Genomic DNA, 72,089 nt, shown 5'->3' on the forward strand with positions numbered 1-72,089 from the left:
ACCAGTAACCTAATTTTTAAGAAAAGAGAAAAAGTGAGAGAAGGGAGTAGGAGGTTAAGATGAGAGAGATCAAGGTGATAAGAACAAGAAAATGGGGATTGGAAGGAGAAACAAGCATTTGCAATGCAATAGGTTTCGCCTTTGCGAGAGTTTGAGCTATTGGCATTGTAAATGACAATGCCGTTCATTTATGTGTTTTGAAAACCAGCAAACAGTACGTAAACACATACTTTGTACTTATAGTTGTTGCTTACAAGAAGCAAGGCTGGCAGTAACTGCGCCTCTTTTACTGCCTGCCTTGTTTCTCGTAAGCACAAACTATTAGTACAAAGTGCATGTTTACGGACCGCTTACAGGTTTTCAAAACACATAAATGAAAAGCATTGTTATTTACAATGATAATAGCTCAAACTCTCACAAAGGGCGAGACCTATTGCATTGCAAATGTTTGTTTGGGTAGGCCCTGGGAGATTAAGTTATTTTACCAGAATCACAGGATGTGGATGCAACCGCGAGGCTTGAACCTTGGTTTCCAGCACTAAAGTCGGCAACTTTAGCCGTCAGACCACGTCCTCTCCGTTGTGTACACAATCTATGAATGGCACATGCTTCACAGCAAGGACTGCAGCCTTGAACGTAGACATAGACGGTATACACTGACACATAACTATCCTTAAAAAGAATGTATCTTTCTTAAAGAAATAGAAGTTGCAGGTACCATCTTCTTGTCGAAAGTAGAAAGCCTAGAATGTAACCGAAGTGGGCAGCACAGTATCCACATTTACACATTGCATTCAAACTTTAGAAACCGTAGGCATTAAAGTGCTGTTGATGACCTTACACTGCTAGACGAAACAATAATCCCACACATGGGAAATGATATGTGTATTTTGTGGCCGCTGCACAGAAACATTTGAAAACACCCTAATGCATATGCATTTTCGCCCCATACAAACACAAGTCAAACATACATAGAATGGGTGGGTCAAATGTTGAGAGCTTGTCTTAGAGACGCTCCTCATTGCCTCATTCTGTGAACAAGTCTCTATAGGCAGCAGTCAGTGGCTAAACATGAAACATTCACTGGCCCGTTTACATTTAAAAGAATTCCCACCTTCTTACATTTTTACGTCACAGGACTTCTCGTGGTTACAGAAGGGACAGGTAAACTGAGTATCCAAAAACACTCTCTCTCGCTTCACGACGACCCACAACCTCTGGTCCTCATGTGTGATTTTCTCCGCCACCGGGACTCCAAAAACAACAAGTCCACGTTCCGTACCACGCGAGACAGGAACCGAAAACAGAGAACATCGCAAAGACCACGCTCACTGTTCGCCGAGTCACCCATTGGCCGAAAGGCTGGCCGCGGATTGTGTTCGTCTCTGAGATCCGATTGGCTGAGGTGCAGCTTTTTTCAATATGCCCTGTGAGAGGTTCAAGTAACTAACACGTGATTGGCTGCGGCCCAATGCAAGGGGAGGAAGAAAGGTCGTGTAAGATCCGAATTCTATTTCGTATAACGTTCAAATCAAACCTGTGCCTGAACTCAATAAATAAAACTGGACGTCTCCCAAGGGCGGGCACCATCTGCAGGAAATGGACAGCACTGCAACGCCCCCTCGAGTGACTCAAAGTATGAGGGGTGAACGGCCGAACGCCATCTGCATAGGTTTTACTCGATAACAACAAAAACCAAGCGGACGCCATGACGTATTTGCTCGGCTTTTTCTGCCGAGCCACTTGGACGGCCTCGGCTGCGAAATGGTTTCTTTTCTTTATGGGGCCATGTGTTTGACCCCATAGAGATAAGAAACCTTTTGCGACAAACGCAATGCAGGCCAGGCCGTCCAAATGGGACGGCTCAGAAAGCCAAGCAAATATGTCACCGACACCTCTTTTCCAATGGCTGGCCACCGTTTAGCATAAACGGTGACGCCAGCCAATGGAAAAGAGGGGCAGGGCTTAATGCCCCTTACAGAAAATACAACATCTCATTAAATCTCGCCAGCGAGACTGCGCATGTGCGCAACCTACTCCAGGCGAGACATAAAAAGGGGTAAAATATGGGTGTAAGGCAAAGCCGGAGGAAGAAGACGAGAGTGAAAGCAAAACAAAAACAACAGCTGCATGTAAAACAAAAAGGCAGCAAAGGTGTATAAACGACAGGGAGATTAAGTAGTGGGTGGGAAATGACTTTGCTAGGAAAGGTTAGAATTGGGTTGAAATGAGGACAGTGGAAAGGAGAAAAGGAGACGGTAATGTGGAGCAAGAACACAAGAAAAAGTGAAAAAGGGAGGAAGAATAGAAAAACAAGTGAGAGGTATGAAGAGAGAAATATCGTGGAATGTGAAAATGAGGTCAGATACTGAAAAATAATAAGGAGACGAGAGTGGGAAGAAATGGGACAAATGGGTATAATGAGGCACTCTTAACAAGCCCAAGACTGCCTGGAGTCCAGTGGCAGCTCCTCTGCTGAGCATCGCCCCACTGCTTTTCAGTAGTGTAAAAAAGGAAAAATAAAATGATAACACAATGTTATTATCGTTTTATTTTTCCTTGATGAGGCAGTTTTGCGGGGCGGGGCAGGGCTGCTCTGCTCACAGAGCAGGGGGAGGAGTGGTGAACATCATGTAAGTGTGCATGACAGTTTGGCCGGTAGTCTTCTGCCGGCCAAACAGTCATGCACACTTAGCATGTTCTCCACCAGGCTGTATTGCACAGCCTGGGTGGAGGCTCCCGTCATGATTGGCTCAGGGGAGCCTGTGTGCTTCCTGCTTCCATTCCGGCCGGACAGGTCTAGAAGAGATGCGGAGAGACAATGGAGGAGAAATGCAGTGAAGAGGTAAGTGTATTTTATTTTTCGTCACCCTCCCTGCCACCTCCGATATGTGCCTGCTGTCACTGCAGGAGCCCACTGCCCCCACTAGTGTCTGTGTTTTACTACTGACCTGATGGATGAGGGGCCCAGATTTTCAGCTTGCACTAGGGCCCCCAACACAATACCGACGCCACTGGGGAAGGGTATTCCTAGAAATCTTGCTCCCAATGACATCACAAAAAGCAACAGTGAAGAAGCATTTTAACTACTAGATTTGCTTATAGGGAAGATTGGAGGGAAAGGAGCTGCCAGACCGGCCTCCAGCAGAAGGGCCCATATCGCGCAGTGAATCTGCTCCAATCACATTCTGGTAGAACAAAAGGCTGATGTGCACCTTCGAGCTAGATCATGACATGACAATCCATGCCATGGTCACAATACGACTTACAAATGTATGTGTGATAAAAAATGTGTACAGCACAAAATGGAGCAGCAAAAAGAAGTACATCTGTAAGATGCCATGGGCAAGTACCTCAAAACCGGCTTGAGCGCTGGTGGCTCCTGCTGTGGCAGTCTTTTTTTGGCACCTCCCACCCTCCATGATCTGATTCTCCACACATTTCTTCACTACCACCCACCAGCAGTGCCCCTCATCTCTCCATTGCCCCCCCCTCACATGCATTGTATTTGTTTTAAAGCACTGGTTGGGTGGCTTTACTAATAAGAAAATAATTCTACCCAAACAAACCCTTTTTATCAACATTAGGAATAGAGAATGAGAGACTGGGAAAAAACATAACGTCCTAAACTACACTATGCAGTTTGCATGCAGCGCTCTGATGGCCATTCAAAAGTTACTGTGCTCTATTAGGATTCTAACATATGAACTGCAAGTAACAAGAGGATCTTTGAGACAAAAGCAGTACTCAATTGAGCTAGCCACTTAAAATATAGTTCTGTGGTCTGCATGGTACACGTTCTTTGCAGCAGGCATATTAACCCTCTACGCTATTTTATGATGAGTTAAACTGCCACTAAACAAAGCTTTTTTCTCTCTCCAGCAGCACCATTAATCACCAGAGTTATCTTGACATTTTTCTTGTTGCCTGATAACTGCGGGACAGACAAAGAACTCTGCAGCTAGGGGCTTTCGAAGCCATAAGTTATTTCTGACACAGCATCTGCACTGCCCCTTCCCTCCCCTGAGCTCAGCACCAGGTGCAGCTGCACCAGTCGCACTACCATGAAGCCAGCCCAAGGTACCAGTCCTAACTAGAGGAAAGAATAATTTCCGTTCGCCCTAATTGGGTGACAGTGTTTGCAAAGTTTTTAGCACTAATGTACAAATGTAGCCTGCACCCCCTTTAACCACTGGCACTAAATGTGAATTAGGAGGTATAGATCAGGGCAGTTAGGCGCTTGTACTGTATATAAAGAGTTTCCATTGTGTATTTCTACAGTTACAGCCACTTTAAGACACATTATGCAATATTCAAGTCACCTTGGAAACGCATTCATTTATTTGAGCAGTTTTTATACTTCTCAACAAAGAGACACTATTTTTTCTACCCACCTCCTCCTATGTGTGGGAAGTATAACTCAATTGCATTTGAAATGCGACATTCTAGTATTATTCTGCATATATTTTTTTAGAACATTTTATTTAAATATCACATTCAATCCTGCTCAACTCAGAGACAACACACACACACACACACACACACGCACACAAATATAAATTAATGGAAGAATAATTCGATTACAAAATAGGTGAAATAGAGCATATTATACATCACTGTGAATACCTGTTATGTTGTATGAAGTATGTAAGTGAAACATAATACTGACTAAACATATATATGTCACTACCTCCCCGTGGCTTTAACGTTTTAATGTGGGGGGCCTCACAGATCCCGCTGGCCCCAGGGACCACCACCTCCCCGGGGCCAAACTCTGTATTTAAGAAATGGGAGGGGGCCTCGTGGCCCCCTCTGTAGCTGTTCTGGGCCCGCCAACTCCCTGGGGCAGGCCCCTACCCAAGGAAGGAGGGGGGCCGTGCAGCCCCCCCCTTCCAGGAGCCCTAGATGGCCCTGAGACCGCCACCGCCCAGGGCCGGCTCCAGCATGGTTTCGGGGTGCCCACCCTCTCGAAATTGCAGCTTGCTATGGCATGGCAGGAGAGCACTGCTCCCGCCATGCCATAGCAAACAAGTGCTCTGGTTCCAGAAAGCAAGAGCATTTTGCTCTCACTTGCTGAAAGCAGAGAACTTTGCTTTTTACACAGAGAGAACTGCATGTCAGCAGCTCCCTGTGTGTAAAAAGCAATGAAGGCTCCCACAGGCGGCGGGTAACTGGCCGGGACTATGGGGGCCTTCATACTCCCCCTGCGGGCCCCAACGAGGCGGCCAGCCCGAGGGGATGGGGTTCCCGGGGTCAAAAATGGCCCAGGAGGGGGGCACTCGGCCCACCAAGTTTTAAAGGAAAACCAAAAAAAGTCTTTGCCCCAGGGATGGGGTCCCAGGTCCGAAATCGGCCTAGGAAGGAGGGCCATGCAGGCCCCCTTCCTTCACTTGACGCTGGACACCGCTTGCCAACCGACACTGGACACCGCTTGCCAACAGCATGACGCAACGACCTCGAGTTACAACGTGGCCCGGACTTTGCTGACACAGTGTCTCTGAATCACCAATACTACGTGAGTCTCAGACTCTGCATTGCCGACGTCTGCGACGCATCCTCGCTGATTCCAATGTATTCCTGGCCTTGCGCGGCTTTGCACCCATGCATCGCCTACAACCCAGCAGTTCGACATTGACACCTCGGACCGACACACGGCACTTTTGACATCAATGGATCAACGACGTTGCCTGACCTTAGAACCACCTTCGACAGCAAAGCGTCCCCTCTGTTTTTCAACGCATCGTCCCTGAGCTTTGGCACACCCAAGTACTGTCAGTGAGTCTGAGTGACTCCTGTATGCAGAATGCGCCCCATCGCGGTTGGACTGAAATTTTGGATTTGCCCCGGTCAAGCGCAACCAGATAACCCCAGTTGCAGCAATTGATTTCTAAGCACTGCATTTTGGTGTAGTCTTGCAAAATCCATATCTTGACTTGTGTATGTTGGATTTTTATCGCTTTGGTCTTGTTCGAATCAGATAAATATTGGCGTTTTCTCTAAACTGTTGTGATGCTTATGCAGTGTTTTCACTGTGTTACTGGGTGTCTGTGTGTAAACAAATACTTTACACATTGCCTCTTTAGTTTAGCCTGACTGCTCTGTGCCAAACTACTAGAGGGTGAGCACAGGTAAACTTTTAGAGTGTACTACACTTGTCGTGACTAGGATTGCGATTTCTGCTTGGACAGGGTACATACCTCTGCCAACCAGAAACCCAATTTCTAACAATTACAATAAGCAACAAACAGCTGACATTAGTAATACATATCCATACAGAACTGTGAAAGGAAACCAACTGGATGAAAGAAGTGAATGGTTTCCAAATATGCCCACAATGTAAAGCTTGTAAAGATATTCACACTTACTTGTTTAACATATGGAACGGGGTGAAAACAGATTTTAGTACTATATAGTATATGTTCTAGAAACACCCTTGCAAAAATGTGACTTAGGAAGCACACCTATCTGGATAAAAAACACATTCTATATTGTGTTAGATCATTAAATAATTATTCTTTTAAGATGCTTTTAATTGATTTTTCAACAACCTTCCATGTTAGAATAGCGGGATATTGTACAGTGATATAGTATTAGCTAGTACATACACTCCAAGGGTTATGGGGGTATCGCACTGAGCATATATATATGTTGACAATTACCTTTTTATTCAGTCAGTCTTTTTTCTTACATTTCTTTTTATTAAATATTATCGACATGACAGGAGACAACGTACATTTCAAGTATTTTAGTTCTGGATTACAGAGATTCAAGTTGCAGTGCACAATGTGGAACAATCAGGGGGGTGTAAGGTTCCCATCTTCATGTAAGGGTGCCGGCGGGGTGCAGATAACTCCTCTGTTTGAGTTCCAAGGCCCCCAGACCCTGTTCCATTTCTTGGGACACCCTCTGGCTATGTAGACTGACGTCTCTCTGAACATGCACCAGTCTTCCTTCCATATTTCTATTCTGGGTGGTTGGAGGGCTCCCCAGTGTTGTGCGATGTTTCTCTTTGCAATCATTACTGCTAGTGTTGCCCATAGCTTAGTGTAGGAGGTGAGGTCCGTCGGTTCCCAAATGTTCAGGAGGCACCTGCGTGCCTCTGGGCTCAAGTCTATTGTGAGTACCTCGCTGAGTGTGTGATGTATGGCATGCCAGTAGGTTTGTATTTGTTGCACTCCCATAAAATATGGATGAAAGTGCCATCTTTCCCACACTTACGTCTGCCCTCCCCACTGTCAGTGGATCACCACCTCCCTGGGGGAGGAAACTACCTCTTGCCAGTCTTCCTCGTCTAGCTCAAGGCCATCTCTTATCCATTTCTCTTTGAGAGACTTGAGTGGGTCTTCCATATTATTAATTTGTTTTTTATAGATCAAGGAGATGGTCTTTTCGGGCAGGATGGCCGTTGAGTATTCTATCCTCCAAGGGAGAGGCATCTGGGAGGGAAGACCTCCTAGTGAGATGGGTCTGGAGGGCATGTTGAATTTGGATATATCCTTAGCGTTCAGTGTCTGCCAAGCTATACTGTTGTTGGAGGGAGGCAAGGCAAACGGGATGATCTCATCTTTAACCCAAAGATCCTTGATCTGGGAGATTCCTATAAGATCCCATTTATCAAAGCCCCTGGTTTGCCACAGGTTCCCCAGTTGTTCGGAGTTCCACAGGGTTGTTGCCAGGGTGAGTCTGCAGTCCCAACCCAGATGTTTGTTCACGACAGGCCATATATGGACTGAGCGTGAGGTTGGTCCTGTTAAGGGGTATCTACAGGGTCTTGAGTAGAGCGCTCTGCTGTAGTCTCCCCCTGGGAGGAGCCATCTGTCCATGGCGTATCCTGGGTCATCAAGGCGACCATAGGTCCCCTGATTTATGGCCGCTAGTTGGGTCACCCAGTAGTATTTTTTAATATATGGGAGGCTGATGCCTCCGTCATACCAGTTGAGGGTGAGTTTAGTTAAGGCGATTCGGGGTTTTCCATCCCACAGTAGATTCCGCTGGAGGCTCTCTATTTCCTGGAAATAAGATTTGGGAACCAGATCTAATGGGTTCTGGAGGGCGTAGAGGAAGCGGGGCAGTGCCATCATTTTAAAGAGGGCGGCTTTACCCAGCAACGAGAGGGGCAGAGACTTCCAGTTCCCTATGTCCTGTTTCAATCTTTGTATTGGTGGCAGGAGGTTCCGGGCGAAGCGGAGCATGGGGTTTAGTGAAAGGAAAATGCAAAGGTATTGAAAGCCATCTGTCGTTATCTGGATTGGGCAATTCCTCGGGAGGACAGGCGGTTCTCCTCGTAGGACATAAACAATGGACTTGGCCCAGTTTATGTTGAATCCGGGAATATCAGCCAAACACTGCTAGAATATCCAATGTGCATATTAACGATGCTCTCGGGGAAGTCAAATATAACAGAATGTCATCTGCATATAGGGATATCTTATCCTCCCAGTCTGGGGACCAACGCATACCACGAATAACTGGGTCCTTGCGGATCCGCGCTGCCTGGGGCTCCAGAGCCAGAGCAAACAGGAGCGGGGACAAGGGACACCCCTGGCGTGTACCACGGCTGAGTTGAAATACCTTTGATTTGCGATTGTTTACTACAACTTGAGCCATTGGTTCTGAATATAGTAATTGGATCCAGCTTACAAAACTAGGCCCGAATCCCATCTTGTCGAGTACGGCGAAGAGGTATGGCCATTCCACCATGTCAAACGCCATGGTGGTGTCTAGCGAGACCAGTATTGCTGGTTCTTGGATAGTGGCTGTTCTTCCCAACACTCCGTGAACTCTGCACAGGTTTAAGGCTGTGTTGCGATGTGGCATGAAGCCTGATTGGTCAGGATGTACTAGGGTGTCTATCACTTTCACTAACTGGATCGCCAGCAGTTTTGCGAGGATCTTGGGTTCTGCCTTGAGAAGGGATATAAGCCTATATGAGGCACAGCTGGTTTTGGGTTTACCTTCTTTGTGAATGACAACAATGTTTGCTATCCTTTGATCCGTTGGGAGTGTCCCTTTTTCTTTGCTGTCTATAAACATTGAGCGAAGGTATGGGGCTATCCTGTCAGGTCTGAGCTTGTAGCGCTCGATTGGTATGCCATTGGGACCTGAGGCTTTCCCTGAGTGAATTGCCTGTATTGCCTGAGCTGTTTCATTGTCTGAAAAATCAGACTCGAGGTGTTCACGGTTTTCATCTGTTAGGGTGGTAAGTGAAATATCATGAATTAAGGCACGATTATCTTCTTCTGTGTACTGCCCTTCCGTGCAGTACACTGTCTGATAGTGTTCGGCAAACTGGTCAGCGATTTCTTGTGGATCAGTGATAGGGTCGGTATCCTTTCCCTGTAGCTGAGGTATGAGATGGCTGGCCCATTCCTTCCTATCTAGCCATGCAATTAACTTCCCCGCCTTATCCCCATGTTCATAAATTCTGCTTTGTGTTTCCCTCCCTTGAGCCCTGGCTCTGTCTGTTGCTAAGGCCTCGTCTTGTTTTAGTTGCAAGAGGTGCAAATTCTCAGGGGTTACTGCCAGTTCTAGCTCTTCTTCCAATCTAAGTACCTCATCTTCTGCTTGCACTATGTCTTTCTGATTGTCTTTTTTCTTACCCGCAATCAGGGACATGGCTTGCCTGCAGATTACCGATTTGTAGGCTTCCCACAATGTTTGGGCAGATTCCACAGTACCCTCATTTTCATGAAAATAGTCGTCTATGGCCTGGGTTATTTTCTTTCGGGTGACAGGGTCTCGGAGATACCATGGATTGATGGGAGCGACTCTCCCAGTGCTTGTTTGGCCTAGGACTACATGTATCCAAAGTGGTGAGTGATCGGAGATACCCCTGCCTAGGTGGCGGAGCACTCGAATATTGAGTGCTTGTGTTAATGGAACTAGGATATAATCTATACGGGAATGGCTGCGATGGGCAGCCGACAAGGTGTATTGGACCCTATCTGGATGATGTATTTTCCACCCATCCACCAACCCCATGCCCTCGAGAAAGTCGGGTAGCCACCTATGTGCGGGTCTGATGTCTTGTGGGGGGGTGTCGATCCAATGCTCCAGAAACTACTGCATTAAAGTCCCCCCCCATCATAAGGAGGCCCTCTGGGAGTGACAATAGGATCGCACCCAGATCCTTAAAAGTATCGCCCTGAAAACCTGGGGGTACATACACTGAAACAAACGTCGTGACTTTACTCTCCCAGAGACCTGAAATTCCTATATATCTGCCCCCGTCGTCGGACCATGTGGATTGTATGGTAAAAGGGAACGAGTTCTTGATTAATATGCCTACCCCTCATGACCCGGTTGTGAAACCTGCATGTGCCACTAGTTTGTACCCTCCCCTGTTCATTGCCTTATATATGTTCCCCACCAAGTGCGTCTCCTGTAAGAGGACAACGTCACAGGCCTGTCTCTTTATGTACTGGTGAACCACACTACATTTCACTTTATCGCCAAGCCCATTGACGTTCCAACTGAGGATCTTAATCCCCGTGTCCCACTGTGTACCCATCTGACTCCATGCGAGTGTACTGCTCTTGTGCTGCGTTACATTTTGGTGTTGTTGATAAAACAATTACTACATAAAATTTAAATCTTAACAACTTTAACATCCCTTCCCAACCACCCCCCTCCCTGTGTCCCTGCTCTCTGGGCTTCAAACTGCCCATGATCAAACTTGCAGAGTGCCTGTCGCCCCACAAGTTAACTAAATGTAGAAAAGTGGGGTACGTGGTGCTCCCTCCCACCTCCAGGTATTACTATCATGCAATGCCCTTATGTGAAAGCCGGAATTTACTCAATTTTGTGCATTAAGAAGGTTCTTATCTTATGTATGTGTCCTACAGCGTGCCTCGGCGCACGTCCCAATCCCATGCCACAGCCAAATGTACCTTACAAGACGATTCTGTCATTACCTTCACCCGTCGGCTCACACCCGCCCATCCCATTAGTGTTCACCCCACATACTGCACGGACTGCCATTCAGTGGCTCTCCAACCAATCCGCCGCTGATTCTGAATGGTCGAAGAACCAAGCCCTACCATCGGCTTCCACCCGAAGCCTGGCTGGGAACAACATGCTGTACTTGTATCCTTTGTCTCTCAGTGCCTTCTTGATTCCCAGGAAGGAACGCCTTTGCTTCTGGACCAGTTGGGTAAAGTTCGGGAAAAAGGTTATGTCCATGTTGTCGTATCGAAGTGGGTGTCCCGCTCTGGCATGTTGAAGTATTACGTCTCGGTCTCGGAAGTTGAGGACTCTGGCCAGGATTGGACGAGGAGGGCCCCTAGGTTTCAGACGACCCCCGGGGACTCTATGGGCCCTCTCTATGACAAAGAATTTCCCAAGCTCCTTGGGTTGTAGGTGGTTTGAAGATGAGGTCTTCAATGAAAAGATCAGTAGCCTATTCCTCTGATTATTCCGGGACCCCTAAAATTTGCACGTTATTGCGCCGTAGACGCCCTTCATAGTCATCCAGTTTGGCTTCCGCGAATTTCTGAAAGGTTTGCAATTCATTGACGTCTGTTTGCAGCTGGGAGGTATCTACTACGAGGCTCGTTCCACTTGTTTAACTCGCTCACTCTTTTTATTCAGGTCCGCTCGAAGCAGTTTGACTTTCACGGTGATAGTGTCCATCTTTTGTTCCAATGATGTCTTGATCCCCGCAATTGCCTCCAGGACGTCTTTAAGTGTGGGCTCTGGGTCTACTTCTCCCTGTGTTCCTCCGCTCTTGACTGTGGGTGAAGGATCAGGCAAGGATGTTTTGGGGAGAGTGTATCGGTCCAGTCTGTTCTGCTGCACTGGTATGTTGCCTCTAGTGGATGACATCACGCCTCGATCAACTGTCTCGGGCGCGTCGGTAGTGAAAGGATGTGACAAGGCCAGTAATCTGCATTGACCCTGGGCGTTGATGACGAAAGTTCCACCCTGCTCGGGGCTGCAGATGATATCGTGGGGCTGATCGTGTCTTCAGGAAGATGCCGGAAAGACAATTGTATTTGGGTCTCGTACCTCGCGTACCTTCCCGACCTCTAGTATGAGTTGCTGAGGCTCCCACATGAGGAGGTCTGGAGTGCCGTGACAATATTACATTGTACCAAAGGGGAAGTTAGTGGTGTTTTCAGAGCAGTAAAGCCCAGTGTTTATGCCCTCTGGATAATCACGGGCCGCTTTTTGCTCGAGTCCAGTGGCCCGTGAAGTGTGCTGGCAAACTATGAAATCCGGGGGGATGTGGTTATTTGAATCTCATTCCGCACACAGCGTTCATGTACCCGCAGCAACCCTGATGTGCTAGCCAACCGCGTACTCCCCATTTCAATTGCCGAGTGATGCTGGGTGAAGCGGGCGCCTCTGTCCTCGTTGTGAGGTCACACGGCATCTACCCGCCAGCCCTGTTCTGATTTGGTGGTCTGTAATCGGGTGGAACCTGAAGCCAAGCGGTGCGGCAGATGCAAGATCTGTGATACAGCCAGGCGGGGTATGGGTGTACGCGCGCCACTTCCGCCTCTACGTGAGGTCCCGGTGCTTGTTCCCTTAGTAGGCCGCAGTGTCGGCGTGTTGCTATCTGGGGCACTGAGCACACTGCAGAGACCGCCGCTTTGGGAGGAGATGTTGGATGCCCTCAGGTAGTCAAATTCTTTTTCTGGCTACGCCAACCCGGGATCTGTGGCTCGGGCCACCGGGGTACCTGGGCATACACCCTGTCTCCACCTCCACGCAAGGTCCTTGCACGCGCACCCTCAGTAGGCCGCAATCTAAACGTGCCGTTCTCTGGGTCTCAGGGCGATACGCAGAACCCGCCTCTTCGGTATTAGGTACTGGATGCCTTCCGGTAGACTAATTCCTCTTCTGGGCTACGGATAAGTGTGGCGGATAAGTGGGGGGGATAGGGAGTCACAGAGCCTCGCTAGGCAGCGGCCATCGCGCTTCGCAGCTCAGCCACGCCCCCTCAATTCAGTCAGTCTTGTTAGCATTTGCCAAGATAACAGCACAGCAATTATAACAAAACATTCCGTAACTCAACCCTAACCCACAACTCCCACCCACCCAGGAAATTTGCTCAAGGAGATGACATTTGTAGGCCAAAGGGATTATTTGCTGTCCATGTTATTGTTTCAAATGTAGACCGCCGATGGGGAGGGGACTGTATTTTGCTGTAGGGGTCACTTCAGTCTTCCTAGTCAGAGAGGAGCCTGGAGGGAAACAGGGTATTAGCAGCCTTCTTCCTCAGTGTTCCTCATCGGACTGTGTGTAAGACCTCACACAGACCAGATGGGTTCTAAGGAGGGCACTTATCATCCTCTCCATATCGCTTTGAGGTCCAATATCAAGACATCCCAATAGAATGCTATTGATTGTTTCGTCATGCCCCAAAGCTCTTCCCTAAGTAGGGCTTTGCTCTCTCCATCAACCTAGTAGAGCGCCTCCACCCTCCAGGCTGCCTCGTTTGGTGGACCTGCTGATTTCCAATGCATTGTTATACTTCGTTTGGACAGAGGCATTAGGAGATCTGTCAATATTGTTGTCACTATAGTCTTGGCGGATCTAGGGAACATGCCTAATAGGCAGTATTCCACTGTTGTCATTTGTGGTCTCCCTATGACCGGTGTAATCTCGGTTTGTATGGTGTCGCAGTATTCCTCGATGACTGGGCAGTCCCACATGATGTGACAAAAGTCTACAGGGGAGAGATAACACCTAGCACGCGCATTAAATACTCATGATAAAGCTTGCCCAGTGGCTCATCACTTTTCAAGACTACATAATAGTTAAGCAGGACTTATGAGCTATTTTGCAGCAGATGGAGTTGAAAAACTCCCAAGGGCTGGTGACAGGGAACATACCCTATGGAAACCGGAATCATGCCATGGAATCCAGTTAGATACCCAGGAGCCAAGTGGTCTGAAAAAAGATGATTTATTGGTAGTACATATTTCATAATCTACTGGAAAAATACAAAATACTGTTAAACAGCTTTGATAGCATTTTATTGATTTTATGATAATTTGTATGGACAGGCCAAAATCTGTTATGAAATGGCATGGGCCAAAAGTATGAAAGATTATAGGCAACATGGCTCACTTAGGCAGGATACAGTGTGGAGTATTGTCACTTGAAAGGAGTTTGATGCAAAAAGGTGTATATTAACTTTTGAATACTGCTTTGCATGGACCTAAAAACTATTACTCATGATGTGGAACCTGTAACGATGTAAGCTCTGGTAGCATATCTGAACACATCACGTCCTTTAGTAGCTAGAATTCCCTACTTTGACCACGACAGTCTATTGTGTATACTGCTTTATGCCTGGTAGACACTAACTACGCATGCTAGAAAGAGTCTGAGTTATCATCTCTTATACAAATGCTGTTGGATTTTCTATAAGAGACCTGAGCCTCCTTTAATTGTGTAATTTCTAACTCCCTTTTAACTACTGTCATGTGCCAGAGTGTTTTTCTTGTACTGATTGTTTTGTGTTAATTTTCTAGTTAGTTAGTGGTACCTCAAATATATCTTCTTCTTACACTCTTCAAATCACCAGCTGCTGAGATGAAATGCTCCCTATTTACACCACGATGTCCGGTCCCTAAGCGCTTCTTCAAATATTTTACTAAATCCATTAAAACTGGGATTGGTTTTTGTATGATCACATTTTTTGCCGGATTAAACTAAGGGCCATATTTATGGCCAAGTCACACAGTGCAGATCAGCAAGTCACATTGCTGCGCTGCACTGCGTGACAGGGAAAGGGCGGGTATACGCCGCATTGAAGGCTATACAGCACCTTCCTGTTGTTTCTCATGCGCTGGCGCCCTTTTAGCAGCCTAGAGCCAACGCAGGCATCCTTGCACCATGGTGCAAGGGTGCTGTGTTGCATACTGGATTGTTTTTGTGCAGGGATTCCTCCAATCGCCTCCTAAATGTACATATTTAAAATGTTATTAAATCATTATCTTCTCGGAATTTTCTAATATATATATATAACTAAAATCTGTAAATTATGCTGAGCAATAGTGTGCAATTTAGTTAATGCTGAAAAATATGCACTTTGAATGTGTGATTTACATTGATACCAAAGGGTTACGATCTTAATCCCTTCTTGGCATTATCAGTAGAACCCAGTTTAGCCTAATCTTTGAAAGTCCAGCCGGGCTCCATTGTGAATTTAGGATAATGGAATCCTCCAATTTGGGGTTCATTCTGTGAAGAAGCTATCGCAGTAATAACTGGGAGGAACAAAAGCGTACGTGCTTGTATGGAGTGGTGCTGAGATTGGCAACAGACGCACGGGGAAGTGCTGTGCATGTTACAAGAAGTGATAGCGCATAGATTCATCTCACTGGGCACCAGCAGTGCTCTAGTTGTAGGCTGATAGCCCAGAAGCTATGTTCATGATGTGTCTGCTCTATCATCAAGAGCTGGGTGAAGGCCAACACTACTGAAAGACAGAGACATCAACCACTTGACAGGAAGGAATTATCAAAGAGGAAAGGACAGAGTCTAAGTATATCCAAGAGTAATGTAAACAGGCAGGGGCACTTTTTCACCTTACCACTGCTGTTTAGTTATATAGTACTACGCGTGTGAGTACCTATTTTGGACTGAGTGACGCAGGAAATAGTTAGCTAACTGGTTTCTCGTGTTGTCTGCAGAATAGAAAAGGTTTTCAAAATGAAGTCCACGCTGGATGCACTTCCGAAGCACCACCATCATTGCTGAAAGCATTTATTTATGATATCGTACCTTGGATTTTAATTGCATCTGAAACTCAGCGAGACAGAGCAACTACAAAATGAACTCTTTGGGGCATATTATCAAGCACGGCGTTAAAATTATCGCCGCTTTAGCGGCAGGAAACTGTTGCTAAAGTGGCGATCATTTTAACGCCGTTTCTTGATAATATGCCCCTTTTTGAGTTACAGCTAAACACTTCATGTTGTTCCCACAAAGGAAATATGGGGCATATCAGCAACAACCGTCGATAATTATCGCTAAGCGCACTTAGCGCTAGGATAATTATCGCCGGCTAACGTGGATTTTTATCGCTGAGATAGCGTGCAATTAGCAACGCTTATCTCAAAAGCGATAAAAATCCTAGCGCTAACTGCCAAACGTGAGATTATCGCTGGAAACCCAGCGATAATCTCACGAAGATTGGCGTTAGCTTGATGATAGGGCCTCACATACTTAGCCATGATATCCACCTTCCATAGGATATCATGGCTAAGTCAGTGCTGAAGCAGGCGTAAGGAAAGTAGCGATAAAAGGGGTTATCGCTACTTTTCTTGCCGCTATGCTTCATAGCGTGGGGCTTGATGATAGGAGAACAGTCGCTTAGCGACATTTCTCCAGTCATGTCAGGTCAGAAACGCCCACTTTGCATCTCATTAGAGATGCAAAGCTGGGCGTTAAGAATCCGGCTTCTAATGCAAGGTTTCACGTGATAGCGTGACCTTACTGATTAGGCGATAAAATTATCGCCGCTTTTCGCCCGAAAACGGACGCAAAAGCGGCGATAATTTTATATTGCCTCGTTGCTGATATGCCCCTATGTATTATCTTAACACACAGACTGATGTACTCAGAGAGTATTATGCAAACTCAAATATTACCCAGTCACACTTTCCTTATTAGCAATTGGTGTTTTAGTCTAGCCACACCTCAGTTATCATAACCCTCAGTTCAGATAACTGGATTTCATTACCTATCTAGAGAGATTCGTGAATTGTAATATTCGTTTTGCATGTTGCATTTGATTTTTACTACAAAAGCTGATTTGCACCTGCATAATTTAGATTTCCTGTTTCTTCTGTATAACATTATAATGAGTTTGTTATTGACATGCACATATATATGCATTGAAACTGACCTCAGTCCTGCATATGTGGAAATGCCTCTGGCCACCTCATGCTGTCACTCGCTAAGTGAGAGAAGCCCGCAGTCCTGCTCACTCCTGTATTACAGTTCCACATCTCCAAATACAAGTTAAAAGGGATGTACACAGGGCGGGGCGAGGTGCAGAGCCGCTGCAATAAAGAAGACACAGGCAGAGGTCGTATAACCAAGAGTAATGAAGGGCTGCGGCATAGTCACCCAGGGTAACTAATACGCTCTTGGAGGCTTCTCTGGATGATATAAAATTAATTGAAAAGGAATAATAAAAACGCAGCTAAAACTGGCTCTTGGTGTGGGGTGTCTCATACTGCAATCCATCACACACTAGGGAGACCACCAGGTTAGGAGGCAGGTAGTGTTCCAGTGGACAAGATGGGATCTCTATTAGACGAAGTTCATTATCACCCAATTTACATTCCCAATGTAATTAGGAAAATACTTAAAAGTTTCAGGAAGGTATTTTGTATGTCCCAGGAAGGAATGAGGCAACTGACCAAGACTTCTGTTTGAACGCTGTGGTTATAAAGTATTTATACTTTGAGTCAACTACACTTTCTTAGCATTTTAGACCTTGTAGTCATTTTAACAAGGTGGCTAGGGGGGGCGTGGCTAGCGCCCGACGAAGATGGCGGCTGGTCCGTAGCTCTCCTGGGCTGACGAGAGCGGAGATGACACGGACACAGTAATTTCTGCACGCATGGACTCGAAACTGGAGGATTAATCATCTGAAATCCTGAGGCGTCGAGGGAACTGCCTACTGCATCGTTTGGTGACCTGCCGGCAAATTTGTTTATTGTGTGAGTTGCGGCGCGGCTTCTCTATGTCGCGACTGCCATTTTCTATGCTCCCGCTGACGAAGCTTTTCTTTTTTCAACGCGCTAAACGCAATGTCCGTTACTCTATCCGGCAGCCGCTTCAAACGTTGAAAGAATGATTTATTTGCCTCCTTAATGTGACACTCTAACTCACAGCCTAGCTCATACATGCGTTTTGATGTGGCCAGACGAATTAATGATCGCCATTTTGTGAGACTCTGTGGACAACCTCACCTCAGCGTGCTGACTGTATCACCACATGCGCTTTGCTCTGCCCCTATTGTGAGGTGGTCCTTACCTACTTCTTTTCTTTGCTACATTAATTGTGACTGCTTCTTCATGCTGACAATGTATTTCTTACACCTGCCTGTGACATCTTGCAACAAATGAAAGACATATTCATGGCATGTCTTTGGTGGCACCTCTTTATGGCATAAAGTTGATTATATATAATTTATGTCCGCCCCCTTTGATCACCTCAATGGCTGTTTATGCTCTGTGTCTATTTATAAAATTGTGGCTATTTTACTGAACTGTAGCTGATCTTATGCATCTTTTTGCATATATATTTATTTATATTACACTAACGGACTAAGTATTGAGGTATTGCAGGGTGTGTTACCACTGTTATTGATTTTCTAATTAAAACTTTATCCTAATTTATGGGAAGAGTAACTAAAGATTTTTCTCAGCCTAAATCTTCCACACATAGATTCTTATTATGCACCAGTTCACGTTACAGCTGTCTATCCATGGATGAATCAACCAATGCCTCACCTAAAGGTGCGTCGACATTTACTACTTCTTCAGCCTCTGGTGTTACCAAAGCATCGAGTAAACGGTTGAAGAAAGATCCTCCTTCGCCTCCTAAACAACCTACTTCAGTCACAATGGACCTCTTGCTAGAAGAAATCAGGGCCTTGCGTCCGTTTGTTGCAGAAACTAACTCTAAACTACAGCTTCTCTCTGATAGATGGTCAAATGTGGAAGAACGTGTTACTGCATTGGAACACAATGTTGATTCCTTAAATTCTTCTACCTCTAAAGTGGATTCCTTATGTTCCCAGGTGTCAACGTTACATAAACAAATTGAAAATTTGGAAAATAGAAGCAGGAGAAATAATCTTCGCATATACGGTTTGCCTGAGGGAACGGAAGGTACAGATCCAATTGCCGTCTTTACATCATTCATCCCAAAGCTTCTCAAGTTACAGGAAGGTACTTTTCTTAATATTCAGAGAGCTCATCAGTTGGGCCCGACACCATCTTTGATGCCCTCTTCCTCAGGAAGAAAGCCAAGAGGAGTGATCTTATATTTTCTAGAATACACTGATTTGCTCAGCATTTTATCTGCGGCCAGGGCAATGAATCGCATTACCTGGTCAGGGGCCTCTTAATTTTTTTCTCAAGACTATGCTAAATCAACTGCAGATCGACACAAGGAGTGTCTGGCATTAAGACCGCAACTCCGTTCCATAGGTGAATGATATGGCCTCTTTCATCCTTGCTTATTTAAGGTGACCATCAATAATAAAATTAGTACCTATGAGGATCCGCTAAAGCTCAAGAGTTTCCTCTACTCCTATCACGCCGACTCTATGGATACTTCTTTATCAAGTACCAAATAAACATTTTTTGGTTTCTGACATGTCTTTACTCCCGCTACAAGCTTTAATTCTGTTATTGGTTTGCTTGTGGGTTCATAATCAGTAAACAAAGCAATTTTATGTTAATCTTTCTTATTCACTTATATGATTGATCTCCTTTTTCTCCTCACATATATTTTCATGTTATTCCTCCCCATATGTTATGTTATGTTATGTTATGTTAGGAACATTTATAATGCGCACAGCTGCCCCAGCTAAGGGGCGTCCTGGCGCATGGCAAGGTAAACATAGCTAACACTGAGCATAGAAACAGAGAAAGAAAAGAAGGCGCAGCAAGAAAAGGGGGAAAATTAAAACAGGAAGGTTTTTATAGCTTTACGGAACAAAAAAAGGTCTTCCATCAAGCGAATCTCAATCGGAAGGGAGTTCCAAAGCACTGCTGCTTTTACCCGGAAGGATCGGCCACCAACTCGGCTGAGCTTAAACCTCGGGACCACAGCGAGCGCTTGGCCCAATGATCTCAATGAGCGGGTTGGAACATAAGAGGACAAGAGATTCGAGAGGATCGGGGGGGCTGATCCCTTCAAGATCTTAAAAGCCAAACATAAAACTTTAAAATGAATTCTTGTTTTAACCGGTAGCCAATGCAAAGATCGAAGGGTACTAGAAACAGAGCAGGACCTGGGCAAGCCAACTATGGCTCTAGCTGCGGCGTTTTGGACACGTTGAAGGCGGATAATTTCTGCCTGGTTTGCCCCTACCAGGAGAGAGCTGGCATAATCCAGACGAGATATTACTGTTGCCTGAACCACCAGCTGCCTGGTAGGGGGGTCAAAAAACTTCAGGACAGGTCTTAAACTCCGAAGGACCCCAAAACAGCAGGCCGCGGTTTTCTTAGAGTGCCCCACGAAGCTAAGAGTGGGCTCCAACCACACTCCCAAATTTCTCAACTCCGTTACCGGAATTGGAGACGGCCCAAGCTCCGGAGGCCACCATCTGTCCCCCCAGAGCTTCTTCCCCTTCCCGACAACCATGACCTCAGTCTTCTTAGCGTTGAGCTGGAGACAGTTGGCATTCATCCAACTCGCCACCGCCCTCAGTCCACTCTGGAACTTAGGGGCATCCTGCTCAACATCCCCGCTGATAGTAACCGCTAGCTGAGTGTCGTCAGCATAAGAGACCATAGTCATGCCCCACTGCTTGACGACATCAGCCAGCGGTCTCACGTAAAGGTTGAATAACGTGGGACTCAGCGAGGATCCCTGCGGCACCCCCAGGCCCAGAGGATGGAATTTGGACTGGTACGGTGGTATGGCAACGCAGAAGGAGCGGTCGTCGAGAAAGGAACGGAACCACTGTAGGGCGAGCCCACCAATGCCTATCTCCTGCAGGCGTTGCAGAAGGATGCGGTGTGAAACAGTATCCAAGGCGGCGCTCAGGTCTAATAATACTAGCGCCGCCGTCTGTCCCACATCCAGCACCATACGCAGGTGTTCGGCCATGGCGAGAAGGGCTGTCTCTGTGCTATGCCCAGCACGGAACCCATTCTGGGTAGCATCCAGAATGTTGGCTCGGGAAAGATGGTCAGAAAGAGCCTGGTTGACGTGGGCCTCCACAACTTTTGCTGGCCAAGGGAGCAAGGAAATGGGTCGGTAGCTCTCCGGTTTTAAAGGATCCAATAAGGGTTTCTTCAAGATAGGAGAAACCACCGCCCGCTTCCATTTAGCTGGAACCGTGCCCGTAGCCAGCGAGATGTTAATGAGGGAACACACCATGGGGCGTCCCATAAAAGACTGGTCCCTGAAGAGGGCAGGTCTTAATGGATCCAAAGGTGATCCAGCTTTAATTTTCTGGGTCAACCTATCAAATCCCTCTGGTAGAAGCAGGGGGAAAGAGTCCATAGTGGGGAGGCCCGGGATAATATCCAGGGTCCCCGATGGTGACCCCGTACAGGGAAAAACCCGGTAGATGCCCTGCACTTTTTCCAGAAAGAAGGATGGCAAAGCCTCACAGTGAGAGGTAGAAGCCATTGCCGGGGAGGAGATTCTTTTAGCCAAAAGATCTTTAAGGGCCTTAAAAATAGATTTAGCCGGGTTAGTACTGTTGCGGAATTCTACCGCGTAGAACGCCGCGCGGGCTCTACAGATGGCGCGGTGATAAACCTTAACGGAAGCCAGATACAACGCTTTCTTGGCAGTATCGTAAGACCTCCGCCACTCTCTCTCGGCCCGCCTACAGCTGCCCTTCAAAACACGAAGGGTGCTGTCATACCAGGGGCTCGACTCTCTGAAGCTAAGTTTGCTTGCCATGATGGGAATCAGTGAGTCAAGCGCCCTGGTAATCCACTGACAGAACTGGTCATAACCCGTTTCAACGTTGTCCAAGGGTCCCAGCGGATCTACAGCCAAAACATGGTGTAGGTCCTCTAACCTGAGTTTGTTCAAGTGCCTTCTAGGGACTAATCTAACTGGGGGAATAGAGGGAATCTCAGGCAAAGGGGCCCGGATAACCACTAAAAAGTGGTCCGTCCACCCTAGGGGTGATATGGAGGAAACTGTGGCTTCCGTAAGATTAGTAAAAAAGGGATCCAGCGTATGCCCTCCTACGTGGGTGGGTTGTGCTACCTTTTGAGACAGTTGAAGGGCCTCGAGATCAGCTAAAATATTGCTGACAGCCGGCGCACTCTGATCGTCAAAATGGAGGTTGAGATCTCCCAGGATAGAAAAATTGGCACAGCCAATTGCCAGAGAGCTAACGGCGTCAGGGAAAGCTTCTCTGAACGCAACGTCACTGCCTGGGGGTCGATATACCTCCATCCCCGAGATCGAGAACTGGGGGCTGATCAAGATCTTAAAAGAGGCGCTTCTAGCGTCCGTTGATTCTGTTCTTCTCTCCGTCTTTCCGCGTGGGCTTTGGACACATCATTGTTCCGTGTGGCCTCACACCCCTCCACCCTTCGTATGTCCTGGATTGCCTGTAAGTCTTTGAGTTTATGCAGTCTTCTGTTCTCTTGTACTATGTTCTTTTTCTTTTATCTCTATCTTACTCTGAACGTTTTGTCTTGTTTTATTTTCACCTTAACATTCTTCCCTATTTCACGTTACTCTCTTACATTTCAAACAATATCTATTTATTGTACCTTTCTTTCTTCTTTTTTCTTCTCTATTTCAGTTGATTTATTTTATATACAATTGGTTCGTTATTTGGCACAGTTTAACTTGTTTAAGGATTTGTTTCAATCGGTGTTTACTACTTATATACAGTCTTAGTCTATGCCTTTAAAATTTGTCTCGTGGAATGTCAGAGGTTTGCATTCACCTATTAAGCGACAGAGAATTTTGACTCATTTAGTTAAATTGGGAACAGATATCGCATGTTTACAAGAATCTCATTTGACAGCTGAAGAATCTGCAAAACTTAAAAGAGGTTGGGTGGGGGAGGTCCTTTTTTCCCCAGATGATGGTAAACGTAACAGAGTCCTTATTCTCTTTCACAAATCCCTTTCTATTAAAATATTATCGCAATGTGCAGATATAGAAGGTAGATGGATATTTTTTTAATTCGTGGTAGATAATGCTCCAATCTCTTTATTGAATACTTATGCACCCACAGTTGGCGATTCCTCCTTCTGGACTTCCCTAGCCCAACAAATCACGCAACGCTTCGATGATAATTTTATCCTTGTAGGAGATTGCAATTAAATCCTTGACCCTTTTCTCGATCGAAATTCGTCAATCCCCTTTGTCCCTCACAAATCTCATAGAATCTTTACACAAACAATTAAGCAGCACAAACTTATAGATGCTTGGAGACTTTGTAACCCTACATTGAGGGAGTACTCTTACTACTACCCGACACACCATACTCAATCACGATTAGATTATTTTTTTATATCCCACAATATATCTCAATCACTAGTGGCAGCAGATATTGGCTCTATCTTAATATCTGATCATGCCCCTATCACAGTTCATCTTGATGTTTTGCTGAAACCTAATTTGTCTCGCAAGTGGCGTTTTAACAATGCCCTACTTCTAGATTCGGCATTTACGTCCTCCTTTGCTTCTTTTTTTAATGAATACTTCCTTTTCAACCAGTCAGATACTATACCTTTTCATGTGGTGTGGGACGCATTTAAAGCATCAGCCAGAGATTTTGTTATTAGATTTGTCTCAAGAAAACGAAAAAAGGCGCAACAAATCACTAATGCACTCTTAGCCAAAATAAAGAGATTGAAGCACTCTTATTATTCTTCCAAATCAAAAGTTTGTTTGTCTGAGCATATAAAGGCTAAATTTCAGTTTATCCAAGAAACAACTAATAATGCTTCTAACTATTTATTGAAGTCTAGTGCAACATTTTATGGTGGCCAAAATAAAGCTGGAAAATTACTAGCTAATTATTTAAAGGTTAAACACAACAAACTTAATATAGAATCTATTTTTGATAGAAATCATACATTGAAGTTCAAAGATGATGATATCCTCAATGAATTTCTCCAGTTTTATAAAACATTATACGCATCTGAAACTCTCTCTTCTGACCGTTCCATTTCTCAATTTCTGTCTGAAATCCAATGCACCCCCAACACACGTCCAGATCTTTCACTTTTAGAATCTGACCTTAGGCAGAAGGAGCTTCTCACTGCCTTAAAAACCCTCAAAAAAGATAAAGCCCCTGGCCCGGATGGCTTCACCGTGGAATTCTTTACTCACTTTGCACATTTACTTATTCATAAATTACATACCCTCATAAATACTTTCTTACAAGCAGGAGAATCGTCTGGCTCTTTCTCAGACGCCCTTATATGCCTTATACCTAAAGATGGCAAAGATCCACAACACTGCAAAAATGATCGACCTATTTCTCTCGTCAACATAGATTATAAAAAGTTTCAAAAGCCCTAGCATCGCGTTTGGAATCTCAATTGCCTGACTTATTAGGCACAGAACAATCCGGTTTCCTTAAGGGCCGACTCATTATGGATAACACTCGCTTATTTTTTGATGGTCTTTCCAAGGCTTCACATGTTCCTCACTCCTTAGCAGCGATAGCTTTAGATGCAGAAAAAGCATTCGACAGAGTCAAATGGTCATACCTTTTTCATACACTTAAGTGGTTTGGTTTTGGTCCAAAAATCATTGCTCTAATATCTATTTTGTATTCTAACCCGAGGGTGGCTGTATGTGCAAACTGTGGTATTTCTTCCTATTTTCAACTTGGTAGAGGTGTCCGACAGTGCTGTCCACTTTCTCTGTTTCTTTCTAATCTTGCTTTTGAACCTTTTCTGTTAAGAATTCATCAGAATGACAACATTCATGGTTTTACTTTTAAAGAGACTAACGTCAAAATGGCAGCTTATGCTGATGATGTCCTTTTGTTTCTTTCGCAACCTCAGCTCTCGCTTCCCGCCTTTTTAGAAGAGGTTGATTCCTTTGCATATGTTTCTGGCTATAAATTGAACAAAGATAAATGCAAAATTTTGCCTGTCACAAAATATACTTTTAAGGCTGACTTTGTTGCTTCGGGTTTCACATGGAGTCCCCAATACATTAAGTATTTAGGTTTACATTTTACTTCTTCCATCTCAGGAACCATATCACGTTGTATGGATAATTGCACACAAAGATTGTCCTCCTTAACAGCGTAATGGCATCCTTTGTACTTGTCTTGGTGGGGCCGCCTGGATACCATAAAGATGATGCTTTCTCCTATAATTTTATATACAATTTCTAATATTCCACTTTCTATCCCCTTAAAATAATTAAAAAAATGTAATTCCATTTTATCCTCCTTTTTATGGAGTAACAAGAAATCACGTATGTCTGTATCAAAATTGGTTCGCCCAAAATCAGAGGGTGGTGTGAATTTCCCTGGTTTCCCTACTTATCATAAGTCCTTTTTATTACATCAGGCTTCAAGATGGCTCTCTGAATCCTATATAAATTGTCCTCTTTGGGTCACGCTTGAACAGTCCTTCATTTCCCCATTCTCATTCCAAGAATATCTGTCTTTCACGCGTAAACCCCAGTCTGTTTCCACTCCTATAATTAAACATACAAGATTATACCGCCTCTCTCCTCCGTGACTTCTCACGATTGGACCTCCTTTCTGAATTTTACTATATGGCACAACGTTTATATTTTAATAAATAATAAACCTATATTTTGGAAATCTTGGAGGCAACGATGTCTGATTTGGATGCGTCAATTATATGTCCAAGATAAGATTATGTCCTTTGTACACGCCAGCAGCTCTTTTGACCTGCCTGCATCTTTTCGCTTTAAATACTCCCTCTTGGTACAAGCTATTCAAACTGCCCGCGCACAATACACAGCTTCCCATCATTCTACTTCACCTGAATCTGTCCCTGCAGATAAACTACGGGTTCTCCTCCTTAATAACTCTAGGGCTTTCGCCATATATAAACTTTTACATAGCTCCCCTATTCCAAGAGGAAAAACCAAGGTAGAATTATCCTGGGAAAAGGATCTCGAAATCTCCTGGTCTGTGGAGTTTTGGGATAGAATCTGGCTTAAACTTAGGAAGTCCTCTAGAGCTGCAAGTACCATACAGACACTCTTTTTTATATATACTAGGCTCCTACTTTCTCCACTCATTCTCAATACAAGACATGCTGATCTCTCAGATGAATGCTGGACTTGCTCTTCACCACATGCTGATTTACATCATCTGCTCTTTCCATGCAAATCTAGTTTTTGGGAAAAAGTATGGTTTCAAATTAATTTGATTTTTGGTTCTTGTCACCATCTCTCTGTTTCACATATCTTCTTGGGAAGTCTATCCCCTATTTGGGAGAATTGTAATTCCAATGTAAAGATAATAGACTTATTGTTAGCAGTTGCTTTTGAACAAATAACTAAGAATTGGAAAGACTTTACTAAACTATCGTATCAAGCATGGTGGTATGCTGTTTGCTACAATCATAGATTGGATACAACATTTGTGTACCCGATGCACATGGCATCAAAACGTTTGGATTTATGGGCGCCTGTCACGCTCTTTATTGATGCTAGTGCCCGACGTTCTCTGTCTCTTACTCCTCTCCAACAAGAAGTGACTAAACCTCCATAACTTCCTCCATGTTGATATTATATAGTTTAATTATATTCGATTTGTAATCGGTATATTAACATTGAGTATAATTATCTCTTTTTTCACCGATTTTTCATGTGATATTGTTATTCTTCTTGTATATGATATGTTTATTGGACTTACATTCATACCCTTTGTGTTTTATCAAAACTGAATTGCTTTATTGTATGTAATTTCTTCATTTTTATTAATATTGTACTTACTGCGTTAATGTATTCTTTTATCTCAATAAAGTTACCTTGAACTAAAAAACAAGGTGGGTAGCCCAACTTTAATTATGCTTGAACATCTAACTTAGGGTATTTAACTGATGAAATAGGCAGCACGGACAGTGTATGAGGTGGCCTATGGCTCTGGTATTATATAATATCGAAATGAATAATCCGGTTGTGAGTTTAACGACCAGCAACATAAATGCCCCTGGATTAGGAGGTTAGTTGGTTCCTTATGGAGAAGATGCCGTTTTGTGTCCCTGTTCTGAAAATGGACTTGCTCAACTCTTCACGTTTAACTGCAAAAACATGTTACTGATTTAACTTCCCCAGATGTAAAATCTTAGTGGTAGGAAAATAGAAGAAACTTTGAAGACGCGCTTTTAAAGTGTAAATATTTGGATCGGATTAAAGCCTTTGATTATCTGGGAATGCGCTTTTGACCCCTGTTAATTGGTTTGAACAACCTCTAGAGAACAAGTTTCTGAAGTCATTAACTGAACCACAACTGGCAGCATCAAATGCATTTATTTTTTTACAAAGAACTTGATTTGCACCAGACTGAATCTTGGGGTAATTGCACTTTCTAGTATATTGTGTGACATTATGGACCAATCTGGTTTATGGCTGTATGAAATTTTTAATCCTATTTTAAGGTTGAATTTTATCTGAATAAATTGATAGACTGCAAAGCCCCACTTAACAATTTAGACAGGAACACAGTGTAGAATAATGTGATAATACAACCCAGCTTCTCTGTTATTAAATGCACAGACTGGTCTGATTGGAAAGTGTATTCTGTCTGACAAACTCATTACTGCGACACATCTGACAGTTGAGTCTTTCCTGAACGGTTGTTCCATGGCAGTGGTGCGGCAGTCAGAGTCCGCAATATGCTTGGTGGGACCGCCGATGTCCCGCCAAGAATATTAATTGTTTCCTGTCCGCCGGCGGTGTCATAGAGGTTCCTTCTCCATGCATACAGTGGCGGAGAGGAAGCAAATGGGGGCCTAAAGGGCCCCCAGTGCCTCCACCGCAGGTGGATGCACACATGGGGGCATAACATGTGTCCCCTTGTGTGCATGCACAACAGTTCCTGAACAGCATGGACTTTCGAGTCCATGCCGTGCAGGAACCTTGTTGTGTGGTCCCACTGCGGTGCTTTTTTTCACAGGCATCGCCGTCTTTGAAAGAGGCACTGGAGGGTTAGGACTCACTCCAACAGAGGCCAGCAGCATCCTCCAGGTCATATCCAGTCAGAATTGATCAGTTGGACAGTTACAGGGAGAGAAACCTCTAGAAGCTTGTTGTGTCCCTGTAGCTCGAACTAACTGACCCTTGGATTCACTTGTGTGGTCCTGGGTTTATGGGACAAGCAGGTCCAGTCTTCCTCCAGGTTCTTCAAACAGCAGGGCTGTCCTTCCTCTGATTTCTATCAGGTCTAGCAGTGTTCTGAGGAGGGTACTGGGGGTGCTACATTTATGCCCAGTGCCAGCCTGTGGTAGAAGGAAACACCTCACCACTCCACAACCAATGGGGTAATAGTTCCCAGGGTGACGCTAACCACCTTTGCACAATTCATCTTTGATTATCTGAAAACTATCCCACAGTACCCATCTTTCCCTAATTAACAAGGCTGAACCTTTCTTCTCCTCATCGTAGCTCCCTGTGGTAGACATCTTTGAAGCTATGAAAATGGCTCAGAACAGCCCCCAGGCCTTCTGGCTCAAAGAAGAAAAACATCTCTCCACACCCAGGCAGTTTGTCCACTGTCTGTGAGCAATCCACATCTCACCAAAGGGGAGCCATCAGAAGTCAGTAGACACTGGACTCTGGCAGAAATGTCAATTTGGCTTAGGCAGGAACATCATAACTTTCTAAAACTGTTATTTAAAAAAAAAAAAGTGATATAAAATCCAACTTGACAATTAAGTTGGATTTTAAACTCACTATTAAAATAACTCCCTGAATCGTTTTTCTAGCAGCCCAAAGATTGAAAATTAAGCACTATAAATTGTTATAGTTTAAGCCAGAGTTTGCTTATGGAGGAGCCAGCCTTGCCACTGCCAGGACATGTAAAAATGTAAATGTACATGTCTTCCGTTTTAGATACTATGCACCCTTGCCTCTGGGCATTTAAGGTCTACCCAGGGGGTGACTTATAGACATTAAAAAGGAAGGCTTAGTCCTGACAAAGGTTTATTTTGCCAGGTCAAAATGGCAGTTTGAAAACTGCATATTCATGCTGCAGGCATGGAGATGTGCTTATAGGGCTGCTTTAGTGAATGAGTGGTGCAGGACAATAGTAGCATATCATTTACAGGCTCTGGGTACAGGTAATAACATATACTAGGGTCTGACAGGTAAATTAAATGTAGCAATCAGTAATATTTCAATATTACCATGATTTGGGGTAGAGAAAAGGCCCTTTATAGCTGGTTAGTAGGAGAGGCCTATAGCAAACAAAAATGGGTTCAGCAACAGAAGGCAAAAATCTGGGGAAATACCATGCACAATATGTTCATCTCCAACACCCATGTAAAAGAAAAAATATTTGCTGTAAAGTACATTAATAAATATTACAAGTGATGAATTACAATTAAAATATGTGTTCATAAAATTATTTTTACATTATTTTTTATATTCCAAACAGGTTATTCAAATATGTTACAATTAAATAATAAATATGTACTATTCATAATATATGTATTTAAAATTAATTTATATTTGATTACACTACTAACTATTTTAAATAGTTTAATTTAATTTAACATTATTTCTTATGGGGTTTAATTTTAAGTCCCTACCTCTACTATTTTCTATGGAAGAGTGTTGCAGTACCTGTGGTTATCCATGTTTAGCGCTGGCCTTACTGCAGTTTTGTTTTTAGAAGTAACTTACACTCTGAGTTTGTGAATACCGTATAGTAGTCAAAAGTGTAAACCTAATCAAAAGTGTAAGTTACCTTTATAAATCAGGTCCCAGTGATTCAGACTTTGATATATACTTTAGTATTGGAGTAATCCTTTCAAGGAATACAAACACTGTACATCGACGCTATCCATCCTAGGACTATAAACTCTATTGAACCAATTCATGAGAGGAGCTAGTTCATCCGTTATATTGTGTAGACTTTGTATATCACTTGATGTTTGGTGTTGCCAGTGGTGGGGAAGTGTATGTATATTGCAGGAAGTGAAAACTCAGCCATGTCCGGTCTCAAGCCCAGCTGTGAAAGGAGGAGGATGATGCGTGATGCTAGCTATCCTACCATGTAAAAACAAATCCTAGCTCCAGAGACGTCAACCAAAGACCAAAAGACATCCTGTCCCTAGGGAGAGAGGAATCTCCTTCACAGAGAGCTGTCATAGCTCCCAGTGAAGGAGATTCCTCTCTCTGTAGGTGAAAGCCAGAGATCCCTGGAAGTTACAAAGCTGATGCCCCTGCTTTCGACCAAGACCATCACTATAGGGACATGGAATGGGAGGAGCATATACAAGAGGCAAGATATTCAAGTGGCAGTGGAGATGAAAATAATACAATCTGGCCCTGCTTGGAATCAGCGAGTCCACATGGACACAATCCGGACAGAGAAGACTGCCTTCAGGAGGAATGCTGCTGGGTACAAGTATGAGCATGCACCACACATGCAGGAAGTATCGCTGATGCTAGTGGCAGCAGCCAACAGAGCTCTGATTGGATGGGAAGCCCACAGTTCCAGAATAATCACAGCGACCTTCCACACAAGGAAAATGAGTATTAACATGAATGTTATCTAGTGCTATGCACCTACAAATTACAGCAAAGAACAGTTTTAAAACAGACTCCAGTCTATCCTGGAGAAATGTCTTGAGAGAGACATCACTATACTGATGGGGGAACTCAATGACAAGATTGTAAGCGACAACACTGGGTACGAAGAAGTAATGGGCAACCATGGCCATGGCAAAATGAACGAAAATGGTGACAGTCTTGCAGATCTCTGTTCCCTGAACAGTCTGGTGATAGGCGGTAATGTATTCCCACACAAAAGAATACACAAGGCAACATGGGAGTCACCAGACCATTAAAAAGAAAACCAGATCGACCATGTTTGCATTGTCAATAAGTTCTGGAACTGCCTGCAGGATGTGAGAGTGATGAGAGGAGCAGACGTGGCATCATACCATCACCTTGTCGTGGGCAGGCTACATCTAAAGCTGATAAAGCATTGATGGAACCAACACCAATGATATAACACCACCCTCCTCAAAGATTCAAAGAAATAGAGTGAATACTCAGTCACCTTTAGAAACCCCAGTTTCAAGTCCTGCAAGAACTAGACGACGACAGAAACCCAGTAGAAAGTCAGTGGGAGAAGTTCAAAGAAACAGTGACATCAACCTGCCAGCAGGTACTGGGTCCCGAGAAACACTTACATAAAGAATGGATCCCCACCAAGAATCTCTGCAAAATCCAAGAGAGAAAGGAAAAGAAAGTTGCAGTTAACACCAGTTGAACAACAGCAGAAAAGGCAAAAGCTCAAAGTGAGTACACCAAAACCAACAAGAAATAAAGGAGAAGCTTAAGAGCAGACAAGCGGAGATTCATAGATGGTCTGGACACAGAAGCTCAAGAAGCAGCAAGCTATGGAAACTTGAAAGAAGTCAATGCCATAAGAAGTAAACTCTCTGGCAGATAAAGCAAGTCAGAAAGACCTGTTCAAGACAAAGCTGGGAAGACAATCATGGGTAATGAAGACCAACAACGAAGCTAGGTGGAGCACTTCGAAGAACTGCTGAACCAGCTTGTGCCACAGTCTACACCAGACATACAGACTGCTGACAGGGGCTTGCCAATCAAATGCAGCAGACCAACCAAGGAATAAATACAGCAAGCCATCAAACACCTGATAAATGAGAAGGCAGCAGGACCTGACAACATTCCTGCAAAGGCACGGAAGGTGAACATTGAAACATCAGTAAACATGGTCTACAACATGTTTGGAAGGATCTGGGAAGAGGAAAAGGTGCCATCAGACTGGAAAGAGGGATATATAATCAAGATCCCCAAGAAAGGTGACCTGAGTAACTGCACAAACTACAGAGGGATAACCCTTCTATCAACCCCAGGCAAGTGTTAACAGAGTAATCCTGAACTGAATGAGGGAACAAGTTGGTGCTCAGCTATGAGACCAGTAAGCTGGCTTCTGCAAAGATAGATCCTGCACACACCAGATTGTAACACTGTGTAATCAATGGAATGGAATACTCCATGCCCTATGTCAACTTCATCAACTATGAGAAGGCATTCAACAGTGTGGATGGAGAGACCCTTTGGAAAATCCTCCGCCACTATTGTGTGCCAGATGAACTCTTGAGAGTACCTTTTGATTCTTATGAGTTCATCAAGACTGAAGCCTTCCAAGTGAGGACCGGAGTCCTCTAGGGTTGTTGCTCTGACCTTTTCTCTTCCTGCTGGCCATAGACTGTCCCATGAAGACATCCACAGCAAGGAGAAGAAATGGGATCCAGAGGACACCTTAGATGCAGCTTGATGACTTGGACTTTGCAGACACCCAGGCCCTACTCTCCCATACTCATCTGTAGATACAAGAGAAGACCAACAATATAGCAGGCATATTAGCACAACCTGGCCCCAACATCCACAGGGGCAAAACCAAGATCCTGAAGGTGACAATGGCCAGCACAACTGCAGTCACTCTTGCAGGCGATGCACTGGAAGAGGTTGAGGCCTTCACCTACCTGGGCAGTGTCATAGACAAGCAGGGTGGCACAGACAAGCAAGAATACGCAAAACAAGGGCTGCTTCAATCCAGCTAAAGAAGATCTGGAGTTCCATAGTACTAACACTGCAAACCAAAACCAAGCTTTTTAACACCAACATAAAATAAGTCCTTCTGTATGGAGCAGAAACTTTGAGAACAACAGTGACCACCACCAACAAAGTCCAGAACTTCATCAACACCTGTCTGAGGAAAATCCTCCAAATCCGCTGGCCGACCACCATCAGAAACAACGACCTATGGCAGCAGACTTTACAACTCCTTGCCCATGACGAAACCATGATAGATGCTGGGGCTGAATAGGTCACACACTCCGCAAGCATATATCAAACACCACCAGGCAAGACCTGACCTGGAACGCTAAAGGGAAAAGGAAAAGAGGAAGGCCAAAAATCACCTGGCACGGAGGCCTCGAGGCTGACTGCAAGGACATGGGTTACACCTGGAGTCAGATTGAAAGAAAAGCTCAGGACAGAGATGGCCGATACCCCACACAATAAAAATAAATATTCATTATCTTACAGCTGATGAACTATGTGTATTAACAATCATTCAGATTTAACTTTCTGACAGTAGATATAGACATAAGAATGTACAAGGTATATCAGATGTCATAGTAGAAATAGAGAGCTGAAATATAATTGACCAAATACTAGGAGAATTATTTGTTGGTGTAGATTGCAAAGTTGTGTATATATCAATGCCTCTGCAGTGCAGGTTGAGTATGGTAGATAGAACAGGCAAAGTGAGGATATCTTGTGTCTCTTATTCTCTCTCGCTTGTCCCATTCCAATTCGCCCAATCTAGTGGCAGTCATAGTTATTCTTTAATGGCCGTCAGTGGGTTGAGGGAGGTGTGAATACTAGCATTCCTCTTTTGGAGCTGTATTGCTAGGTTACTGCATCCGTGACATCCTGACCCTGTTGAGTTTCAAAACTTTGACTTGCAGGTTACTTATAGAGCTCTACAATAGCCATGCTAATCCACTGAGCTATGATTGCAGGGCTTACTGGGCTATTAAATATGGTAATTTATTATATTAAACACATTTATTTCTGCAACATAATCAACTGTACAACCTACCTCCAAAATAGCATCCAAGTCAAAATTTACAAAGTCATAAATAAAATATAAACAAAGTCTAAATAAAAATGTGTTCTTATAACAGCATGAAAGTTAATAAAATTTAATTGAAGAGAAGGAGTATAAAGGAAGAAAATGAGGTGAAAGAAAGTGTATCTACAACTACATAATAACCTCTGACATCTAGGTTACCCTCAGACAACAGCTGTAGGAATATTAATCTGCTTACATATGTCACCACATATTTATGTTTTCAAGTGCTTGTCTTAATAAGATAGCACAGAAGGCTTATACATCTGGTGCATCAATTTTAGGTTCTGAGGGGAGATAGTTCATGGAGTTAATACAGAAAGAGCAGCGTTGAAAGTAAGCTACACATCATAACTTTTAATATAGAAAGATATTTCAATTACAGTCTATAATTTACCAGTCAGATATTAACATCTTTGGTGTATATTCACAAGAACGTGTGATGACTACCGCAAGAGTAGCTTAATGCAACTCTCAACATCGTAGCCTATCGCGGGGAAATAACCCTGTGTCAACGTGGAATTCACAACAAGGTGGCCCCATGCGATAGTTTGCCGAAACCGCGGCCAATACCCGCAATACAACCACCTCGACGGAGATAAAAACACAAACCCCAACACCAATAAACCTGCGATGGGCCAAAGCGCGATAAGAAAACAGTGACAACCAGCGTGACTGCAGCACTACTCACGCGTAATGCGGGAAAAAGCACAAGAACAGCATACGGAAAATGCCACCGAAAAAAATACATCAACTGAGGAGTACCACGGATGCACCCTGACCGACTGCAGAGGACAACATGTACACCATGTAGGAGAGTAGGATCTGCTTCTTATGGTTACCCCCACTTTTTGCTGATGTTTCACTGTTTTTTTACTTTAGTCTTGCTGGGACCCTGCTATTCAGGACCCCAGCCTAGCTGCTTCCTCTCTAAATTGATTGCATGTACTTTAGGTACACTCCAGATTGGATTCTGGGGTGCCCTTATATGTCCCTATTATATGGTATACCATGTACGCAGGGCATAGGTACCCCTGGGGCCTACAAGGGGCTGCAGCATGTACTATGCCACCCCTGGGATGCCATTCCAAATAACACAACAGGTATGCTACAGCAGCCTGTGTAAGGTGGTGTAAGCACCCCTTACTGAGATATAGGTTACCTAGATCTCTCCATATCACTGCACATGTAAACCTATCAGTCACCCCTATGGCAGGCCTTAACAATCCTGAAGGCAGGGTGCTGGGTTTCATGTGAGAGGGTGCCCATGCATGAGCAGAACCCCTTTGCAGCTTTCGAAACCTTTATTCCGGGGTTGTTTGTGATGCAGCCGAACCATATACTCTTAAGTGCATTATAACCTGCTAACTTTGGAATGGCTGCATGGAAACATGTCGTGCTTGGTATCAAACACCTTGGAATCATACCTCCATACTCCAACTGGTGTGGGAGGTATAATTCCACCCTACTAGAGGGAGAAACATGGTACCACCGGTACACCCGGTACCAGCTTAACAGACCCTTGCATCACCAAAAGGATGCTGCCTGCCAGAGACACAAGTCTGCCCTCCTGCTGCTGGATGAAACTCTGGCAGGGGAGACCTGCACAATAGGTTTCCTGTCACAGGGAGGTGTAACCACCTCCCAGACAGGCTTTAGTGTATTGGGGTTGGGTGGGTACACTCCAAGAGTGCTTTGATGTCTTCACAGGGGGCACATTTGGTGTCCCTGTCCATAGTCCAGCTCAAACCGGTTGCAGGGGCACTCAGCCCCTGCTCTGGCACAAAACTGGACAAAGGACATGGGTGTAGCCACCCCTCTGTGCTGACCCTCCCATAGGTGGGTCCCCAGAATTTGTCCAACCCCTTCCTTGGGTATAAAGTAGGAACCCCTGACTTCAGGACTTTAGATTTACATGGCCGAAACTCTGCTACAGAATCCCAGAACTTCTACTATCTACACGACGTTGGAAGACCGAAGAATCTCCCTTGGAGTAAAGGAGTTACTCTCCTGCAAGGCAAGCACCAAAGACGCATCTGTCCGGTTTGCATCGACTCTGCTCCCAAAGAACACCGACGATTTTGCAACACAGGAGGTGGGTTTCAAAGCTTCCCCGAGACCGATCCGTGCTATCAGCAAACCTGAGATCCAAAGCCCGTGTGGGGATCGTGCAACCCGAACCCCTGAACACCGTGACCATTTGCAGCAGCATATGCTTGTTGGCGATCCCTGAGGCTGTGCTTTGGGCTACTTGTAGTCCAGACCCTGAGCAGTGATTCCACTGAAGATTGCTGGCCTATACTCCTCGAGTGACCCGTGGGCTGGTATGTAGTGATTCCTCTTGAGGTCCATTCGCGATCCCTTGTCCGTCAACTTGTGGGTCCCTAAGGAGGGTACTTTGACTTTCAATGGGCTTCCTGCTTGTTCCAATCTGGAAACTGACCCCCCCCCCAGCACTCGACATTCTTCGTGGGACAGCTCGCCTGTGGACTGTGATTGTCGTTGACGCCTCCTGGTCCCCGTGGCAGTGAAGTCAAGCTTCACCTCGTCACACCTGAGACATCCGACATCGGTGGGCATTCATCTATCATGCCCCTGGTCACTGGCAAGTGACCCCGACTCTGTCCCCTCTGCTTTCAGGTTCCTCACATCTTTGATCCATGCTTGGACCATACCGGACACTTCACCCTTCCACAGCAGCAGCACTTTGCAGCACATCGCCATTGAAATCAACGACGATTCCCGACACCATTTGACACCTATGCACACGGCTTCCCTGGGTGGGGTAACACGAGTACACCGGTGCTCCCGTGGGTGCTGGCCCTAGAACCCTCTAAGTTTAAAGGGGTTTGCTCAAAGTTCTCTCCTAAGTGTCCTTATTCTTTAAAATTTCAACCGCGACTTTCCTATTGAATTGTATTGGGTTTGCGGCTGTGTTCTCACACTGCACACGTCCTCCGTGGGTCTCCTGTGTCACTGCCTTGGGTGGTTCCTTGGGGTCCCAGCGATTCTACGTGCTCCAGGCACTGTGTCTAGTCAAGTTGTGGTTCTTATACCACTTTCTTAATATATGGTTTGGTCTCCCCCTGGGGCCCATTGTATATTGTGCTATTTACTGTTGTTTAATAACTGTATTATTGTGTGCCTTGCTCTCTAACTTCATAAAGAGGTTAGTAGAGAGTGTTTAGAAATAAATACATATATTTTCTATATATACCTGGTGTGGTTCTCCTTTGAATGGTTTTTTACTGCTCAGAACAAGTCCTCTCAATGTTGTTACCTCTTGTTACTTTCAGATTTTGTCTCCTTATACGCAATGTTCACCTTTGGATGTGTTCACCGTACACCTTATGTAAAGCGCTCTGATACCCCAGCTTGGGTCTGGTTTGCGCTCTATAAAACTATAAAAATAAATAAATAAAATAAATAAATTCAAGAAGTTATAATCTGGTAAACCAAGCTGCTTTATACTCCTTCAAGACTTAGCCTGAAGGCTGCTCTCCATAGCAACCATTAGGATAGCTTTCAATAAAAGTTGTCTTAAACATAATCATCAATAAGGGTTGTTTGGATTGGTGGAAGGGGCCCACTATAACTAGTGGACAGCATATACCAGACCAACTTCTCATACACCACAACATCCAAGCACCGTGGAAGAACAGATCCGACAGGCACACCGCATGAAAGAGACCAGTGGCAGACAAATAAGAGCCGCAGGAGCGACTCGCCCACCGTGCAGCTTATGCATACAAGCAGAAGTGCACCTCGACATTGACAACATCTCGGTACAAACAGCAACCCCTCCACAACTGAACACAGGACACAACAGGTTCCGCAAATGTGCACAACATGGCAAATCACATCTGAAACCGCATGGAAATGTAACATGGCAATGTACAAGTGCAACCTGTAACCTGCAAATATGTTTTAATCACACATGCAGTGCAATTGGACATCTTCTATTGTCCCATGATTGCCATGGACGACCACAATGTGACGTGCTCATGAGAAGTAAGTGTCAATGATGGAGTTCCTACGGGCCATTCCTGACGCAGCTGCAGTGGGATGTGGGCCACCTGCCCCATCATCACCATCATTGTCTGGTACCTCTCGAACTGGGATCCATGGGGCATTGGTGCGAACACAGATGTTGTGCAAAACACAACATGCAACGATAATCTTGCACACGATGTCCGAGCTGTACAGGAGCTTTCCACCTGTGCCGTCCAGGCACCTGAAACGTGACTTCAACATGCCAAATGTGTGTTCAACGATGTCCCTGGTGCGTATGTGGGCCGCATTGTACTGCCTCTGGGTGGGTGTGTCTGGGTCTCGGAGGGGTGTCATCATCCAAGGGCAGAGTGCATATCCTTGATCACCTGTGACAGTGCAGAGAGAAAAGAGTCAATACTTGGTTCGGCAGGATGTGATGGCCGGCCCACTAATACAGTGACGCCTGTGCTGGCTGTGTGTGGGGTGAGTGTAAGACAGCCCTCAGGGAGTAGCTGGTGCTGGCAACAACTCCAATAGTCCACAGGCACTTAGAGATGCAATGTCAGTACAACAAGGGGGAATGACTCGAGTCGCCAGGGCTAGTGGCCCCGGATGCACAGCGGCTGACACAGGCCCACCCCCAGGGGACGCTGACCTGCGGGAGACTGGGGTAGGGTCATGAGGGCAGAGCAGGTCCTCACATGTGTCATGGGTGCCTTCCGCGGAGTGTCACGGGGGAGAATGGGAGGCCGACCCCCAGGGCATGATGCAGGGGGCACATGCCAGCTGTGTCCGGCAACATGGCGGATATGAATGCCACAGACCCAGGCCAGACACCAAGTCCGTACCTGTCCGTTGCTGATGACAACCCCCAGGTCACAGACTCAGACACCAACGATGTTCCGCCGGAGGATGACTGTCACTCATGGCGCACAGGGTTAGTGGCACCACGTGTCGCAGGCCTGCGATATGGAATTATGCCTCACTGATCCAAGGGAGTCCTGTGCTGTTGCCGCTGCCACGGACTTGGGGTCACTGCCATTCAGGACTCAGGACACTGTTCCACATGTGGGACCTACTGGGTCGAAGAGGACACCGGTGGAGCATGTAAATTAGAAAGGAGTGATGGGGACCAGCGTCAGGTGGGCCAGCGATGGTCTGCGGAGGCTGCAGAAGTCGCGAGACTGGGGCTTGGTGCTTGCACCGGCACGTGTTGGACCCTCTTTGACACACGACGGTGTCGGAAGGTGAGCAGTGCGGCACTGGTGCGTTGGGGTGGGCAGGCCTGGTCTGTGCACTATCGTCCTGGGGTGCAGCAGGCGCACAGGGTCGCAGGCCCCGCTGCTCACGGCATCGGCCTCCTGGCAGGCCACGCGACGCCGCACTGTCAGTGACGTTGGCCTGCCCGGGAATGGACCACACCCTTTGCGAATGGGTTTGTCACCACACCCCTGTGCAGCCCTGGCATACTCAGGGCCAACCCACTACGCTCAGGCACACAGGGGGGGACGCAGCGTGTGACACTTCTGCTATCTGTCCCACAGCCTGGGGTGACATGGTTGCATCCACTGCTCACTACTCTCCAGTCACCAACAGTTGTGGTCTGCATGGACATATCAGTTGTTTACATTCCCAGGTCTGTCCTGCACATCCATGCCTCACTTCTCGTTGTGTACATTCCCACTCATGGGTCACTTGCATCCTCACACATGGCTGCATTCCACTTCTCCACACGTTCAGCTGTTGTGTGGCTGAGCTGCCATGAAATGTCTGTGTTGGGTGCAGTGGTAGCCCAGGATGACCATGGAGTGGTGTTGTCGTGTTTGGTAGGTGGTCGTGTAGTTTGACATGTTGTATGTGGTTTGGTCACGTGTGCATTCCCACAGTTGTGTGTTGTGTGTTGGTGGCTTTGGGGTGTGTGATGTGTTGATTTGGCACTTACCAACGAGCAGTTCCGTTCCATATGTGCCATCCTGGAAGCGCTGGTTGATGACGGACTGTCGGAAGATGAAGGAATCATGCACACTGCCTGGGTAGTTGGCGACGACATTGGTGAAGAGTCCCCGGTGGTCCACTATTGCCTGCACATTTATGGAATGCTGATGCTTTCTGTTGCGGCAGTGGTGTGCAGTATCCGCAGGGGGCACAAGTGGGACATGTGTGCAGTGCAGTCGATTGTCCCAAACACGGCCGGGAATCTGGATATGGCCTAAAAGCCTTGCTTTGTCTCCAGCTGTTGCTGCGCAGTGTTGGGGAAGTGAATGTACTGGGGTATGAAGCTGAGGATGGCATCCAGGTCAGGTGTGATGAACTTTGATAGGGCTGGCTGTGAGACCCCTTCGACTATGGCAGTTGTTGGTTGGAAGGTACCAGAGGCCAACAGGTGCAGCACAGCCAGCAGCTTTGTCTGCAGAGGGATGTTGGTTCTCCGCTGTGTTGGGACCGTCAGCCTGTGGGTGATGTGGGTCATGATGCGGAGGATGGTTGCCCTTTTGAGCCTGTAGTGGGCAATGACTTCCTCGGGCTTTAGGTCTGTGAGAGTGGTGTGTTTCCGGTAGGTCCACTGTCTTACTCTGCGCTGCCTCTGTGGTGGTCCGGGGGAGGGCGGACGGGTCCGGGTCCTGGGGGTGGTGGCGTGGGTGTTGTGGCCCTGTTGGTGCTCCGAGCTGCATGATGAGTAGCTCCATGGCATCGTTTGTTCTTTGGGTGTGGCTGTGTGCGGGGCTCCGTTGCCTACTGCAGGTAGTCGTCCGTCTTTACACCTGCTTAAGGCAGGTGTTAAATACCTGCGGCTACCGTGGCTATCGCCTGTTTTTGGTGCGCTTTGCAGTTCTGGCAGTTCATTGAGAAAGTGGTGTTGTAGTTTTTTCGTGTGTTTTTGCACGGGAATGCCTACTCTGCATCTCACTAGGGTTAGTTGATGGTGTCTGCCGTGGTAATAAATTTTGGAGCAGTTATCGCGGGAATACTGGTGATGTCTGGAGTTTACACCAGCTTGTGAATGGGGTGTTAGGTCTATCACCACTTTCGATGCGTTAAGGTAGAGATAAATCGGAGATAAGTCCTTGTGAATATCCCCATAGTGTGCTCAGTGGGTTCATGCATTTCAAGTGACAATCTATTCATACCCTGCAAGTCTCAACCTCGTTCCTGAATAAGAGGATTATGTGTTAATGAACCTACTTTAAAGGCCTCAGATGGTGATACAAGGAATATCATTAACATGCATAGTACCTAATGATTGTTTTAAGCACCAGGAAAGTATTAATTTTATGTTGTATTCTGTGTATGGTGTGATTGTTATTATAATTATACAACATGGTATATAAATGTACAACACATCACATATAATTAGAATTCAGTGGAGATGTAATTTTCCTTGCCTGGCCTCAAGAGAGGGTGAAACATATCTTGAGGAATTGCTTTCATTCACTCTTTGTTCTTCTAGTATAAGACTCATCTGCTTCACTTTTCTGGAGAACATAAATCATTTTGACATTGCTATTTTTTATTAGCTAACTTGTGAATTAAATTCTGTTACCCTGACTTTCTCCTGGTGTCCATTTGTTTGTAGGGGAAGGTGAGAGAGGTATGATAGTAGTGATCGCACAGTTCCTGCCAGAAATCTTTGATTACTCCTCAAAACATAACTGACACAAAAAGCATTAATTGTTGCTCTTCAAGTAGGGTAAGTACAGAGCAGTACAATCTTAATCTACAGCTCAAAGTTCTTAGGAGCTTTTTTAATAATCTCAAAGGGGCACTTTACAAGAGCTTATCGCCACCAGAACGTAGCTTTCTGTGATGTTCTGGTGGCGATAAGCCCTCTGCCTTATTTACAAGGTGGTATTTAGCCACTTAACGGGCCTCATGTAGGTAGCCAAATACCGGTCGGTAACGGCCGATTTTCGGTAAATATGCCGTTACCGACCGGTATTTAGACAAGTGAGATGTAGGAGGGCAAAAACAAGTTTTCGGTAAATATGAAGCGGTAAATACCGATTCATAATTACCGAATTCTAAAATACCGATTCATATTTACCGAATACATATTTACCGATTCGGTAAATATGAAGTGGTAAATATGAATCGGTAAATATGAAGTGGTAAATATGAAGTGGTAAAACTGAAAATGACATGTAGGAAAAATCGGTAATTAAGAAATCCATGAAATTCGGTAATTAAGAGTCGGTAATCAACACTGAGTGAAAGCAGGTGGTAACCATCAACACACCATATAAGCAATCCCAAAATGCAACAGCGTGGACAACATGGCCGTTCTGTATGTCATTGCAAGGCGCCTACGTCTACAGGCAGCAGGTCTGAGGATTTGGAGACGGGAGGAACGCATCTACAGACAGCGCATCACACTCTTCCAACTGACTGATGCAGAGATACATGAAAGGTACAGGCTACACCCCCAAACCATCATGGACCTGATAAGGGACCTGCACCCACTCCTGGACCAGCCAACAAGAAGGGCGCATGCCATACCACCACATGTGCAGGTGCTCTGCAGCCTACATCTACTGGCATCTGGCAGTTACCAAGGGGTGATAGCTGCGGTGGGCGGTGTATCCCAGAGTTGCCTGTCCCGTTTCTTCAGGAAGTTCCTGGATGCCATGATGCAGAGAATGCACCACTACATCAGCTTCCCAAACACACAGGCTGAACTGCAGAAAACTAAAACTGACTTTTATCACATGGCACAGTTCCCCCATGTCATTGGCTGTATTGATGGCACACACATCCCAATCTGCCCACCAGCTGACACTGAGCACATCTACAGGAACAGAAAGTCCACCCACTCCATCAATGTGCAGGTTATCTGTGATGCAGGGAACATCATCACTGATATTGTAGCGAAGTTTCCTGGGAGCACCCACAACTCTTACATCTTCCAGAACAGTGGGATCTACACACGACTGATTGCCGGAGAATTTGGAGAGGGATACCTGCTAGGTAAGTAACAGTGACGCCCCATGAAACCTGCAAATCATAGTGTATAGAGGCATGTGACTGATGGTTCCCTTTTACTCACCTAGGCGACAGTGCATATGCCTGCCGGTCATTCATCCTCACTCCCTACCTACACCCATCAACCCAGAGTGAGAGACGATATAACGTGGCACATAAATCTACACGCAATGTGGTGGAGCGCACGTTTGGACTACTGAAAAGCAGGTTCCGCTGCCTCCACAAGAGCGGAGGCGCACGCCAGTACACACCGATCAACTGCTGCAAGATCATTGCCACTTGTGCAATGCTGCACAACCTTGCCACGAAGAGTGGAACAGAGGTGGAACTAACAGATTTTGAGGACAACGAGGAAGAGTCAGGCCAGCCAGAGGGCAACGCAGCTGGAGTGCCAACTGCAATAGATGGGAGAGAGAGACGGGCAGAGATCACATGCAACTATTTCTGAGTAAGTAAGGGGACACAGCCAGTTGTGGTATGTCATGACGTAGTTTTAATGCGGCACTACGCCATGAAAACAAGATCAAGCCAATCTGGCAACATAGCATATTTACAAGGAGTAAGTCCAGGGTTACGTCACCCATTGGGAATTGGCTACGCAGGGCTGCATCATTGTTTGCGCATACGCGCTGCAGTGTGGGATGGCACGGATTGAGCATCCTCACTACTGCCAACCCCAAGCCGCCTGCTGCTCCTGCGTGCTTCTGGGACGGGGGGTGTGATGCTGTTCCTGCTGCTGGAGTCGATGCTCTCCGCAGCATCCCCTGCAGCAGTTGTCGCCGCCTGACTTGTTAATAGCACCTCTAGTGCACTTGTCACCTGCACCATCCCCCGAGACACGTCGCTGCAGCAGTGTGTCAGGCCCTCCTGCATCGACACAGAGCGCCGGCAGAGTAGAGAAGTGGCAGTTGCCAGACGGTTGAGTGCCCTGGTGTTAGTGTCCCTCCTCTGCCGTTCCCGGCGCCGTGCATCTATGTCAGCATCTAATTTGCTGCACAACTGCTGGATTGACTGGGACATGTCCCGAATGCCCGCTGCCATTGTGCTGATGTTATTGTCCATGTTGACTAATGTAGATTTCATGCACCGCATATGCCTCTGGACTGACATGACTGCCTTTGTTTGCAGGCGCTGTTGTTTTAACATTTGGCCCTCGAGCCCCGAGAAGACACCATGGCTGTCAATGTTTGCTGGTGGACTCTGGACACGCGACCTGCGGCGCCCTCTTGCACCCGTCTGTTCTGCCTGTGAGGTGTAGGGCACAGTGGCATGGCTCCCATCCTGGGGCATAGTAATTTGATCAGGGCCCCTGCTGTCGTCAGACGAGGTGTCTAAGGCTCGCAGCCTGGCGGCAGCACGCCTCCTCATTCTCACACATGCAGGCGGTGATGTGGCCGGTGACTCAAACATGAGTGGCGATGCTGGCTCTGGGTGAGGTGATGCTGGCTCTGGGTGAGGTGATGCTGGCTCTGGTTGAGGTGAGGCTGGCTCTGGTTGAGGCGAGGCTGCCTGTGTTAGTGGTGCGGCTGCCTGTGGCACTGCTCCCTGGGCTGAACTTGTGCTGGCCAGAGCTGATCTGTGTGGCCGGTGTGCCCTCTCTCCTGCTGCATGTCCTGTCCTGCGCGATGTCACATCTGTGGACAGAAATGCAACATCGGCTCAGTGTACCTGAAGGGCTGCATTGCAAGCATCACAATTAAATCATGTTACACTCTCAATTTGTCCTCTGCCTGCTTTTGGCTAATGTGTGTAACATGCCTTGTTGTCCTGTGCCATTTACTTCATGGTTGGGGTTTCCCTGACTACATCTCCCAGAATGCATTGTCTGTCTGCACTAACACATGGACTGGAGTGGGATACTCATTTCACAATGGGGGATGTGGGATAGGGGTAGGGGGGGCTACATTGCTGTGCATTCGTCTTACCTTGTTGGGTGGCGGCTCTGGCAGAGCTGTCAGCATCCCCAAGGCCTACGACGCTCTCATTCTCGATTGTGGCCCCCACCAGCTCCTCAAGTTCGGTGAGGGCAGGTGCCCTGTTGGTTCCACCACCAGTCTGGCTGGCCTCCTTCTGGATTTCCCCCATCTTCCTCTTGGTTACAATCCTCAGGTCATACCAGCGCTTTTTGAGGACCTCTATGTCCCTGTGGGTCACTCCCACAGCATTGACCTGCGCCTGGATGGCCAGCCAAATATTGCGCTTTTCAGCCTCAGGCACTTGCAGGGACTGCGTCCCAAACAGCTTCTGGTGCTGCTTCACCACCTCCTCCACCAGCACCTGGAGTTCCTTGGGGCTGAATTTCATCTTCCTCCTCCTTTCCCCTCCATCTCTCACTGTCCTCTGCGTCGACATGATGGTTTTTTAGCTGCACAAACAGGCACTGGCTCCCTGCCTCTCCTCTGCACTCCAAGCCTCTCCGGAGTCTGTTAATTGTGTGCACCTGCCTGGGTGTGGCCACTTCCTGGTTGGGTGGGGTGTGGTTGCACAGGATTGGCTGTTTCATCCAGTCATGTGATTTTTTTTCCCGAATCGGTAAATACCTTACCGATTCGGTAAATACCACCTCGGTATTTACCGATTCGGTACATTCCGATTCTTGATTACCGAATGTTACCGATTCGGTAATTATTACCGAATTTTTACCTTCATATAACTTACCGATTCTTAAATACCGATTCGGTACGGTTCGGTATTTAAGAATCGGTAATTTTTATTTACCTACATGAGGCCCAACGTGGCTTAACGCCGCCTTATGAATAAGACCCCCTTTCACGCAGCACTTAAGGTGAAAGGGGGGCAATGGGTGTTGTGGTGGGCATTCTGCCTCAATACCCATTGCTTTTTGACGCTGCACACTATTTACAACGGTGGAATAAATAGGAGGCAGTGCAAAAAATAAGACCAAGGAAAACCTGCTCTTAACTTGGCAAAACGAGGAGAAATGAATAATTTCTTCTTGTTTTTGCTATTTCAATGTGTGCTGCATTCTGCGGCACACATAGATACAGCAAATTGCCATTAGTGATTGTTCTTGTGCAGGAAGATGTTCCTTCCTTCACATTAACAATCATTAAACAAGCTTTTGCAATGCAATAGGTCTTGCATTTGCGAGAGTTTAAGCTATTGGCATTATAAATGACAATGCCTTCTATTTATCTGTTTTGAGAATTAACACATAAATAAAAGGCATTGTCATTTACAATGCCGATAGCTCAAGCTCTTGTAAATGCGAGACCTATTTCATTTCAAAGAAGCGGCAGCCATTTTCCCGGGCTGCTTGGAAAGTGAATGCACGCATGATGCACTGAATGTTGCAAGAAAGCATGTTGTGCTTGCAGTAGGAGAAACTCATTAAAGAACATAGGGGCAGATCTATATTGGAGATGCGCCACTTTTCTGCCACCGTTGCGTCACTTTTGTGACGCAGCGGCAGAGTAAACCCTGCGCCACGTTGCGCCATATTTACATCGTGATGCATCTATGGAGATGCGTCACGATGTAAAGCCCTGCGCCACGTAAAACCTGCGTCAGGTTGCACGTGGGCGTGTCGACAGGGGGGGGGGGGCGTTCCGTCGCAGGAACGCCCCTGAAAAGTGACTCAGTCAAATCTATAAGATTTGACTGAGTCACTTTCCCAACGCTGATGCGCCAAAACCCTGCGCCTGCTTGAAGCAGGCATAAGGCTTGATGCACCATGTTAGGGATAGGGTAGGTTGGAACAGTGCTGGAGTTGCGTCACGCTTGCGACGCAACTGAAGCACTGCGCCAACCTTACGCCATCGGATGCGTCTGTGCCATGATGCGCCGCATTGTAAATGCGGCGCATCATGTGTGGCGCAAGGGTAAACTTGCGTGACGCATCATTCCTGGCGCATCCTTGCTGATTTGCAGGGATGCGCCAGGAAACATAAATCTGCCCCATAGTGCTTACAGACTAGTTTTAGTTTAGTTTTATACATTTATAAAGCACATGGTTACACCGTATCGGTGTGTCCCCGCGCTGTGACACAGGAGAAGAGATTACAGGGGAGAGGAGCGCTCGCTATGAGTCTATGAGAAAGCCGCCCGGTTGAATAGCCATGTTTTGAGCTTTTTGCGGAAAAGTGTTTCGGAGGTCTCTGTTCTTAAGTTTATTGGCAGCGTATTCCAGGTTTTTGCCGCTAGATATCTGAAGGAGCGGGCTCCTAATCTGGCTTTATATATCCTGGGTACTTTAGCCAAGGCCATGCCAGAGGATCGCAAAGTCCGCCCCGGTTTGTATTCCATTAGTAGAGAATGCAGATATTTGGGGCCGGACTTCATAAAGATGCGATGGCTGTAGCATAAAGCCTTAAAAAAGACCCTTTTTTCCACTGGCAGCCAGTGAAGTTTTTCCAGGGCCTTTTCTGAATTTGCTCTTCTGGGTAAGCCAAGTACTAGACGGGCAGCGGCATTTTGTACCCTCTGAAGTTTAGCTATTCCTCCCTTCGTGGTACCAAGATATAGGACATTGCCGTAGTCCAGTTGAGATGTTATTGTGGCATGGACAATGGTTTTTCTGGCATTGGAAGGTAGGAGATTGAGAATTTTTCTCAGAATCTTAATAGCTCCATAGCATTTGCCTGCAACCCTATGTATTTGGTTGATAAAGCTCAACTCAGAGTCAAAGTAAAATCCGAGATTTTTTACTTCAGTTTTAGGGTTGGGTGGATGACCCAGGGAAGTTGGCCACCAAGCTGATGACCAAATGGTTGGTTGTCTACCCACAATCATAACCTCCGTTTTGCTCCCATTTAGTTTAAGGCAGTGGTTAGACATCCACTCCGCCACCTCTGATAGACATTTAGAGAAGCGAGTAGCTGCTTGTTCCTCCTTTTGTGACAGTAGGACTATTAGCTGCGTATCATCAGCATATGAGACAATTGATACATTATGTTGTTCTACATGCTCAGCCAGGGGGCTTACATATAGATTAAAGAGGGTGGGACTCAATATCGAGCCCTGAGGAACCCCCTGTTCAAGGGGCATACTCTTTGATATGTGAGATTTCTGAGCCACTCTAAAGCTGCGTTCAGAGAGAAAAGACCTCAGCCAATGCAGGGCCTTATCCCTAATGCCGCATGCTTCCAGTCTTTGTAGGAGCAGCTGATGTGATACCGTGTCAAATGCCGCACTGAGATCAAGAAGGATCAGTGCAGCAGTGTCCCCTTCATCGGCATGTTTCCTCAGCGCTTCAGTGGCATAGAGTAGTGCCGATTCAGTTGAGTGAGCGCTTCTGAAGCCTGATTGAGAAAGGTGAAGTAAATTGTATTTATTTATATGATCAGTAAGTTGTTTATTCGTAATTTTCTCCGCAATCTTAGCTACAAATGGCAGTAGGGAGATTGGGCGTAGATTTTCAAGTATTGTATGTTTTATTAGAGGGTTCTTTTTCAAAGGTTTAACAATGGCCTGTTTCCATTTCGTAGGGACTAGACCTTCTTGGAACGAGCGAGAGATGATGTCTAAAATATGCGGCATAATCGGATTGGCACCTTCCATGATTATGTCCGGTCTAGTCGCATCACAGGGGGACCCGGATTTTATTCCTTTAGCTATAGCCGTAAGTGTCTCTAGACTGTGTATGGTAAATATGTCCAGTGTTCCTGCTGCGTAAGCTTTATTATTAGAGTCAATGGTCCTAGTTCCTGTTCTGGCCTCTATAGGAAAAGAGTTGTAGATGTTCTTGACCTTAGTGGCAAAGAACTCTGCAATATTATCACAATTCTCTCTGGAGGTAGGATGATCATCCTGCTCTTTATGAGTTTTAAGCGATTTCAAAATGGTGAATAATTCTTTAGGGGCATTCTTGGCTCTGTTAATTTTATTTGTATAGTATGTTCCTCTGACTTTCTTAATTTGTGAGTGATATTGTTTAAGCCCGTATTTATAGTCTTCTCTAGCCTTGTTGCAATAGTTAATCCTCCATTTTCGTTCAAGCTTTTTGCAATTCTTTTTGGCTTCAGACAATTCTTTATTAAACCATGGTGCAGTAGCACCCAACCTTTTAGGGGTCCTTGTGGTCCATGGTGCTATTTCATTAAGTGTCTCGGAGATCCACAAATCCAGTTGGTCATTTGCCCGATTTATGTCCTTGTCCAATCTGGGTTCCTTTCCTATTAATGCCTGAGAGAAGGAAGTGGAGTTAAATCCACTCCAATTCCTAGTAATTATTTTTTGATTGGGCTGATTCAGGATTTTCCTGACTAAAGGTATAGAAAAAGGAACTAAATAATGGTCTGACCAAGGAATAGGGCATGGAGGTCCGACCATTACGTCTTCGCAATTAGTGAAGATTGGGTCAAGTATATGACCCTTTTGGTGTGTATGCGTTATAACCTTTTGAGCCAGATTCAGTGTCAGAAGGTCCTTACATAACAGATTTATATCCTCGTCTTGTATATTATCAAAGTGGATATTTAAGTCACCAAGCACCATAAAGTTGTTGTGTCTAAGGGCTAGTTGTACAACTGTGTCTACCAGACTTATCATGAATTTAGTAGCTGGGCCCGGTGGTCTATAAATTAGAGCTCCAGCTAATATGGTGCCATCTGTAGTTGATAAAGTAAATGAGAAGGCTTCACAGTTGTCTATGTCCAGTTGTTTGACCTCACATGTCAAATTGCTCTTATGTATTATGGCTATCCCTCCTCCAGTTCGACCTAAGCGGTCTTGTCTTATTATCCTGTATTCCTCATTAATGGCATCAAGAACATCAGGGGTGGAGTGCTCATTAAGCCAAGTTTCTGTCAGGAATAGGGCATCTAGCCTTTGATCGTCTAATAGGTCCTTAATTTCATGTTTGTGCTTAGCTAGTGATCTACAATTAAGCAGAGCTAGGAGTAATGTAGGATCATTAATGACCTGAGTGTCTGACCTGAAGTTGGTATGGCAGTACCAGCACTTCATAGTGTTTTTATCTACGCTCATCCTGTGTTTGCAGGCAGGATTAGATAGTTTAGATAATTTCATTAGTTCACATCTGGTGTATATAATCCTATCTTTAGGAGTTTTAGGGGCCGGGGACATGGCCCCTGGGCCCGGACCGGCGCGGACGGGCGCAGACGGGCTTGCCTTAGGCGCGCCTTTGGCGCGCCAGCGGCGCGCCCGCTGCGCGGTCGCTTCCACATGCAGTTAAGTAGAGGAGTGAAGTTAGCCCCTCCCCTTTTTTCCCGGAAATGCGTCTGCCTGCCCGGCCGCGCCCTCCACACAATCGGCACAGGCCGTGATGGACCGGGGCGGGCGGAGCAGCAGCGCTTAAAGCAGGTGAGAGATTAATGAAAGATTCCACAGAAATGAAAACAAGACGTTCCTTTTAAAAAGCGCTACCTCGTTCCTAAAACCGAGTGTCTCTGCGCTGTCTTAAAATAGTCTAATTAAAAACAAACATGTCAATAAAAGCAGAGCGCATAAAACAACATTAAAAGCACATACTCTCGTGTACTCTCTCCTTGTGTTAGTGCGCGATCGCTTCCACATGCAGTTAAGTAGAGGAGTGAAGTTAGCTCCTCCCCTTTTTCACGGAAATGCGTCTGCCTGCCCGGCCGCGCCCTCCACACAATCAGCACAGATTGCAGAAGTAAAAGGGCCAGTCATTATGGGAGGTTACAAATGAAGGCAAGGCGGTACTAAGGAAGGACTAACAAACCTATTAACAAATCAGAATCCAGCATTTACAAAGGACAATGACACAAGCCAATGAAAAATATGGGTGGAGAGTGGGCGGAGCTTCCAGTCTATACTCGAATACAGCATGTTTTGCAGAGCAGCCCATACGCTGCCCAGGCATAAAGCAGCACACATAGAAGTTACACATCGCCATTACTGATTGTTTATGTGCAGCAAGGGACATGGTGCAAGGCTGCCTATGTTGGTGCTAGGCAGCTAAATTTAGCGCCAGTGCTAGGGGAAATGCAGGGTTACACCGCATTCTTGTATATATGGCGCATTCCTAATTTTTCAGAATGGCGGAGCACGGCGTTAGCAATTTTAGCTTAATGTTGCTCTCCGTCATTCTCTTGTAAATATGCCCCCTAGTTTACAAAGTTTTGCCCTGGCTTAAGACAAGCACAGGGCAGCCTTTAGACTAGACTTACTACTTTATAACTGTTTTTCGATTGTCTTAAGCCAGTATATATTTTAGTTAATCAGGTCCATGTTTCCTGGCTTTTCACAAACTATGAAAAATATATAGCAAATCAGGGCCTTATATCTTTTTTGCTGGTTCCAAGTAAAGATTAAACAAACATTGTCAAATCCAATGGGTCTGACAATTTGTTAGAAGAGTTTAGTAATAGTTGTCCTACTTTGTGTATTGTCCAACAGTTGTCAAACAAGGAAAACCCATAATAAATCAACATATTGGGCTATAAGAATGTGGAATCTAGGAGTAGATCCTCTTTATCGAACAGACCGGGGTGGGAAAGTTAAGCAGTACCCTCAAAGAATGTTATCAAAAGAAGTGAAAAGTAAACTTTTTTTCATTGAAATTCGTGATAAATGTCTGCATAGCAAAAATATTGCATCGTAGATGCTTTTTACAAAGGGGCAGCATTTGTGTTGTATCTTTAAATACGAAAGCCTATGTAAGTGCACATCTTAAGGTTGTAGAAAAAATCTGTAAATCAAACAACATATTAGCCTGTCAGCAAAGAAAAGTAAATGAAAGTTCAAGGGTGATTAGTGGATAGCACTGTATCGTTATGACAGGTTAATTCACACACTTCATAAACAAAAAGCCATAAATCAGTAATTAAAATGTCATTTTCTCAGCAGTGCAAATGTAAAAAACACCTGTGACTGTCAATTAAAAGCCTTTACTGTTGAACAAAAGACTACATTATTCCCTGTCACCAAAACCTTATAGAACAGAAATGGGGCATTTTAAAAAACAAAATGCTATGGCATTGACAGACAACTCATCCAAGCAATGGCAAACCATGACAAACACATAAGAGCCAATGATGGTGTCAATAACAGTCAGTCTTCCAGAGGTAAAGGGACAGCGCCTGGAAGTCACCATCAACAACTGGAAGAGAGCTGTGAGTTTACATTGCTATCGAGACTACCTGGCCTCCCAAGAGAGGGGAGCAGAGAGCAGGCGAAGCCCAGCTGCGATGCAAGTGAGGAGGGAATGCCCAAGAGTCTGGACTGGCAAGGGTGGCTTGGAAGGAGCCAACATGAGTGATAGAAAGGATTTACCTGCATCTCTGTAATCCCATCTGACATTTTGTGCCACAGAAGAAGCAAGAGAACATGCCTGTTGTCTGTGGTCATCTCGACAGGTGAGACACTGCAGGAGCTTACCGAAGTATTGGATTGGATCTGCCTGTGCCCAACCACAGGGTAGCATGCTGTACCAACAAAGATAAACGCGACTGTAGCCTGAAGTCTCCCTTTGCAGGACTAGTGCTGACACTGTCATTCACCTCTGATGACACAAAACAGAAGACCTCATCAAAATCTCAAGAGTGAGCTCCTCACTGTTTGGGTGAAGGGTTTTGTATTGGACCTGTTCGCACCTCTTGAGATTGCTGACTCACCAGCAGACTGGCCATGGCATTTGGAGAGTCCCTGGTGTCCTCAGAATAGAGGTGTGGGGCTGTCCACCCACAATACCCTACCTGAAGGGCCTAATGCCAGGGTCTCACTGTCACGAGGCTAGGTTAGGCCTGGAAGGAAACACTGCCAATTTACATGTACGAGTTTCTTAAGTTGCCATCTTTTCGATACAATGACTTTTGACACACATTTGCTTGCGTGACAGCGCAGGATTTGTTCCGCTGAAATCACATTGCTTAAAACTCCACTTCGTAAGTACACTATCACAACACCTTGAACATTCAGTACAAGGATTGAACACACATTGTGCAAATGTTGTTTGTTATTCGTTCATGAGGCGACAGGGCTATCAAAAAGACAATAAGTAATGTCAGCTCAGCTGAAGCTTCAACACAAGAGCATGGATGATGTTATTCCAAATACACATGCATTTCTGTGCCCAAATTACAGGAGCACTCTGCTGTCATTCGGAGGTTGTCGCTGTGTAGGAGTCTAAGCCCAGCTGATTTCGGTTTACACTCTGCGAAGAAGGATGTCCAACTTGTGACCAAGACGGGGATCTACATTCCTTGCTAATTACATCAGTGCATTTTCTGGTAGAACTGCACCAGAACAGCGTGCCCTTGTTTAGATATTTTTCGTGTAATATAGCATGGAGGATAATAAAGTACTTCTCCCTTTCCAAGCCCTGCATTTGTTATTTTACTCTACAGGGTGATAGTTGAGTGCTGAGACTTTGACCCCCTCACAACCGCCCTGATAGACCCCTCTTCCCGCATCAAGTGCTGAAAGGGCGCTCTTTGTGAGCAGTTTCTATTGCCACAGTAGGTCAGGCCACAGGGCAGCAGTGGTTAAGTGCCCAACCACCTCTATTGTGGCCCAGTGTCCACTTCGTGGCTGGAGACTTACAATCAGCACATGTGTAACTCAACAAATGATGCTTACTTCTACATGAGTGGCAAAAGGTGGTCTTTGCGCTTCTTTTGGGATTTCTATCAAATCCCCGGGGGCACAAATCCTACATTAACAAACACCTTTGGGTTGAAACTGGTTCCACTCTACAGGCAGGCTCTGACAAGAGCGATTCAAAAGCGAAGAGATTATTGCGTCCGTAGTTGGTGAATCCGGCCAGAGGCTGCAACTAAACAACGGGCAGAACTGCCTATTTTGAAAGCCTATCCAATAATAAACAAACGCACCTTCCGAAGCTTTGCTTCATGTTATAGCCTCAACCCGTAGTTAAAACACTATTTCGAAACTGCTGCTCTTTGTGAAGTGAACACACCTTCATTAAGTCGATAATTGGAAATAACGATGACGGGTAAGGAATTTACTGCGTAGTTTCACCTACAGCATTTTAAACAACTTGCATTTTTCTCCCACTCACCCACTCCTTTAAAAAATATTTTCAATGAAAAAAGAAATGGGAACAAAAGAATGTATATTTGCCAACCAGTGGGACAAGCCCGCCTGCAGAACATAACACAGCTTTTTATGATTCACATGAAAGGGGAGCCAGGCGCAGCAGCAAGTCGCCGTTGAAACTTGCTGTCATTCTTTCACGGTTTGTCTAAACGATTAGCATTCCTAGCGTGCATGGAGTGTGTACTACCACACAAACAAAACCGCAGATGAACTCCTCCGGCCTCCGCGGAGTCCCCTGGGTAAACAGCGAAGGCGCGCGCTATCTAACACAAATGTCCTGTCTCAATGGGCGCCATGTTTACTCACCAATTAAGACAATAAAGGCTTCCCCTCGCATTGTACTCTATCAAAACTGGAAACGAGATTACACTGATGAAGAAAAAGGATTAAGTAAGAAAACTCTTCCATCTGTTTTTAAACTTGCCCTTCAAAATAAAGGCAAATAGTAAGTGTGACTAACATATCTTCTGGATGACTGTAATAAGCTTTATATACAGAAGCCACATCGGTATTTGCTCTCCTATCTGTTGTTTGCTAACCCACATCACATATTCTGACGCTGAACATGAGCCCTCAACATTATTTTGCTGACTGCTGCTGTAATTTGTTTTCTAGAATTTTCCAATTTCCTCAGTGTTAGGAAGCATCACCAATCAACTCTTACACAGACTCCAGACCACCAAGGACTCCGCTGACAGACTCATCCTCAACATCCCCCCGCAACGTACACATCATGCCCCACCTCACAGAGCTACACTGGCTACCAAACCAGAAGTGATGCCAATTCAAACTGCTCACCCACGCATACAAAGCTCTCCACAAGATCGGACCTGCCTACCTCAACCACCACCCCAACTTCCACCAACCCACCAGGCAACTGCTCTCTGCCTCACTTCTCGTCACGCAAGTACCCCGCATCTGTCAAGTCGAGTAAGGAGGACACTCTTTTTTCTGCATCTCCGCCAAATCCTGGAATGATCCTTCCTCACCACATCAGGACCTCCCAACCCCTTCTTGAATTCTGCAAGAAACTGAAGACCTGGCTTTTTGACTACGAGTCCGATTGGCCTTCACACCTACTCCAGCACCTGGATACCTCTCATGTGAGAAGAGCACTATACAAATCCTCAATACATTATAGAAGGATAACTCAGGAGGCATGTGGATGTGGTCAAGTAAAAATAAATGTGGCAATATAACATATGCTATTTAGAACATGTGAACTGAGTCACAAAATTCCTTTATTTCCTCTCTGCAAACAATTTATACTTCAAAATTTTGAAGAAAGCTTTTGGACGCTTAAGCCGCGTAGCTTCAGAAAATCCGCATTTGGATACCTACATGGTCGTGGATATTATTTAAATATAAATTGTTGAACGAAATGTGTTTGCTACAGAGATTTTTCTAAAGCAGGAGGACATAAATAAAGGAAATGTGGATGAAAAATTGAAAAGGAGTCTGTGCCCTCTATAATAATTTTCATTTTAATGTGATGTTTACATAATGAATTGAATGTATGGTGGGTGCTGATCATTTTTTGCAGTTGTCTTTGTGGAACTTTGTTCCTATATGTAAGATGAGGAGGCTGGTTTTCCCGGATCGATGCACCACCGGAGTGTCCATACTTTATGAATAAGTGATAGGTGCGATTTGATTGTCTCAGCCTTTATTCTGTAAATCATTTCCTGTGCACACCACTCTACTCTATGCAACTGCACTGTACGCCACTCTACTCTACACCACCCTACGCCACTACACTCTACCCCAATGCACTATACACTACTCTACTCTGTACCATTCTACGCAACGTCACTCTAAACAACTGCACTCTGCACCACTGCACTTCACTCTACTCCACTGCACTCTACTTTGTGCCACCCCAGGCCACTGCACTTTACACCAGTGCACTTTATGTCACTGTACTCTGCACCACTATATTCTATGCCACTGCCCTCTACTCTACCCCACTCCACTCTATGCCACTTCACACCACTCCAATCCACACAGTGCCACCTTACCGCACTGCACTCCACACAATGCCACTGTACTCTATGTCACTCTACTCTACCTCACTTCATTTTACACCACTCTTCGCCATGCCACTCCACGCCACTCTAATCTACCCCACTCTACACCACTCCACTTTACTCAACTGTACTCTATGTCAATCCACTCTATGCCACTGCACTCTTCACCACTCTATGCCGTTTTACTCTATGCCAGTCCACTCCACTCTACTCTATGCCACTCCACTATAAGGGGTCGATTATGTTGGTGGGGGGATCGCCGCCGCCCGTATGGCGGTGGCAATCTGACCGCCAATGATCACCGCCCGCCTACCATTTCCCTCCCACCACATTACGATGGCGGGAGGACTCGTGCGGGCGGAAAGACCGTCTGCCTGTTTTCCGCCGGTCGGACAGGCAACCGGGCGGAAAAGGGCTCACATATGGTGGCGGTGTCTGGAAGACACTGCCACCCATATTATGATGTGCGGCGGTGCAGGACTTTCCATGGCAGAGACACCGCCATGGAAAGCCATGGAGTCGGGGGACTCCAGGATGTTGGGGGTGTACCACCCTGCAACTGCATGCACAAGGTGGCAGGCACCGCGCGGTGCCTGCCATGTGGGCATGCAAATGCACAACATGCCGTTTAGCGATTCATTAAATATTTAATTGGAAATTAATGAATGGTGCTGTAGCCTTATTTTCTACTTTTCAAACAAATAAATGAATGAATAAACAAATTAAGGAATAAAACAAAATGAAATATATAACAATATTTTACATTATATTTAACATACAACAATTGTACAAACAGTTTTTAAAGTTTTGTCAACTTTTGAAACATTTCCCTATATTTTACCATAGGGAAATCTCTGCTCCAGTGGTGGAAAACTCTGCCTACTTGTAAAAGGCTAGGAGTAGTAACTTTACACTATTAACTTAATTTTCAATTAAATATTTAATAATTTGAATACATTAAATTAACATTAATTCTAAAGGTATAAAAAAACAGCTAAAGTAAAATGTTTGTATTTACTTATTATTAGGTTAGTCGATTGATAATTGGGATAGGTGAGTGCCCACCTCAAGGAATAATTCCTGCCAAGGTGAACCCTCTAAGCCACTAATTGAAAATGAGCTCAGTCCCCTGGCACCTATGGCACAGAGCAGACAGGCTTAGCTGAACGCAATGTGAAAAGCATTTCTGCAGAATTATAAGAACAGTAAAATGTAATAAAGAGATGACACCAAAAAATAGATTTCCGTGGAGTTACATAAAAACTCCACAAGAGTCTGTGGATTTACAGGAGCGGGCGGAAATCCATACAATGCACTGCCTGCACTGATCTTTAGCACTGGGAGTGTGTTTCATGCTACAAAATTAGCACGAAAGGCACCATGCGGTGTGCCAGAGGTCGCTGCATCTTTGCTGCCACTCAAGTAGATTTTCAACGCGAACGGTTGAGAAAATCTCATCGGGTGCCATTCTACTGCCTGAAAATTGTACTAGGAGACACAAATACTCTTTTACCGCTATGCAACTTAATATTGGTGAGCCACGTGGGAGAAACAACTCCGCCACACCGCAGTTGGCAGGGTTTTGGCAGAGCTCCCTGTTACAAGCGTACTGTGGAATGGGCAAAACTCCACTAACTCTGCTGGCAGAGCAGAATTTATCGCCCACCCCTACCAAAAATGCGATAGAAGTCTGGTAAGACATAGCAGGGTTCTTCAGCAACCAGACAGGAGATGCATAAGAATTGTGTTCTGTTTCCGTTTGATCTCTTTCAAGGGCACAACATATTTACATGTTCGACTGACAGATCTTGAAGGCATGATTTGACACTGTTGTGTTAACATGAGGGGTAGCCACACCCACTATGAATGTCCGCCTGAGCAGAGAGAAGTCAACTGTGCCCATTCAGGCTGACCTGTCAATCAAAGTGCTCTATTGTGTAGCTCCTAAGATTAATTTCACACCTCATTAAATGCTGGGCTGCTGCTTGAGGTCTAATGCAAATTAGCCCTGAGGAGCTTCAGGCAGGGTAAAGGTAAATTTCTAAAAGTGACTTTTATGACTTGACCATTGAACTAGATTTTTACTAACTATTACAAATAGTAGTTTAATCATTTTTCTATATGGTCCTAAACCTGAGATCGCATTATTAATATTTTAATCTGCACTCTGGTTTTCTGCATAAGAGAGTCAGACCTATCACAGTTCGAACAGCTTTTGGGTCTTCTCACTGAAGGGACATGGTGACTTTTGCAAGGCCTATAGGGTTGACTTATTCATATTTGAAAGCAAGGTCTTTCCTTGTTAAAAAGGGTTATGACAGGTCCCACTACAGGTTTTACCCTGCAGCAGTCAGGCTAGAATGGTAGGCCTGAAGCCATGTTTTGTAGTCACACAATGTGAATGGCAAAATAGGTGCTGCATTTAATGTCTAGTTCCTAGGAGTATTTCCTGTACTATATACTAGGAACCAGTTTAACCATATTTAAAAGGGGAGCACAGGCACTTTACTGTAGAGGTACAGTGCACAGAGAAAAAATAGGATCTAAAAAAGGAATCTGTAGTGACCATGAAGAAAATGCAGATTTCTGACATTCCTACATTATATATTAAAAATACAAATAGTTATGTATAGAATTAATTTACATTCATGTAATAACTTTTATATTGTAACAGTAAAATAAATTCATATTCGATTTTTAAAAGTCAAAATATTCTAACTTATTTTAACATTAGTTACTTTGAAGTTCTATTTTAAGCCCCTATCCTGCATTATTTTCTATGGGAGAGTGTTGCAGTACCAATGGTTGGCAATGTGTGGTGCTGGACTTACTCCAGAGACACCTTTGGCTGTAGTAACTTTACACATGAAAATCTAGCTACACCCCCGTTTCAGGGGTTGGGGATATGTAAGTCTACAGTTTATAGTACATTTGCACTCAGAAATAGTGAAGAGACAAAATTAGTAAACCTACTACAAAGTGTAAGAGTAAATGTATATGTGCAGATGTATTCACATGTAAATTTATCTTTGTGACTTGGCCATTAAGTGTTCCTATTAAGGAGTCTTACATAAGAAATGTAATTGAATCACAGGTCAGTAGTTGGCAGGGGAAGAAGGCATGTTTTGTTTTGTTTTTTAATAGTGGTAGAAAAACTGATGAATCAAAGTATTGAATGGAGATTCATGAGGAGAGTGTAAGAAGTTTGATGATACATGAAAAGAAAGGATTGGAGGCCACAGAAGTGGTTGGGGGTCTTTGATAAAGGGATAAGCTCATTATGGGATGTATTGTCAAAGATGAGTGCGAGAGGTTGAGTGTTAATTTGAGAGAGAGTGTGAATGTTTAGAGGGAGCTCCAGCCGTTTAGAGGGGGGAAGGTGGATATTTTGGAATGTTTGAGAATAGTCATTGACTGAAGGCTAGAGGTAGTAACGGTGTTATCAGGTGGTAAGAACTCTGGCTGTATATTTTGAGATAGCCATTTACAGTGTGGTTAGAATGACTCAATAAGTTCAAGTAGTATTTCGATTTACTTTCATCAAGAGAGTATGATAGATCAGGGCTATTTTTATTCCTACTGCTTTTCTGCAGGGGAAACAGCCTATTCAACTCTTCTCGAACCACACTGTGCCGTAACAGCACAGTTCCAACCACAGATGCATCTTTACAACGCATTCCTTTATCGGGCAAGTCATTAGAACAACTTGCATTAAGGAAAGTGTTGTTTGATTGATGTTGGACTATAGGTCCAACACTTTCACTTCTTATGCACATACTAGAGTTGGAATAGTAAATTATACTATTCCAACTCCAGCGCTTTCCCTAAGGCAAGTCGATTAACGCATGCATGGTTCTGACATACAACCTTCTTGCAGATCATGATTCTTTGCATGTGAGACGTTTGCTTTCCATGTTAGCTTTCATGAAACTATTTGAAGAAGATATCCATGGTCATGTAGAAGGGATGGCTGGATTCAAAGAGTGTAGGTAATAGTGTGTTTCAAGTGGGGAGTATAGGGCTTGTTAATCTTATAGTAGAATAGGTAGGAGAGTGACATCTGTGCAGACTTGGTGAAGATAACCCAGGAGGGGAACCTGAAAATGATTTGTCTTGAAATAGACATGTTAGTGGATTGACAAAATGTAGGTTGAGGGTAGGGAAAAGGAGCCTAAAAATGCAAGAGGCAGTAATCAAGTTCTCAAAAACTGGTGTAAAGTGATAGTGAGCGATAGAAATGAGGAAAGGATCATAAGAGTCACAGTGAAAGGAGAGCCAATTTAATCAAAGAGTGTTTAAGCTGTGCTAGGTGGACAATATATAACAATTATGTGGTCTTTGAAAGAGGGGGTGATCAGAACAATGAAGTATTCAACAGTCCAACTTAACACCTTTTAGAAAAGGTAGACAGAATTGAATTGTTTGACATAGTCAGAATAAGGGCTGCTGATGTTACCAAGTTATTCGGTTCTATCCACATATCAGTAATAGCTGTGAAGTGTACTTTGAGGTTTGTGGATCAAAGGTATGACAGATAAGGCTGTACTGTATTTCAAAGACATGCTGAGATTGTTTGAGAGCTAGCAATTTTATAAACAGGTCAATTGTTTGATAAACAGTGAGTATGGGGAGTGGAAATATATCAGGGTGGAAGGCTGGCAGTAGTGCGGAAGAGCTATAAGAACTATTTACATAGAAGAACGGGGCAGTGGCAAGTGTCTGACAATTTATGGCTGTGACTCTACAAATCAAGAGCCAAAGAAGAATGAGACGCAAAGTTGATGGTAGGGATACAGTAAAGTAGCAAGATTGAGATTTTTGTGTTGAAGATTTTGGGATTATCTTTATATAAAATGGATGGTGATAATCCTATGATATGATTCAGTTAGTCAGTGACACATACTTTCATGAAGGTACACTGGTGCAAGATGCCAATCGAGCAATGAATTGTAAAGTGGGGAGGAAGCGTACCTTGACTCAAAAACAATTTGTTGTCAGATGAACAGGAGCTGAGCCACTGATAGGAATTGGCCGGGAGATAAGGGATGACAGTCAACATACATAAGTATGTCAGCAGATGAAGCGCAGCAGAATACCCATCTATGATGTCAAGGTCTAAAACAACATTCCAGTCAACAGCAGAAGTCCCCCCAAACTCCTGCCATTCAGAAAAGATCTCAAGGCTCACCTAATCAGAGAACACCACCCGTCTACTCGCTAGGAACCACCTCCCAAGGATACTGTATCTCATTGTAAACAATCCTGCATCCTATCTGGGAGCACCCCCACCTTCAGCAACCCATGCCCTCCCAGCTGGAATACCTATATATACTTACATGCATGCAGTTAGACTGGCAGGTGATGGGTACGTGCACATGACATGCAGTATATCAGCATACAAGCATGTTAATCAGACCCCCCAGGTTCTCGTGATTTTGTGAATTGTGAATTTACTGCGCCACTGGCTGAGAACTGAGATGCTCGGGTGTGGCTCAAAAAAACTGTCTGCGGGAAGTTTTGCTGCAGAGCAGCATCTCTTTGTCCCTCAAACGATGTCCTCTGAGGCAGCAGAGGCTCAGCCTGTCCCCCACTCCCTCCTCATCCTCTGTGGCACTGGGTTGGATTCCTTAGTGTGGTGGAGGGCGAGGGAGCTGAGCCTGGCTGTAGGTTCCTGGAGAGTTTCTAAGGAGCACCAGCTTGGCATCTGTGGCACTCTCTGCTGTATCTTTCTTCATTCTTTCTTCATGTAAACATGTAATAAAACATTGGCGCACGCAAGTGAGGCAGATCTGTCTCTGTATTCTTAAAGATTTTCTGAAGAGCAGGACAAGCTTGCCACCTCGGCTATTGTTTGTTTCGTTCAGAGCCATGTAAACATGTGGGCAATAAAATGTATTTAATGAGTACTGCAGAGGTTCCTCTCTACCAAAATAGGACACAGTCAAGAACACTAAAAAAAGCATGAGAACTGTGATCCTTAGTGCAATGTGGGCGGGGTCAAGGACTGCTGGGCAGAGTCAAAGATGTGGCAAAAAAGGATAAAATGTTCTGAAGCTATTTTGTTGGTCTTTAATCTGTATAGAACTGAACACAAAATAAGGCACACACCCCCCGCCTTAAATGCTATGAGGCCTCAGGTGATTAGTAGGAACCTTGTACATTTCTGTGTGTGTAACCAGAGAGATAAAGATCCTGATTAGAGCAATCGAGAACAGTGGTTTGTGTATTTATTGTGCTACAATGCCCTAGCCTCTGACAGAAATCATCATGCATATGTAGGTCATTATGTCAAAATTGTATTCCCCACAGTGTAAGACAGGCTCCTGCAAAATGTACATCAGGATTCAGGGCCTGATTTGCGGTTTGGAGGATGGGTACTCTCTCACATAATTGACGGACATGAAGCTTGAAGAGAAATACTGGCTCCTATATAACCTTTAGATTTGCTGTTTAATAACATGCACAAATGTACATTTCTTTCAGGTAGTAGTCACCATAGTAAGAAGGTATGTTGTTTCTTCTTTAGCTCTTTATCTCTCTCTCTCGGCATTCCAAAGGAGAGCTCTTCTTTTCAACCAGAGACACCTGTAAGTTGGCATTATCCATTCACGGGCGCTTTTTTTTATTTTTTAAATAAAAAGTCTGGGAACTGTTCTTGATAATATAAAAGGCATGGACACGTGGTTCCTCATAAATTCCACCCACTTTGACCTCTGGACACCATCATTCTTTCAAATGAAATCCTTTGGAGGCTTGTGTCAAATTTAGGAACTTAAAATAGGATGGCGTGTAATGCACAAAATGTTGCTATACACCAAAAGGGGTCAGGTCCATCGGGACACCCTTGGACAATCCTGACTTTTAAGCAAACACCACTTTGCATGCTGAGATTTTTGAGCTAGTTCTTACAATGATTAAATCAAAACTACATGTTACAGAATGCTGCATACTTTAAGAAAAAAAAAGTCAGGATAGGTTCACATAACATGGAGTTACTTGACAGTATTGCTTTCATAACTTCCCGGAAAGAGTAAACAGGTAGTGTAAAGAAATTGAGGGGCATATCTGCAAGGGCCGGCGATAATTATCGCTAAGCGCACTTAGCGCGAGGATAATTATCGCCGGCCAACTCTGAATGTTATCGCGGAGATAGCGTGCTATCAGCAACCCTTATCTCCAAAGTGATAAAATTCAGAGCGCAAGCTGCTAACTGTACGATTATCGCTGGAAATGCAGCGATAATCGCACAACTTTTGGCGATAGCTTGCTGTTAGGGCTACATATACTTAGACATGATATCCACCTTCCATAGGATATCATGGCTAAGTCAGTTTCAAAGTAGGCGTAAGGAAAGTAGCGATAACAGAGGTTATCGCTACTTTTCTTGTTGCTATGCTTCTTAGCGTGAGGCTTGATAATAGGAGAAATGTCGCTTAGCGACATTTCTCCCGTTATTCTTGTGAGGAACGCCCACTTTGCATCTCATTTGAGATGCAAAGCTGGGCATTAAGGGAAAGGGCGAAGAAGCATGGATTCATGCGTTAGCGTGTCCTTGCTATTAGGGCATTAAAATTATCGTCGCTTTTCATCCGAAAACGGACGCAAAAGCGGCGATAATTTTTTATCGCCTCGTTGATAATATGCCCCTGAGTTAGTGGTTAAGGGGGGGATAAAATTCTACTCAAGCAGCAACCACATTCCTGTCAGGATGAAGTCACAAGCAACCCCCAAATTAACCTGTACTCAAGCTGTTGGGAGCTTGGCATATAGCAGTTAGGCTTAACTAACAGGCAAAGTGTAAAGTATTTATGCAGCACTTCAAATAGTAAAAGAATGAAAACAAAACAGTAGAAAAATTCTAGATAAAATTAGAAAAAAAGAGTACATTTTAATAAATAAATTAAGAACAAAAGGACAAAAATCCAATCAGTATAACCAGATGCCAGAGTTATCCAATTTTCAGGATTTAGTTGAATACAGCGCCAAAAAGCACAAAGCGGCAACTGTAGATATCTGGTCGTGCTACACTGGTACAAAATCACAAGTTCAGGCCAGTGCGGGCCAGCTACAGGGGCATAATTAGGCCTGCTGAACAAGAGTACCTTAAATCCTGGTTCCAAAGAGTTGTGAAGTCCCACGTCAAGAATGTATTGTGCAGCCAAAGCGAGGCAGGGCCCTGGGTAGAGATGCATCGTGCAGTGTTTATTTCAGGGGCTGCAAGGCTGCATTGCAAGCTTCTGAGTAATTTTCGAGGAGGCCATGGATGAGGGGGCTGATGTGAAGTCCTGCATCAAGGTTAGTCCATGCAGCAGAGGCAATGAATCAGTTCTGCCACGCAGCAGAGGAGATGCGTCAGTTTTTCTGGGTCCACATATGGGCTGGCAGAGCATCTTCAGGCCCATTTCCAATGGTCCAGAACTGGGGTGGCATCACTTGGCCAGACAGGATTCACAGATGCTAGGTTTAAGATCATTGGACGCCATGAGGAGGCCAGGCATATAGCTCTTGGAGTCAGTCTGGAGTCCTGGGTTTAGAGATGCAGGTCCAGTCCTTCTCATTTAGTCAAGAGGGTAGCAGGTCAGAAATGCAGGGAGCAGTCCTTCAGAGCAGCAGTCCAGCAGTGGGTAAGTCCTTTCAAAATCACAACAGTCCTTCCTGGCAGAGTCCACAGGCCCAGAAGTGTACTGAAGAGTTAGGGCCTGAATCCCAGTTTATATACTTGGTGGCCACTTGGAAATGCAAGAAGCTTCTAGAGGTGCCCACCCACCTGAGGTATCAGACACCCAAATCCTCCCTGTCCTGGCCCCAACTTGTCTGGGGTCACACTTGACTAGTGGCAATCCCTTTGTGTGATTGTTAAGGCAGTGCCTTTGGATGTGCAAGTGTGGCAGGTGACAGCTCCTCTCTCTCGTTAACTCAGAGCGGCCCATCCTGCCAACACCTACCTTGTCTCGTTGTCTGGGAGCAATACACAAAGACCAACTTTACCATTCAAGAGGGCTTTAAATTACAATTTTGTAGACACCTAACTCGGCCTGTCACATGCTTCCAAGTGGAAATTACAGCTTAGTAAATCTAGTAAGGTAACTCCATTATTATCCTAGGTAGGACTTTCCATAGTGAAAAACGACTCTAGGATTTTTTCACTACCAGGACATATAACACTTAAAATGACATGTTCTACTTTTTAAATACAATGGACCCTGCACTCTGGACTGTTCAGGGCCTACCCTAGGGGTGACTCATATGTATTTAAAGGAAGGTTTAGTCCTGGCAAAAAGTTTAATTTGCCACGTCGAAATTGCAGTGTGTAACTGCACAGGCTGCAATGGCAGGTCTCCGGGCTAACTACCCGCTGCTGCTGCAGCTCGAGCACTCCGCTTGAGCTCACACATTTCTGCCAACTTTCAAATTGTTTTTGCCACACTTTTGCCTCCTTCTAACTCGTTGTTCTCCCAACTTTTGCCTCCTTCTAGTTTGCTTTCGCCAACTTTTTTCCTCCTTCTAACTCATTTTCTCCTAACTTTTGCCTCCCTCTAAACCACTGTTCCTCTTGTTTTTCCCACGATTTCCCAGCTAACTTTGGCTCCTTCAGTGCCGCTCTCCCTCCCGCTTCCCGCTGACCCAGCAGAGTGCCCCTCCCAGGAACCTACTTAATGGAGGCTGCAGCGCGACCCCATTGAGCAGGTCCCCGGGCAAGGTCCCCACTGCTGACGCAGCTCGAGTGGTCTGCTTTTCTTCTAATCTTTTCCTCCTGCTAACTAATTTTTCTCCCAACTTTTGCCTCCTTCTAATTAGTTTTTCTCCCAACTTTTGCCTCCTTTTAACTCGTTTCTGTCCCAATGTTTGCCTTCTTCTAGTTCATTTTTGCCAACTTCTGCCTCCTTCTAACTCGTTTTTCTCCCAACTTTGCCTCCTTCTACCTCATTTTTCTCCCAACTTTTGCCTCCTTCTAACTCGTTTTTCTCCCAACTTTGCCTCCTTCTACCTCATTTTTCTCCCAACTTTTGCCTCGTTCTAACTTGTTTTTCTCATAACTTTTGCCTTCTTTTAACTAGTTTTGCCAACATTTTGCCTCCTTTGAACTCGCTTTCTTCCAACTTTTGCCTTCCTCTAAACCGCATTTTCTCTGTGTTTTTCCCACACTTTACCTCCTCGCTTGAGCACCTTCAGCGCTGCTCTCACTCCTGCTTCCCACCTCCTGCTGACCCCCCTCCCAGGAACCTACTTAATGGGGGCCACAGTGTGGTTGTGCAGCGGACACATGCAGGGGGCACACCAAAGGCAATCCCACATGTGACTGTCCATACCTGGACCATGCCCAGCACCAGGAACCCTGGATCTCCAAACACCTACAGCTACACCAACACTAAGATAAATGCCCTGAACCTCAGACTCCGCAACAACAGCTGCAGCTGCGCATCCTCACGCTCAAAGACAGGGACCTTCTCCTGCTACATCAGAACGTCCACCCACGGGGCCCCGTACGCCACTACTGAGCCAAGACAACTCCAATGTCTCCTGCTCAACACCTTTTGTCTGCATAAACATGCCACCGAGATCTTTGACACCATCACCTCCGTCACACCCGACGTTATCTTCCTCACCGAGACTTGGCTGAAGCCTACATCAGCACCCAACATCACCAACGCCACACCCAATGGATACAAGATCATACACCAGAACCGCATCAACAAACACAGAGGCGGAATAGCCATCATAACATAACATGTGTATTTGTAAAGTGCATGTTCACCCAGAAGGGTATCTTGGCGCTGAATAACAGATATTTATTGTTACCCAACTCAATGGTACTCATTTTATCACCCTTAGAAGGATGAAAGGCTGAGTGGAGCCATCAGGATTTGAACCTGTGACCATGAGGTCAGACACAGGCCCCTACAGTGGATGTATGAGTCCACTAAGCCACCAGACCTGGCATCCACAAGAATCCCTCCACTGCACAGCTGCTACCAACCACACCACCCCCATCATGGAACACCTAAACTTCCAACTCAACATAGACTGCAAGACCACCATCAGAGGTACTCTCGCCTACAGACTGCCAGGACTACACCTGCCTGCAGTGAGGCCATTCCCGACTTTATTGCCCCCTCGCCATCAACTCCCAAAACAACTTCTTCATCAGAGACCTCAACTTTCACCTCAATGCCTCAAACAACGCCAACACACCTAACTTACTTGAAAGCATGAACAACCTCTGCCTCTCCCAACTTGTCACTGACCCCACTCACATCGCCAGGAACATGCTAGACCCCATCTTTACAGCCAGCAATAGAATCAGGTACAGCCTTGCCTCCAAACTCACATGGTCGGACCACTCAATCGTCCACTTCTCCATCACAACCACCCCTGTCAACCCCACTAATCAGACCAGCACCTCCCACAGGAGCTGGAACAAGATTCCCGAAAACCTATGGACCAACACCCTCAGCTTCTCCTCTCTAGACACAACTTAAAACCTCGAAGTAGCAGTCAAAAACTTCAAATCATGGATCACCAAATGCGCCAACAAAGTCGCCCCCATCAAACCAGGCAGATCCACCAAGCACACCAGCTGCTACACCCCAGAACTAAAAACCACCAAAAGCAACTGCAAATGACTGTAAAGGAATTGGTGCACTAGCAAAAAGCCAAACATCCGGGTTACCTTCAAACTGGCTGTCAACAACTACCACCAGCGACTGAAAGATAATCAAAAAGATGCCCTGGCCACTTGCTTCAAAGCCAGCTCTAACCACAACAAAGAACTCTTCAACATCATCAAAACGTTCTCCAACCTCTCCGTAACTGAGAACACCATCACTCATTCTCAAGAACTCTGCGACACCCTAGCAGACTTCTTTCACCACAAAATCTCCACCATCTATGAACACTTTGACCCCCAACCGCCCGTCGCCAGCATCCACAGCGTCCTCAACCTCACCGACTCCCACTCAAACTTCAGGATTAGAACATGAGACCAACTCACCACACAGACTACCTCTACCATCATGAGTTTCTTTCACTCAGGAGCACCCAGGGACCCCCCTACCCGAACAACCACATGTTCAACCTGGGGAACATCACCATCAGCAAAGAACTCACCACCATCTGAAACACCTCCATCAACTCTACTACCTTTACAGAGGAATGGAAACATGCTGAAGTCAAACCACTCCTGAAAAAACATTTGCAGAACTGAAAGATCTCAAAACTACCGGCCCATCTCCCTGCCACAGTTCTGGAAAAGGCCCTCAATGGACAACTAAATAACTACCTAGAGAACAACAACTTCCTAGACCCATCTCAATCTGGGTTCCATTCGAATCACATCACAGAAACCACCCGAATTCCAGCCACCGATGATATCCGGACTCTCCTAGACCATGGAGAAACTGTCGCCCTGATCGTCCTCGACCTCTCTGCAGATACCGACACCGTGACCCACTACGCCCTCCTAAAAAGCCTACATCAGATGGGTATTCAAGGGGATGCCCTAAAGTGGATCACATCCTTCCTCACTAGAACAATGCAGAGCATCCGCCTTCCACCCTACACCTCTGGCCCCAAGGACATCCTCTGTGGCATCCCTAAAGGGTCCTCACTCAGCTTTTACCTGTTCAACACCTATATGACCCCATTGGCCATCTTGGTCAGGACCTATGAATTCAACATCATATCAAATGTAGGCCTGGGCGGTGAACTTCACTCCGTTCGTGGAATTTGCTGAGTTTTCTGCACTCCGCTCTCCGCGGAGTGCAGAAAACTCTGCTTCGCGATGTGCAATGGAGTTTTTTCCCCGCTCGCAATCAGTAAGTTTGCGAGCACGAGCTGCCGCTCGGGTAGAATTTCTATCCGAGCGGCAGGAATACCAGCACAAACTGCAGTTCGCACTGCACTCCTCAACTCGCTGAACTTTGCAGAGTTTTTTTGTAACTTCGCGGAGTTCCGCGTAGCAAAACTCTGCGAACTACGCCCAGGCCTATCATATGCTGACAACACTCAGCTCATCTTCTCTCTATCCGCAGACCCTGCCACCACCAAGGCCTACTTCCACCTGTGAAGGACAAGCGTCACCCACTGGATGCAAAAACACTGCCTCAAACTCAACACCAACAAAATGGAGCTACTCATCTTTGGGAGCAACACATCCTCGCGGGACGACTCCTGGTGGCCAGCAGAACTGATAGACTCCCTCACACACACAGAATACGCCAGAAACCTAGGCATCATACCGGACAGCAAACTCGCCATGAAAAACTAGATAAACGCAGTATCCTCAGCCTACTTCCTCACTCTCTGAAAAATCTTCAAGTGTCTCCCTGCCAGCACCAGACACACCACCACCTAGGCCCTCGCGACCAGCAACCTGGTCTACGACAACACCCTATACATAGGAATTACCTCATACCTGCTAAAGAGACTACAGATCATTCAGAACTCATCCACCAAACTTGCCTTCGACCTAACAAGACTGGCCAACATCGCCCCTCACGTTAGAAAGCTTCACTGGCTCCCTCTCCACAAGAGGCGGCAGGTCAAAATGTTAACCCACGCCCACAAGGCACTTCACAATCAGTGACCACCATACATTAACCACTGTGTGAATTTCCACCAGCCCCCGAGACAACTGCGCTCCAACTACCTCTCCCAGACTCCCTGCATCCACCGAAGCAAGCACGGCGGACGTCTTTTCCCCCTGGAATGGCCTCCACTTCCGGACCTCCCCTTCCTTGCAGGAATTCAGAAAGGATCTGAAAACCTGACTGTTCGACTGACTACATCCCGTAGCAGAACCCCTGTGCCTGTGTACCCTCACAGGTGAAAAGCAGCGCTATACAAATACCATTTGATTGATTGATCGATTGATTGAAGAGCAGCTCACCACCTCCTTCAAGAAAACCCCTCCACTAGACGCCAACACCGCAGCACACAACCTCCACCGATGGATCTTGGACTGCGCCAACACTTTGACTCCCCTGAAGAAAGCCACAAGGAAACAAAAAAAAAAGAGAGTCAGCTGGTTCTCTCCCACCCTTCATGAGTCCAGACGCATCTGTAGATGGCTCAAGAAGAGATGGAGGAGCAGAAAGACCCCAGAAGACCACTTAGCCTTCAAGGCCGCTGTCACCTCACACCACCTCCTCATCAGAACTATGAAGAAAGTGGCCCTACATGAAAGGATCAATGCCAATGCACTCAACAGCAAGGAACTTTTTGCTGTGGTCAAAGAATTTGCCAGACCCAGCACAGAGAGAGCAGACATCCGTCTCTCCCAAACCCTCTGCAACAACCTCTGCAACTATTTTCACTGCAAAATTAAGGAGAGATATGATAGCTTTGACAGCCTCGATACCCTAGTCCCTCCCAGCCCCCCGGCAACCACCGCACCCTACAACGCTGGACCTCAACAGACCCTACTCAGCTAGACCCCCCCTCACCGCAGATGACACTCTCAAGATCATGAAGAGCATCCACTCCGGAGCACCCTCAGACCCCTGCCCACATCACATCTTCAACAGAGCAGGAACCACCATCGCCCCAGAACTCTACCGCACCATCAACTGCTCCATCAACTCCGCCACCTTCCCGGAAGACTGGAAACATGCAGAGATCAACCACTTGCTGAAGGAACCCTGTGCCGACCTGACGGACCTCATGAACTTCAGACTGATCTTTCTCCTCCCATTCCCAGCCAAGGTCTTTGAGTAGGCCATCAACACCCAACTTTCCTAGTTCATCAAAGCGAACCACATCCTGGACTTCTTCCAATTTGGCTTCTGATGCAACCAGGCTACTTCCCAGGCACCCTTACTATTGCCCTGTCCTGAAGAGATCCCACTATTTGTATGGGGATCGAAACGTCGTCGACCGTCGTCTCTAAACTCATTTCTTTACTATATATTTGTCATTTGAGTATGAGATGTTGATCTGACTTTTACATATTCTCACCCTTCACCAAAAGTCACCTTTTAAGTCACAAGCTTGGGTTAAGGAAATCGGCTGATTTCCATTTTAACCTCCGCACGGCTAGTTCACTTATTGTTGTGTTTATTATGTTTTGTGAATTTTCATCCTTAAATATTATCCTTCATAAAATTGCATTAATTGCTCCCTTGTATTCCGGTTTCTCATTTTAGAAATTGTGACAACCTTTTTCTCACCCTTCTTGCATGGGACTCTGTTCCTTTAAAAATATCTGATGCAACCACAGCACCGAGACCACCCTCCTCACCTCCACAGATGACATGCATGCCCTCCTCGACCGAGGCAAAACTGCAGCCTTCATCCTGCTGGACCCCTCAGCCACCTTCAATACCGTCTCTCACTGCACCCTATGCACAAGACTCCACGACGCCGGCATCTGTGACAAAGACCTGGAATTGATCTGCTCCTTCCTCACCGGCTAAACACAGAGTCAGACTACCTATGTTCCTCTTGAAATCCACAGAGATCAGCTGCGGAGTACCTCAAGGCTCCTCCCTGAGCCCTAAGCTTTTCAACATCTACATGGCTCCGCTTGCGGCCTTTGTCATTGTCTCCTATGCCAACGACACCCAGCTGATTTTCTCCCTCACCTACAAATACAAAGTCATCATAAACTTCTTTCATGAGGGGATGAAGGCTGTCGCTGCCTGGTTGAAGAGCAGCTGTCTCAAGCTCACCTCAGAAAAGACAGAAGTCCCCATCATGGGCTCCACCCCATTCACCTGGGACGACACCTGGTGGCCGGCAGCACTTGGAACCTCCCCCACACCCACAGACCACGTGCGGAACCTCAGCATCCTCCTGGACTTCTTGCTCACCATGAACCGCCAGATCAACATTGTCTCATCATCCTGCTTCCACCCACTATGCCTTCTCTGAAAGATCTTCAAATGGATCCCTACCGAGTCCAGAAAGATGGTCACCCACGCACTTGTCAGCAGCAGAATCGACTACGGCAACGCACCTTATGCCAGCATCACCCAGAAATTCCTCAAGAAATTACAGAACATCCAGAACTCCTCCACCAGACTCATCTTAAAAATCCCCTGCCGCAACCACCAGCCACCTCAAAGATCTCCTCTGGCTCCCAGTCAACAAAAGAATCACCTTTCAAGCTCCTCACACACACCTCCAAAGCCCTACACGACACAGGACCTGTGTACCTCAACTACCGCCTCGCATTCGACATACCCACCAGAGACCTCCACTCCGCTCCACCCAGCTGGCCTTGGCTACCATACCACGTATCCGCAAGATCACAGCCGGAGGAAGATCCTTCTCCTGACTCGGACGAGAAGACCTGGACACCCTGCCTCTCCACCTCAGACAATCGTCGTTAGTGTCTCAATTCAGGAAGGACCTCAAGACCTGGCTCTTTGACAGAACTAAAGCCCCTTCAATGGACCAGCAGCTTTCCCCCCACCCCAGTGCCTTGAGACCCTTACGGGTAAGTAGCTGCGCCTTACAAGCCATTGATTGATTGATTGATTGAGACATGTTTAGAGGGCTACTTAAGTGGGTGGCACATTCAGTGCGGCTGGTCCACGAGCAGCATGTAC

The 72,089-nt window shown here is 45.6% G+C and overlaps 1 pseudogene; it reads left to right on the forward strand.

Annotated features, from left to right (window-relative positions):
- Window positions 1-18,457: 18,457 nt before the first annotated feature.
- On the forward strand, window positions 18,458-32,728 carry LOC146865341 (uncharacterized; annotated as a pseudogene).
- Window positions 32,729-72,089: the final 39,361 nt, after the last annotated feature.

The sequence above is a fragment of the Triturus cristatus genome, chromosome 2_1 (genome assembly GCF_964204655.1).
Source record: "Triturus cristatus chromosome 2_1, aTriCri1.1, whole genome shotgun sequence".
Lineage (NCBI taxonomy): Eukaryota > Metazoa > Chordata > Amphibia > Caudata > Salamandridae > Triturus > Triturus cristatus.